Source organism: Odontesthes bonariensis, chromosome 12 (genome assembly GCF_027942865.1).
Source record: "Odontesthes bonariensis isolate fOdoBon6 chromosome 12, fOdoBon6.hap1, whole genome shotgun sequence".
NCBI lineage: Eukaryota > Metazoa > Chordata > Actinopteri > Atheriniformes > Atherinopsidae > Odontesthes > Odontesthes bonariensis.
The window spans coordinates 13,022,535-13,077,287 of NC_134517.1; the positions used below are offsets into that span (position 1 = coordinate 13,022,535).

Genomic DNA, 54,753 nt, shown 5'->3' on the forward strand with positions numbered 1-54,753 from the left:
TTCTTACTTGAAAAATAAATCATGCAAAATTCTATAGTTTACATTTTACACTCATCAAAACTTTGGTTGCATAAGAATATATACACAATTATTATATAGGAGCTGTTTGTAAAGTTAGTTTTTGTTTTTTGGTTCTAGTTGTAAATTTAATTGGCTAATTATGAGTAACTTTATTTGATTAATTTCCGTGCTTTATTTGTTTAGAATATTTTGCTAATTGGGTCACACTGGGCACCTGTGTAGGTAGGCACCTGGAGTACCAGCATGCACCTGGGTGGGCCAATGTTTTTTTACCAGGGAAAAGGAGAGAGCAGCAGGCATGGTTTTCTTTTGTTTGTTTTATTGTTTGGAAATAAATCATCAGAAAACCCAAGAATTCATTTTGGACATTCATCTTCTTTTGCCTGCGTTAAACCACATCCCCCATGGTGCATCAGTGGTCTTTTGATTTTGTTTGGTTTAAGTTTAATTTGTTTTTAATGGACAAATGGCCACTACAATTATCATTATTATCATTAGTAGTAGGAGTTGTTGTTGTTATACTAGTATTAGTATTATAAATATGAGTATTACTGACAATCATTATGTATCATCAAGAGGTTTTTTTTTTTACTTCATCATTTATCTAGTGGTCATTCATTATTGTTTTATCTCTGAATCTCTGAATAGATTAGCACCTCCGTACATTTCAGAACTACTCACAGAATATGTTCCTAATCGAGCTCTAAGATCATCAGGTGCTACTTTATTAAGTGTTCCTAGGATGAAATATAAAAAGACGGGTGAAGCTGCTTTCTGTTTTTATGCACCAAAAATCTGGAACTCTCTACCAGTGTAGTCAACAGATATTACAAACTTTAAAAAGCAGCTAAAAACACATCTATACACCCTCACCTTCTACTAGTTTTATGGATTCTATTATTAAAATCTATTAAATTAGGAAATCTTTCCTGCCCACAGCCATCAGCATCTATAATAACTCCTTGATTTAATTGAGCTACATCAACATTTAATTTCCCTCTGGGATAAATAAAGTATTTTTGAATTGAATTGAATTTTAATTATTATTATTACTATTTGTATATTGCATTTGTTGTTTCTCTATTTTATTGGTAAATTATTTTTTCTATTTTTAGTGCTTTGTCTTTGGTTTGTGTCTGTTTCCTCCTCGCTCTGTCCCCCCCGAGTGACATGTTCTATTTTGCTCTATTTTGTTGTTCTTGTGGTTGTTTTACTTTATTTACTTTGTATATTGATCTTATTTGTAAAGCACTTTGAGCTACATTTTATGTATGAAAGGTGCTATATCAATAAATGTATTATTATTATTATTATTATTATTATTATTATTATTATTATTATTATTATCTATGTCATTCACTGCCGTGTCGCTTTTCGAAGTTTTTACTTGTAAATTGTATTTCAGCCACGCGAGGGCAGTGTATCTCCTCACCGGCTGCCATACAGCAACAATACAGAATAGAAGAAGAAGGGTTCGGCGCAAGGCATCAACATGCCCATTGCTGTGACTATGGAGGAAAATTTTGACAAATTATTAGAGCAGTGCGAAGCTCAAGAACTCGAGGTAAGAAGTGGCTCTCGGAATGTATAATTTTTGTATTAGCAATCAACGGTTTCCCGACGCAGTTTCTCTTTGGTAGTGGTAGTAACGTTGCATGTTAGTTTAGGGGTATTTTAGGCTAATGTTATGACTGATAAGCTTTTAAACATCCTGAGACCAGCGGAGTTTGCTTGTAAATAAACCGATTCTCGCGCTTTAAGTGCCATATAAATGTAAAAATGTGTACAGAAGTGACTGAGCGACCATACAGCTTTATTCGGTGCTAACTGCATCTAGAGTCGGAAGCTCGTTGGCCCCAATATCTCCGGTAATATCAAATGTAGCTACAGCTAATAACGTTTTGTTTCAGTTGGGGCATTTAAGGCCAAGCCAACTGGGTGTCGGTAGGTCAACCTTTGGATTGCTGGTTATCTATTTAAATTTAGTAGTAATGTCAGAAAAGGTACCATTTAACACAAGCAGAAACAAAGAAGAATGACATGCTGGACGGCTGTAGGTTGTCAGAGCGTCACCTTGTATTGTAATGTCAGCAGTAAATCCTGAGAGATAATTTTGTTGATGTGAATGAAAACTGAGTTTTGGATTCATTCAGTTACAAGCTGAAATCATCCACCTCCATTCAATTTAACAGGCTCCAGGGGGCATCGCAACACCTCAAGTCTATGCTCAGCTCCTGGCCCTCTATTTGCTCAATAATGACATGTAAGTGAAATGTATATAGGTTTACAGTATATTGATTAAATTGCAGTAATTGCTTTGCTGCCAAAAAATAAATTCTTAGTTGTCATTATTAAGTTTCTTGTTTCTAATTGGTCAACGTCTGCTTTTGTTCCACCAGGAATAATGCCAGATATTTATGGAAGAGGATTCCCCCGGCAATAAAATCAGTAAGTTTGGTAAAACATACATAGCGCCCGAAAAACAGTACAATGCATGGCATGTAATTGTTCTGCCCACACTGCAAAGTAGGGGTGGGCGATATGGAAAAAATGTTGTATCACAATTTTTTTGCATAAAATCACGATTTCGATTTTTTTATCACGATCTTCCATCCAAAAAAAAAAAAAAAAAAAAAGACCAATTACAGTAGAGTTAAGTCGACATGCTGAACCACAGAAGAGCTAAGGGAGTCAAAGAAAGAATTTGGCAATCAACACATTGTAATTGAACTGTAACCCAATTCAAGATGAAAAATAATGATCTAATTGATGACATCTGACACAGTGAGAGTGAAGCAACCGGAACTAGAAAAACGAACCACTGATGACGACTTGACTCCACCTCATGATGCCATTTAGCAACAGATGAGCAACGCTGCATGTTCATTTACTGCAGCCACAGTCCCGCACTGCCATCACCAGAGCGCCCTAAAGGAATACTTTTCAACTGTGTAACGTTTGTCACGGTCGCGGTGCATCCCTTTTCTCTTGCACCGTAGTTAGCTTACGAGCTAGCGGTTTCCTCATCCGACCCGAGAGTGCTGCTGCTGGCCGTGAGTTTCTCCCGTGCGCCGCTATGTGCTGTGCATGGTGCCCCTGCTGCTGTTCCCATTCCTGATGTGGACCAGCAGCAGTGGGTTAGAGTAGAAGAAAACCCGAACCAATTCCAAATTACAGAGGTGGAGTTCCTCTTCTTCACCAGCTCGTCGGCTTGGCTTTCAGCCATGGCTGTCCATGCGTTTTCTAAGTTTTTACAAACACAACATGCAGGCGTGTAAGAAAGTGTCACGACGCACAGTTCGCTATGATTGGTCGGTTAGGTTAAGGACGCCCTACGTCTGCCGCATCGGCCGGAACCAGCATTAAAAAAAATAATAATAAAAATCATTGCGCTGATTGGCAAAGGCGATCTATACGGTTTCTCTAATTTGGTAGATCGCCTGCGATTCTCCACTCTTCCTCGCCAGTCACGATTTTATATCGTCAGATCGCGCACCCCTACTGCAAAGGCAATATATTTACCAATATCCATCCATCCATCCATCCATCCATTTTCTATACCGCTGAATCCGTCGGTCGGGTTATTTACCAATATCTGATGGTAAATGATGTCCATTTCAGCAGCAAATGATGACTACAATCTGAAACCTTATCTTTTGAAACTCTGACTCCCGTGTATCACTTGACAATGGATGACCAGGAGTCTCGGACACGGTGTATGACATTATATCCACTGTATATTTTTTATCCATTCGCAACCAAATTTATTTTAAAAGTAATGTTGCTGAAGTATAAATTACACTTTAATATTAAGAAAGCATGTCAATCTTGACCAGTGTTATTGCCTGACTGCATTCATGTAAATGTGCCTTGCATGATGACAATCTGGGCCTGCACAAGCAACCAAGAAATAAAAAGGTTTCTAATCATTAGTCTATATGAGAAGACCAGTTTGTATATGAAAATGATCTTGTCTCATCACATACTCAGTGTTTATAATAGTTTCTCAAATGGACTGGACATATTTTTCTGTTTTGACAATGTTGCCATTCAAGCCACTTGGCTATATTTAAATATATGATGATATTCCACAGAGACAGTTGGAAGGGGCAAAATCTCTCACATTGTCACAGTGTCAGTCATACATTGCTTGATAACTCTATTCCGCTCCAGTCAGAGCATGTGAACGAAGCGGGGAGCGAGGAAAATATAGTCGTAGCGTAGAGCGAGTTTTTAATCAAATGGCCGGAGCGATTGCTCCGTGCCGCTCCAGTTCTGCTTAGATACCGCTCACACCACGAGTCTAGGGCATTCACAAATCCACCCAGAATTCATCTGTGCCTTCAACAATTAACAAAAAATAATTTTGTTTCTGTGGAATTAATTAATTATCTTATTGAAAGATAATGACCTCACAGTTGTTTAAAGGATCTACTCCACCACATATCCAGCAACATGTTCATTAATTTCTGTTGAAACGGCGGCTTTAGCCAATTTGAAAGCTAGCCGTTTATTTTTTTACTGGTGCTGTAGCTCCAGCAGCATAACAGGTGTTTTGGAGTTTTTACCTTGCAGGTGGTTCTTTATATCTGAATTAGTTATTTTCTGCCCTGCACTTATCATCACCAAGGTACAAAATCTTCCTTTGCATCCACAAATAGAAAAAAAAGTGATAATTTCCAGGACGTAAACGCCACTCACTCTGCTGTACTTAGGTGTTTAACATTAGTGTTCAATGCTGTTTATCCACATAAAGACTTTTTACAAATCCAATAGACATATCAGTTTGTCTTTGTGTAAAACTAATTTTGATAACTTCTTTAGACTGAACACCTGTAATCTTTGGTGCCCCAGATACCACAGGTTGGGAACCACAGTGATATGACATAAAGTTGCTGCCTTATCAATAAACAGTGTTTCAGATATGGATTTTGTTACAAAGAAAGCACAGATTCTAAAATGTACACAATTTTTGACCTCCTGGTACAGATGATAGTTTCAAGATGGGTTCCAGGGATTGGGGTTCCACATTTAGTATAAAATATTAATAAAATTAGTTTTAAATATGCTTAAAATTTCCTCTTTTCTTGCCAAGTGTCGTTCTTGGAAAAAGCCCTGTAGACTCTTTTTACAGAACAGTATAATTTTACATAAAAAATTTGACCTTTTGACAACAATTTTTTTTTTTTTTTTTTTTTAACATTTTTGGGAAATTGTGTTATAACCGGGGCTGCATGGTGGTGTGGTGGTTAGCACCGTCGCCTCACAGCGAGAGGGTTCTAGGTTTAACTCCTGGCTGTGGCCTTTCTGTGTGGAGTTTGCAAGTATGCGTGGGTTCTGTCCGGGTACTCTGGCTTCCTCCCACTGTCCAAAAACATGCATGTTAGGTTAAAGGGGAACTGCGGTATTTTCAACATTAAGCCTCTTTTCTGAGTTGTCTGCAATGTTTTAGAACCCTCCTCACCGCTTTTTTTGATGTTTACTGCTGTCTCTGGTATTTGCCTAATTTTGATTCTTCTCAACCTGCTTCAGAATGGCAAGTCATGTGCATGTCCTAAAAGGTCTGTAAAAGCACCATAAACGTCCGTTTTCAAAATCATCAACTCACCGTAGTGGTTACTGGTGTGCACTGGTAATCCATATCAAATTTCGTGGCGAAAAGTTGCTTCTGTCGTGTTTTATTTGGCAGCTCGTTCATGCTCGCACTATTTTCTTAGCGGTGGCGGAGTAATATCAACAAACATCCAGTACAAAATGTCAAATAAAACACGACAGAAGCAACTTTTCGCAACGAAATTTGACACGGATTACCAGTGCACACCAGTAACCACTCCGGTGAGTTGATGATTTTGAAAACGGACGTTTATGGTGCTTTTACGGACCTTTCTAGACATGCGCATGACTTGCCGTTCTGAAGCAGGTTGAGAAGAATCAAAATTAGGCAAATACCGGAGACAGCAGTAAACATCAAAAAAGCGGTGAGGGGGGTTCTAAAACATTGCAGACGACTCAGAAAAGAGGCTTAATGTTGAAAATACCGCAGTTCTCCTTTAATTGGTGTCTCTAAAATGGTCCCTAGGAGTGAGTGTGTGAGCATGTGTGTCTCGTTTGTCTCTGTGTGGCCCTGTGATGGACTGCCAGCCTGTCCAGGGTGTACCCCGCCTCTCGCCCAATGGCCGCTGGGATAGGCTCCAGCCCCCCCGCGACCCGACCGACGGATTCAGCGGGTATAGAAAATGGATGGATGGATATGTTATAACCAGCAAATGGATTCTTCAGTTATGAGCAAATGATTTTGGTGAATGAAATTCATAGCTGATGTTGTCAGTGCAATGTGGGCAGATGTATGAAAATGATGAATGTTTTTGACAAACTATCCTCAAGCACTGCATTCATACTGATTGGATGAGTGGAAGGGCATACAGCCTATAAGCATCTCATTATCTAACCACATCTGGGGCTGGCATTGAGGCTAAAAATGTAACCACCTTTCTTCATTATCCAAATTATTTGTGTGTACGGTGTTCTAACACCATGAAAATCTGCCAAATCAAATGTAAGGCAAGGCAAGTTTATTTGTATAGCACAATTCAACAACAAGGTGATTCAAAGTGCTCTACAGAGACATTAAAACAGTAGGAATAAAAAGCATGATCTAAAATTTAAACAAAAAAGATAGAAAATCAGTAGTTAAAATATGATTAAGATTTGAAACTCAAGCTTCAGATTTGGAGCTTTATTAAAATGCAGCTGAAAATAGGTGTGTCTTCAACCTGGACTTAAACACACTGAGTGTTTCAGCTGATCTGAGGCTTTCTGGGAGTTTGTTCCAGACATGTGGAGCATAGAAGCTGAATGCAGCTTCTCCATGTCTGGTTCTGACTCTGGGAACTGATTTAAAAAAAAAAAAAATAAAAATAAAAATAAAAAATGGATCCAGATGACCTGAGGGGTCTGGAAGGTTCATACTGGGCCACGAGGTCACTGATGTATTTTGGTCCTAGACCATTCAGAGCTTTATAGACCAGCATCAGAACTTTAAAGTCTACCCTCTGATGGACAGACAGCCAGTGTAAAGACCTCAGAGCTGGACTTATGTGGTCCACTTTTTTGGTCTCAGTGAGGACTCGAGCAGCAGAGTTCTGAAAAAGCTGCAGTTGTCTAACTGACTTTTTAGGTAGACCTGTAAAGATGCTGTTACAGTAATCAAGCCAACTAAAGATGAATGCATGGACTAGTTTTTCCAGCTCCTGGAATGTAGCACACTGAAGTCTTCTGAAATGTCTCCCTTGTTGCATACAGGCGAACCCTGAATTAACAGCTGTTTGGGCTGTTGGCCAGCGCATTTGGCAGAGAGACTTTCCAGGAATCTACACGGCCATTGCAGCGCACCAGTGGTCAGAGAATATTCTTCCGGTCATGGAGGCCCTTCGAGGTAACGCCAAAAAACATGTCCATCTGACCATTCACTCATCATTTTGACATGTCGTGAAGTTCTCAGATTTCCAAATAATATTTATGCAATTTACACATTGATCTCTAGGGAAACAGCTGGGATATTCCCTGTTGGTTTACTGATGTGAGTTCAATATTTACACTCCGTTATTTAGAATTATTAGGGAGACACCAGCTGAGCACTGTTGTAGGTCTCAGCAATACAACTTCTCTGTATCATGAGGGTTAAAATACAGTAGTCTTGATTTCAGTTTACATGCTCTTGAGAACATTGTCATACATCAGAGAAATCATTGTATAGATTTCACTTCTTATAAAGTTATTGCCCTCATGTTCCCAATTGTGGCATTTGTATCATGTGATGTTTGTGCCAGAGTTTAAGAATAGCTTCTCCCAATGTTTACAGTGCGACATGCTTATCTGCCAAACACTATGTTGTAAGACACTTGGGTAATGGCTAATGATTACATTTAATAAATTAGTCTGATAAATATGATATTAAAATGGTTTAATTGAAGTGCTTGAAACCAATTAGCTGTTTTAGACAAGGTACAATGGTCAATAGTGCGACCTTAAATATGTTCTTAAAGTGATTGATATTTACTTGATGTACAAATTCTTTTGACCATTGAAACTATTTTCCTGTCATTGTATAAACTGAAATAACATTTTTCTAGCTGAAATATTGTTTATTTAAAAAAAAACAAAAGCAAAAACAAGTAAAGTTAGATATTAATGAGAGGAGCATAGGAGTAAAACCCCTTATTTGTACAACACACACAAAAAAAAAGGTTCTATAAATAACAGGCTTTGCAAATGACAACAAATAGAATGGAACATGGAAAACACAATGTTGACATTTACTTGTTTACCAATAAGGCTGAGCCCCCTCTTGCAGTTGGTGCCTCGTCACATGCTCCGTGTTTGTCTCAGATCAGTCCACCATTTCAGTCTCTGTTCAAGAGGACACTGCCCACCGGAACATGTGACACATGCAGCACCGAGTAGGAGGGGGGGCATTTCTTTGAAAAGATCCCAGACCAATAGGCAGGAATGTGTGCTCTCGTTGGCGAGGATCAAGTGTCACCAGCTGTGAGGGCTGGTATAAAGGACAGCGCTCCAAGCTCTCAACCAGAATAGAACTTGACATTTCAACTGACTGCACGCACCACAGAAAGAGATTCTTAGAGTTTGCTCTCGATCCGAGTTATTTTGAAAAAAAGTAAGCTAAAGAAAGGAACATAGACTTTTCCATTATGGACGTCCAGAGGACAGGATCTGTGGTTCGGCCACCCAGCCCCATGGATAGCCTTGAGAAGCAGCTGAGCTGTCCCATCTGCCTGGACATGTTCACCAAGCCTGTGGTCATCTTGCCCTGCCAGCACAACCTTTGCCGTAGTTGTGCTAGTGACCTCTATGACTCGCGCAATCCATACCGCTTTTCTGGTGGTGTCTTCCGTTGCCCTACTTGCCGTTTTGAGGTTGTGCTTGACCGACATGGTGTTCATGGCCTCCAGCGCAACCTGTTGGTGGAAAATATCATCGACCTCTATAAGCAGCAGCTAGAAGTTACTAACAGCGGAAGCACAGAAACTAGCCTGAAGCCTAAAGAATCAAAAGAGCCCATGTGCCAAGAACATGATGATGAGAGAATCAACATCTATTGTGTGACCTGCCAACTACCCACTTGCTCCATGTGCAAAGTGTTTGGCCAGCATAAAGACTGTGAAGTAGCACCTCTAGCAAGTGTTTACCAAGCCCAGAAAGGTGAACTGAGTAATGCTATTGATACTTTGGTGGCTAGCAACGGTTGTTTGCAGGCTTTGCTGAACCAGATGGAGGATGCCTGCCGTGCCGTACAAGAGAATGCCCAACGTGCAAAGCAAGGGATTGCCGAACGCTTTGATCTCTTGTATGCTGTTTTAGAGGAGCGCAAGACCATTCTGCTAGAGCAGATTGGAAAAGAGCAAGATGAAAAGGTGACAGCTCTGCGGGCCCTGGCTCAACGATATGGTGAACGGCTGCAGGCGAGTTCGGAGTTGACCGATACAGCCGTAAGGGCTTTAGAACAGGGCGGAGCTGCTGAGTTTCTTTTGGCTTCGAAAAACCTTATCACCCAGACCAAAGATGCAGCCAAGTCCTCTCTGGGGGAAGAGCGGCCCGAACCTGGCTTCGAGAATATGGACCACTTCGCTTTGTCTACAGAACATGTTGAAGCTGTCCTGGCAAAAATGAACTTTGGAATAGGTGATGATGATGAATTTGAGGATGCAGAGGAGGAAGAAGAGGAAGAGTAATCCTAATTGAAATGGTTACAAAGTTAGATATTGTGATGAGTATTTTGCATATTTTCTAATGGTAGTGTTTTCTTAAAGACTGAATTTGATATTGAATGATGGTAGATGAATCATGGGTTGAAATGGTGTGCCCTCTCTATCAGTGCAATATTTATCATTAATGTCATTCTGAACTTCTTTTTATACTTTTGTATTTCAAAGCCACCTAAATGGAAATATGGGTTTCGAGTGATGTGAAAACTGATTGGACATTTTCTTCGTATGGAAATACTCGTTTCCTTTTTCACGTTAATTTGACGACGAACTGATCAACCTTTTATCACCAAATCTGTCTTTACCAATGCCTGGAATAAAATTGCATGAAGTTAAGCACCAGTTTTTGTTCATGTTTGGTTTAATTTAAGATATCACTCTTGAAGTCTTGAAGGGGCACATAAAGAGAAAAACAACTATGGCTTCCTTATATTATTTTGGTTGCACAGATTTTCCCTTGAGTACTTCCCCTGAAATCTTACCCATCTGCTCACTTTACTTGGCTATAGACTGTTTTATAAATAAAAGCTCTTGTCATGTCCTCTCAGCTTTGCCTTTGCTGGTGAAAAGTTGGAGCTATTTTTAAAAGGTGAGAGATGATAGCAGCTCTGGAATAGACTGTCAGGCAAGGACAGGCCAGATCCGGTTTCTGCTCCATAAAACTCCCACCCTCCCACTCATGGATGTCTTGCTCAGCATCTCAAGCCCAATTCTGAAGTGTCAGAGGGCCATGCTAAGAAAGGCCAGTCCAGTTTCAACACGGGTCATCTTGTATCGGTCAAGAGATCATGGTAAAAAAAAATCCCCGTTTTCCCGGGGACTAAGTGACGAAATACCCTTAAAGTGACCTTCATGGTTGGGATCATGCTTAAAAAATGGACCGTCTTAGATGGGAGTTTTGTACCAACTCATTAACTCATCAGTCAATTTCTCCCATAGTCATATGTGAAGGAAGAGACTTCAAAACAGCCCTTTTTTTATTCATGATTTATGGTTTTTAACTGGAAACTGAAAATATTGATAATATAACATATTAGAATTCTCACAGAATAAAATGTAGGTTATTTTACACTTGAACCTTTCAGCCTCCTCTTAAATTAGTACAAAGGCATTGTGAAAAGGAATTGGATATCAGAATGGAAAAATGCTCTTGACAAATCTCTGGCCTTCCCCTACACAGCTGTCTTTTCTCATCCCATTTGTTTTTGTTATGCTGCTAATGGCTCAACAGGCTGAGGGCTTACTGTTGTACACATAACCAGTTGCTAGGCAATAAAGCACCAAAGGCCATAACCCTGAGGTATTTATATGATAGCTGCTGGAGCAGCAGCAAATGCATGCCAGGTTGTCTTGCTGTGAGGCCCAGTCGCTCTCAAAGTAATCTCAACATTTGCTAGATAAATCGGACAGCTTGAGCAGTTAGAAGCTGAAGCCAGTGCCTGCTGATACAGACCAGACATCTGTAGTGTAAGCACCTTACTGCTGGTAATGCTCCACCACCATATTTTGCATGCATCAGTTAACAGGGCCTGATGTTAAATATCCTTAATGATCTACTGCCTTTTAGCTTATGAAGTCATCCTGGTCAATTCAAAGCCCTTCTAACAGAATACTCAATGAATTGAGAGCAAACCCAAGTGATTTAATTTACTTTAGTTGTATTTACCAAGACTTAAACTTGTTTGCTTTGTAATGTAAAATGATATCAAGAATCAGTCAAGAATTCTTTGTTGTCATTAAGCTTCCACATCATGACATATTCAGTTGGTAGCTCTCAGCATCATAAAGGCACAGTATACATTAAACATATCAAAAATACCAGCAATAAATACACTATAAATATGTTTAAATGATCAGGTGATGTTTGCAATATTGTAGTAACGGAGAGATGTAAAAAGGGAAATGAACATGAAATAAAAGTGTAAATTTGTGATAAGTGCAGTACAGTGCCAAGTCCCAGTCTTAAAGGAGAGGTTTGTTTTTTTTAAACCTGGACCTTATTGCTGGAATAAAATACGTTCATCTTCTCACCGATAACAGTCTGAAAGTCGGCATCCTTCGGATGATATTTAGATCGGCGTATATCCATATATAGAGGCATCGGCCGATGCCCCCGTTCATTCCCGTTATATGAACATAAATATCTAAATACCGTCAGAAATAAGGTCCGGGTTTAAAAAAAACCCTAACTTTTCCTTTAAGGGCACGAATGAGTAAGTGAATGTGTCAGTGGAGTACTGGTGGTCTGTGCTACTGTAGGGGGAGATGGATTTTATAGCTCTAATGAGTTTGGTGGTGCGTATTTTTATGTTTCTGCACCGTTTTCCGAAAGGAAGCGGCACAAACAGTACCTGGCCCGGGTGGGTGGGGTCTGCAGCGATTCATCAGGCCCTTTTCCTGGACTCGGCCAGCGTGTCTTGAAGCCAGATTTGGAAGAGGATATCCCACAAACCCCTGTGCTGTTCTCACCATGTCTTTTTTGTCCTTGCCTGTGCAACTGCCGTATCACACTGTCACACTGGAACAGAGGATGCTCTCTATAGTGGTGCTGTAGAAGTTCATGAGCAGCTGAGAGGAGAATCAAACCTGTTTCAGCTTCCTGAGGAAGGGGAGCACTGTTGATGATTCATAGCAGTGTACACTCTCTGGCTTTACTCTTGATTATTTGGTTTTCAAAATGTGAAGTGCCTGTGCTGTTGCTCATTAGCAGCTTTGTTTAAAGACATGACACGAGGCATAAACAGAATGCTCAGATGCTGGAACAACATATTCTTCCTGTTTCTAGAAGATTCCAGAAACTTTCTCTGTGCACTTAAAAAAAGAAATTGAGCACAGATTTACCTCATATCTACTTCATAAAGGCCTCACTGATATTAATGTCCTCACAGAGAGCACCCGGCAAAGAGCGTACAGTCTAGTGGCGCAGGCGTACACATCCATCACAGCAGAAGATTTCGCTGCCTTTGTGGGCTACTCTGTAGAAGAGGCAGTGAAGGGTAAGAGTACACTAATGGAATGGTCCTAAATGTGTGATTAATTCAGTTATTTGTCATTCCATTGTCATCTATGCATTCGGTGATGAGGGTGTTTCCTTTGTCCAAAGGTGTGGTGAGTCAAGGCTGGCAGGCAGATCCAGCTACCAGGATGGTGATGCCCAAAAAGCCAGGTAGGTGGCAGTGTTGCCATATCACATCCCACCCATATCTCTGAGTTGCAGGCATAGCTTTCAGAGACTTTTTTTAATCTCAGTGAAAGACTGATGACATTTACCTTTCTCAAAAATTTTTTAGATTTTTCCATACCCTCCAATAAATTGTTCCTTTCTTTTTACTTTACTTCTTGTGTGCGCCCTCAATTGATCATGTCTCCAAGTCTTTGATAGAGAAAGGTTGAATGGGGCATTAATCCTTGTTCTGTGATGTGATATGTAGCCCAAAAAACATTGGTTGGGTCTGTAATGGCTCAGAACCTCCCTAAAAGGCTCTCTGAAACACCTATGTTACTATGCTGGGTTTAGAATCAGAATCAGAATTCGTTTTTATTGCGTCGTTTGCCCTTATTGGCGTCGTTTCAGAGCTTATCTGGCAACCTCATTATGAAATGCAGGTAGGTGTTGGCGCTATTCGGTTGCCGTTGCTTGATTGGCTGCCCATGCTCTCACTGAAAAGAAAGTACCTGCTCGAAAGTGCCTGCTCGGAATCGTGCAAGGTTTGTGAAACTGTCCTTCGTGAAATGCGCAGAGCAAAGGAAACGTCGGCGGTTGTATGTACTGGGGATGCTGTTAAAAATAAATAAAAGCCATTGATCGTGAACATTGCTTTCCGGGGGAAGAATATGTAACGATCGTAGGGGCGTGTCTGAAAGGGGGTGGCTCTGGATTTGGGTGTGGAGGGGTGATTGCGCCAAAAGTTACTTCACTTTATGCTCAAACACGGATTGGCCCATTTTCTGGCAGCAATTCAAAAAAGGGTGAATACTTGAAACGGAGGTTCTGATACTTGCTGGCACTTCGTGTGTACTCCCCACAGCGGGGAGACTCAGAACTAACACCAAAAAAACGTGAAAAAGATGATTTTGATTCTCGATCACCTTTAAGGATGTGTGTGGGACTTCTTAATCAATGCAAACATACAAGAAGGAGGCGGCAGCAGTCTGTCCTTCTTTTTGTAATCATCGGACCCTACTGAAGCATATGTTGCCCACATGTCCACAGCACACCATTATTTCTTGCTCGTTTGCCTTGTGTCTGACTCAACTCTGCCACTATAAAAAACTTTTGCAGGGTGATTTTGGTCAGAATTCATGCTGGTTGGAATTGATGTGAGGTGTTCAGGCAGATTATCTCCCATTGAAATGGGGAGACTCTGCAGGTAATGTTGTGAAACAGGTTGAGGGAACTATTGAGGTCATACACAGATTTATCTGGCGTGTTTAGCTTGGATCTTGAGTCCTGCTGAGTCCCTCAGCTGGAACACATGGACTGTTGCTGGCAATTTAAAACTGGACTGACTCAGCTTCTCCACCTCTCAATTTCTCCTCAACTCCCCTCTCTCAACAGATCCTCCCCCAGTCTCGTTGGTTCCAAATGAACAGCAGTTGGCCAGACTCACCGACTACGTGGCTTTCCTTGAGAACTGATAACTCACCATAACTGCCGCCTCCCCTTTTAACCAGTTTGGTACTAACAGAAGAGAGAAGTTAAGATTGAATCTTTGTCCATCCTGCAATGCCACACTTCCTCAATAGAGGTGTACCGAAAAACACCCATCAGCTTGCATGAATGCTTCTGGTCTTGGGACTGATCTCCAAGATATGCCTGTTTATGTTCAGCAACTAATGTGTTTTGTTCTTTTAATTTCTACATTGAAAAATTGTAACAGCTCGGACTACAATGTTGTATGATATTCTTTTTTTTTTTTTTGCTATTAGCAACCTGTCTAATGTTTAAATTTGGGTCTGATTTCAAATGTGAGACTCATCACTGTCATTTTGTTATTATTTCTTACCCAACTAACTCACTCCTCGCAATAGTAATGTAAAAATCAACATGTACAGTAGACTGTTCGATTTTAGCGCTTGAAGGTTGTTTTGGTATAAGCTTCGTTAGATAACAGGAGTCATGCATCACTGTTTGAGTTCAGTCTGAAGTCTTTTCAAGTTTTTGTTTTGAAAGCTGAATAAATATTTTTCTGTTTCTAATTATTTTTATCTTATTTGAGAATTTTAAAAGTTTCATGTTGAGCTTTCAGTGAAGCATATTGAATATGTAGAACTTTAACCAAACTGCATAAAAAGGCTACAACCTGTGAGGATGTGGTGTTAAGATGTAAACTGATATTGATGCTAGATTTATTTTCCATTTGCTTGTTTATCTTATACTCTAGATGTTTTTTTTGTTTTTTCTTAGCGAGACTGCAGCGTGCCGTCGTCGCTCAACATAAATCAGCGAGGGAAACTAATCACCTTAATGTCTAAATTGGTATTCGGGGAGCCATGCTCAATACTGTACACATGAAGTGATCATGGATTTCATGGAGAACTGCAAACCTGTGGAAGAGCATACATAGAAACTTACATTTGATCGCAAAACTGTTCTGTCGTATTCAGAACTATATTTAATACGCCCTGATACTATATCGATTGGTTGGTTATCTCAGTTGGTTAGTAGTGGGTTCAATCCCTGTATGGGCCAAGCTTGTGTTTTTCTTATTCATTGAAATGAATCCTCACAAATAACAAATATCACACAATATTCATAAAAAAAAAATACCTGAAATATGTTTAAATATCCCTTATAAACTTTGCTCTTTCTTTGACTCGTAATTTTACCACTCCTTATAATTATGCCACAATTATAATGGCAAGTGGATTTGTTTGGTTTCTGTCACATAGGTTAAAAATAAACAAAAAAATAAAAATATTTTCTCGAGTAAGAGCAGCTTAATAAACTATTGGCCATATCAAAACCAGCCTATCGGGTGGTCTGCTGGATTTGTTATTAGCTAATAGGTGTACCTTCAGTGGTCACTGCACATCAGAGAGGTTCCCAGTTCAAACCTAAGCTGGGGTCTTTCTGTGGGAGATTACTCCAGCTCCAGCTGCTCTGGTTTCCTCCTTCGATTCGATTCAATGATTCCAAATTGGCTCTAGGTATGAGAGTGATGCGTGCTCTTCTGTCTTTGTGTCTGCTTTGTGATGCACTGGTGACTTCTCAAGGGTGTAACCTCGCACGTATAGAGAGTGGATGAATGAAAAGTAGAATCTGTGTTAATATCATCTAAAGAAGAATTTGGCATTGTTACAACCAACACGAATCATAGAAGTGTGATCTGCGCATGCTAATGAGGTACAGAGGGAAAGAGTTTTCTCTGCTACACAGGATGTTCTACCAGCCTCAGAAATCTACAACTGACACTGCACCTCAGATAAGAGTCATTGCATTGATTTTTTTTTTTTCAGATTTCAAGCAGTAGACACATCACACTATAAACTGTTGAGACAACTATGTGAATCATGTTCACATTGTCAAACCGCTGAGATAAATAACCTTTTAAGGAGACTAAGAAGAAGAGAGCTGCTTAGACCACAAAACTCGAAGAATGGACGTTAGACCAGTGCAAATCTGGTCTTCAGTCTGTCTAGATCAAATATGTGAGCAAATTTTATTTGCATGTGTAGTTCCACCATGAAGCACAGAGGAGGAACTGTAATAATATGGGGTGTGATGCTGTAGTGTTGCGAGATTCTGTGAGACTATCGGCAGATTCAAACATTGGCGCGCCTCCAATCGAGCAAACAATATAGTAAGATTATAATTCCGCTAATAACTATAGTTGAAAGAAATATATTTTTGGGTAAAACAAAAACAAAACACATGAGTACAGTGAAGAAAGTTTGGATAGCCTTAGTTACGGATTACATCGACAAATGTTTTAACAGGATCCTCATGGGCCAAACCAACCCCAACTGCCAGTAAAACAGCTTCAACCCCCAAGAAAAGTAGAGTCACCCGGTGTGACGTCTCCAGCTGGTAATGATTCGATGGACATTTTAATATCAATGAATAAGAAATTATCAATTTTTAACGCCCGTTTGTCTCTGTTAGAGATTCTACATAGAGAGTTTCAGACGCTGTGCAGACGCTGGCTGCAGAAAACGCAACCCTCCGAGGGTCGGGGAAGGAGTGAGCCGAATCTCTGATGAAAACAAAAGAATGAAAGAATCAATTATTGATCTCCAGGCTCGCAGCGTGAGGGACAACCTGGTGTTTTCTGGAATCCCGGAGCAGGCAGAAGAGGACCCTGAACTAACGATAAAAAACTTCATCCAAACACATCTTAAACTTCCGGGAGATGCAGTGAGGAACATCACCTGTGTGTTTGTTTCTTTGTTTTTTCTTTGCTTGTCTGCTTGATTCCCTACAGAGGCCGTGGATTGTCTTCTGTTTTGTTTTTACAGGTGTAGCAGCTGGTTGTCTGGTTTTTTTATTGTTTTCTCTGATTGTTTCTTTTTTAATTCTGTTCCGTTTCTTTTTCTTTGCTCTTCCTCTTTGCCTGTGCCCCGGTCAGGTTCGGCACTATTACATGTTGAATATTGTAACAAAAATAAATAAATAAGCAGTTCTTGGGCATCAAGGAGAGTTTTATATTCATAAAGCTTCCCTTGGCAATTCAAATGTGTTTGGCATAAGTGATATTCCAATTACAATTCTGCTGCCATAATGCTGGACAGGACAAGAGTAAGAGGAGCAAGAGGAGCTCAGAGTAATCTTTGGGAACCTCTTCATGACTGCTGGAAAAGTTCCAGGTGATGACTTCACGGAGTTGCTTGAGAGTTGGAAGAGAATGTAAAGCTTTTACTTTGAATATACATAAAAATGTATGTACTGTAAGGCAAGGCAAGGCAATTTTATTTATAGAGCACAATTCGTACATAAGGTAATTCAAAGTGCTTTACAGCAACATAAAATCACAAGAAGGCAATAAAATCATTAAAAAGAAATAAAAAATAAAAAACCCATTAAAAATAATCATTAATCAATTAATTTAAAAGTGAAGAGTGCAGATAAAATACTGTCAGGTGTCATATGCACAGCTAAACAGAACTGTTTTCAGCCTGGATTTAAACATTGTAAGAGTTGAGGCCTGTTTCACATCTTCTGGAAGACTGTTCCAGATGTTAGGAGCATAAAACTGAAACGCAGCCTCACCTTGTTTAGTCCTGACTCTGGGCCCCAGCAGGAGACCCCTCCCTGGGGCAGGAGACCCCTCCCTGAGGTTCTCAAAGCCCGAGTTGGTTCATATGGCTCTAACATGTCAGAGATGTACTTTTGCGCTTGACCATGAAGAGACTTGTACACCAGCAGAGCTGTTTTAAAGTCTATTCTCTGAGCGACAGGAAGCCAGTGCAGAGACCTGAGCACTGGACTAATATGGTCGTATTTCCTGGTTCTAGTCAGGACTCGAGCAGCAGCGTTCTGGATGTACTGCAGCTGTCTTACAGCCCGTTTAGAGAGCCCAGTGAGCAGGCCGTTACAGTAGTCTCACCTGCTGGAGACAAACGCATGGATCAGTCTTTCTAAGTCTGGTTTCTACAGACTTAGAAAGACTACATTGTCTTTTTGTATCTACATTTTGGCCTATGTTTTCGTTAAATAAATAATGACATCGAGTAATGTTCAAATCAGTTTGTGACGGAAACGTATTACTTTGTTGCAAATTGCAGATGGGTCCGAGATACATTGGTGAATTCCATTAGCTTTGTGTAACAACCACAGCTGAAACTCAAATCATGGTAATCATGTTTAGCTAAAACTAACTTTCTGCTGCTCTTGAACATCAAAGTCATCCTGAAAGCACATGTGCTGTGCATGTTTGTTTAGTCTTATTTAAACAATGCGTTGCTATTTGACTAAGTAAACCCATGTAGTATGGAAAATTAGAGATTACACAGTGACATGGTTGCTGGATGAGTTTAACCTCAAAGGGAATGCTTGGCTTGGGAAAGAGGTTACATAAGAGAGGGATTGAGTCAGTAGAGGGAACTCTTCACCAACAGACGGTGATTGTCTGATGTTACACAAGTTATTTGGCATTTCCAGTTGCTGTAATGCATCACATTAGGGCTTTGAGCTTTCGTCAAAGTAGCAATTTTGAGATGAAACGAGAAAAAGTATTTTCTTTCAGTGTTTTTATGGCTTTTCTCTACTTTACTTTAACTTGTGGAGGGGAGGGGGTGGGGTATTTGATTTAATCAACAGCAGTAAAAGCTCCTCCACATTCACAGGGAAAATGTTTCCATGTGGGACGATGAGTCATGAGCATGAGACCAAGAGAAGACTCAAAGAAGATGTGGGAGACGGAATAGAGGAGGGTGATGAGAAACGGATCAGAGAAATGGGAGAAATGGCATAAAGATAAAGCAAGATAGAGTATGGGGAGGAGAGTGAAGGAAACGCTGCAGAGGTGTTTCAGCATGGCTGCCAAATCAACAAACGGAAAAAGAGGGATTAGAAATTGAGGGTAACTGGATTGAAAGTATTTTTTCAAGTGCTCACTGAGGTCAGGAGGCTTTTAGGGACCACGGTATGGTTGCATCTAAAACATCTATGTTACAAATCATGCAAAGAAACAGAGAATGTATGAACATGTGGCAGCTTTTTAACATGCACCACAGTCTGTGTCATTATAAGCCACATCCAAACAGTTTATGCAGCATTTAGAATTGATGGTTCACTTCTGTTAAAAATAGTGTGAGAAAATGTATTTTTCTCATAAAATAAAAATACTTTGAGACATCATAAAGCTGCAGCATTATTAAATCCTGCAGATGCAACCCCTGAAAGTCTCCCAAGAACCATCAGAATGAGTGAAATTCATTCTCACGAATGGAGAATTAGAGGCGCTCTTTCAGTGCAGCTGTTTTCCAAGCCATGCAATCTTGGTTAAGGGTTCTCAGAAAATGACTGTTGGCCCCTCACACCCCTAATACAAGAAATTTCCTGATTTGCTATTAAAAGTGGAGTTACAGCAGGGCTTGAATTACCTTTAACTCTCCTGCTGCCAGCCAAACCTGAATGGCTCTTTTATGCGTCTTTATCGCACACTGCATTCATGTCCTGTGCCCATAAATGTCACCTTTAGACTTTGTATAAATACAGAGGAAATTAAGGGAGTAAGATGTCGACAGCTCACTGGAACACACAAAAGATCGTTTTCATTGTATACAGCTTGAAAGATGACTTTTTGTGTGAAAAAGTCAGTTTAGTAAAATATTTCTGCCTACAGCCTAAAACCCTTTCCAAAGATAATGTTAGTGTTATATAATCCTTTAAAATAAAAAAGAATACATGACTGTAAGTGAACAGCAGATAGCTCTTGCAATGTTCAAGGCTCACACAGCTGGAATACTTAAGACTAGTCTCACCAGAAAATGTGCAATAGGTACATTTGTCCACATTTCAAAAGCACAGTACAGTACCGATCAGTACCTGCACTTTAGTGGGAAAAATGAGAGGTTTCTAATCTAATGCTTAAAGTTAACTGACAATCAGCAACATATGCAGCTTCTGTAATACAGCTAATGATAGCATGCTTCAAGTAGGTGATATGCTCTCGGAACAATGTTAAGCTATTTCACTCTGTGAGTTCTCTTGATGTTTGCAGATATGGTTCACTCAACAAAACTTAGAAGCATGATGTCATATCCCACTGCCCATTCCCCCCAGTGCCTCTCCTCTAATGTCAAGCAGATGAAGTCTGAAAAGCTTACCACTCTCTGATTCAGTTTTTTCTCATACCCTGCACATCTTTGAACTGCATGTTTGAGCTCCCATGTTGCAGTTTAAAAGGCACAACTGCACAAGATTACAGCTCATGCTTTAGGGACAGTTTGATATATAAATACGTAACAGATTTTGGAATATCTGACAGGAAAAACTAAACCAAAGTGTGGTATAGCTGCTGAGCTGGTGACTCCAGAGGGTAACGCTTTGTAAGAAATGTCTATGTTGGAAGGAACACACAGGAAGCTGCCAAATAGATTTTAAACTATTTTCCTCTTCCCGTCTAATTTGCTAGCAGGGGTTTATTTAGCTAATTAATTCAATTCAATTCAGTTTATTTATGTAGCACCAAATTACAACAAATGTCATCTCAAGGGACTTAAATAATAATAAAGTCCAATTCAAGCCAATTGGAGTTCAATTCATTGTAATCATAATTCATTTCAAAATAATCCAATTAATTCATATAGTGCCATATCTTGAGCGTGCCTGAGGCGACTGTGGAAAGGAACGACTCCCTTTAAACAGGAAGAAACCTCTGGCAGAACCAGACTCAGGAAGGGTGGCCATCCGCCTCGACCAGCTGGGGTTTGAGAAGACAGAAAAGAGGGGAAAAAACACTGTAACACCATTCAAAGGATATCTGTTGGAACAGGGAAACACGAGTACATAATATCATTTGAGAAATTAAACAGGGGGAAAAGAGAGTAAAGTGAGGAAAGGTGTGACAGATGAGGCCCCCCAGCAGTCTAGGCCTATAGCAACTAACTATGGGATGTTGCAGGATCACCTGAGCCATCCCAACTATAAGCTTTATCAAAAAGGAAAGTTTTATGCCTGATCTTAAAAGTGGAAAGGGTGTCTGCTTCCCGGACATTTACTGGCAGCTTATTGCACAAGAGAGGGGCCTGATAACTGAAGGCTCTGCCTCCCATTCTACTTTTAGAAACTCTGGGAACCTCAAGTAAACCTGCAGTTTGCCAGCTAAGTGCTCTGTTAGGAAAATATCTTACAATGAGATCTTTAAGATATGATGGAGCTCGGTCATTAAGAGCTTTATATGTGAGGAGAAGAATCTTAAATTCTATTCTGAATTTAACAGGGAGCCAATGAAGAGAAGCTAAAACTGGAGAAATATGATCTCTCCTGTTAGTTCTAATCAGAACTCTGGCTGCAGCATTTTGGATCAACTGAAGGCTTTTCAGAGAATATGTGGGACAGCCCAATAATAAGGAATTGCAGGAGTCCAATATTGAAGTAACAAAAGCAAGGACTGGTTTTTCTGCATCACTCTGAGACAGGATGTTCCTGATTTTAACAATATTACAAAGGTGAAAGAAGCCTCATCATGTTCCTCCAGTGTACAAACACTGAAAGCTGAACTTTTAGGTCACTTTCACATTAGCACTGTTTTAATACGTTTCCTCAGATAGTCCTTTTTGTCTGGGCTGGTGTGAAAACTCATCCGAACTCTGGTCCGCCTAGAAACATGGGTCTTAGTTCATTCGCAAATTAACCCTGGTGCGGTTCGCTTACAGCGGGAACGCTTTCAGGTGTCCCTGAAATTGTAAATTGTAAAAAACAGAAATTAGATGAACGTTAAGCTGCATCCATGCAGATTTGGTTTAGCAATTAATTTGGTAACTGTTAACCTAAGCTACTTCCCAAATTTCACAGGTTGCTGCAGAAATTTCATCAACGCTGTGTAGTGAACAATGATGCAATAATCTGCATATAGTTTACAACACTATTTACGTTGATTAGTTTGCTAGCGGTACCTGTCGATAAGCGTTTTAAGTTTCCCTTACACATTACAAAGAGACTGACCTATCCTAGTGCGTTTTTAGGTGCCTGATGAAGTTGGACGTAGCTGAGCCGGCAACATTTATCCTGATACGATACCACACACTTTGCAAGTGGCCGTTCGCTTGTTTGCTGTCTGTGTGAACGCTTTATGACCAAATGTGACAACATGTGGCACAGTCCCAGATGAGCTTGACGCTGCCATGGTTGGAGTAGTTTTGATTTCAGTGGCTGCACACATGCACGAGTCTATGTTGCGCTCAGCCTGCCATCAGCCTTGTCTTACATTGGAATTAATGAAATAAAGATCAGAAAAAATAATTTCATGAAATGAAGATTGATTGTACGAGTCCCAAACCTTGAGTCTTGAAAAAAATATTTGGAAAATGTCTTGTGGGCAGACATGGAGTAGTGAGAAGGCGTAGGCCCTAATTGATATATGGTCATTGTAGTTAGGATTATTGTGAACAAGCCGGCTGAAGGAGATGGATTTCCGTTTTCGGTCCGAGCCAATCAATGAGCCAGGTTTTCTTCTTGGTCAGTGCTCATTTCATAGCTCCCCAAACGAGCAGCTGTTGTAACGTTATCCAGGTGGTCTGGCCCGTTTTCAAAAGTGCAGAGAGTGAACCAAACCAAAGGAAGGGGTAAAATATTTTACCATTCCCTGCCCAATCGAGCCAAATCCCTCGGACTATGTGAAAGCCCCCTTAGAGAGGTAGGGAACGTCCACCATTTAAGCTTGAAATGCCTGTGAATGTCATTTTATTGCTCTTCTCCCAGTAGTTCCACTGCTTCAGATTTTTTTTACTTGTGCTATTGCCAGGTTAAAAAAAAGTGAATAAATAAAAGAAAAATGGTCTCTACAGTTGAAACAAGTGGAAACCATGATGTTGATTGTTATTTGTTTTAATCACATTTCTAGTTTATCTTTTTAGGTGTATTATTTGACATGTCTGTGTCACGCCCATGGGATTTTTCCCCATGTTTTCAGTTTTATGTTTAATCATGTTTTAGGTTTTATGTCTTGGGTTCATGTTTTGCCATTTGCTTTTCCCCTCACTTCACTTACCAGCTCATTAGTTTCACTCACTTCACCTGTGTTTTTCCCCTCAGCTGCACTCACTCACCTATCACTTAGTCTCCGGGCTCCCCTGTTTCTTTGTCGGACCATGATGTCAAATTTTTCAAAATGACGTATCAGGCCTGGCGCTTCCCTTGAAAAGACGGCGCAGCGCGGTGTCGTGCACCACTCGATTTTTGTAACTTGGCGGCGCCAACGACAGACCGGATGGACCATTTCGAGGCCAGGCACAGTGAGGAAGTGCGTTTGTGCAGGCACCTGTACGACACTTCTCTAAAACAGCACAGGGACCACGTAAACTCCCAAAACTCTTGGACGGAGATAGGCAGAACTTTGGGGAAAGAGGGAGAGTTCTGCAAGAGTGTTTGGAAGAAGCTACGCGACCGACTGGTGAAGGCGAAGAAGAGGGCAGAGGCTCGAAGTGGTGATGCCGGGAACTTCAGACCTCTTATAGGTGAATTATCTTTGCTCACGAATTTCGTGAAACAGAGACACCGAAACAAATATAGAAAGTAAAAAGCTACTTTGTGTCCCCTTTTTTAAAAGCAAAACGATCAATTGGTAGCTATATCAACTTTATCTGAATCGTATGTTAAAAACCTCTCTTTTATGTTTGTTTAATGTAGACTCTCCAGGAAAGGAAACTGAACAGCACCCAGATTGATGCACCAGTTTTTTGGGATGTTGTTTCGACACCACACAGAAGTCCATCGATGATGTCCCTGTGTGTGTCCCCCATTGCCCCAAGAAGTCCACTTTCCTTCCTGACACCCGAGGACCAGCCACCTGCAACGGCATCCACATCGGCATGCCTTCCCGCACCCCCGGCACCTGCCACATCTAGCTTGTCCTTGCCCTCGCCACCTCGCAAGAGGAAAAGGAACGCAGGTGCAGCAGTCATACTGCACGCCAATGCAGTCTTTCTTTCTGTCATTGGCAGACATAGCAGCACATGTGGTTCCTGTTGGCCACCACGACCCTCCTTACCTACCTTGATACCCTTCTTACCTTGCTTACGACCCCTCATGCCACGAACCCACCAAGCTAAGTATTTTTCCATGTCAAGTGTTTTGTTTTGTTTTTTTAGTCAGTTATATTCATGGTTTTGTCACGTTTTCAGTCGCGCTTTTGTTTAACTTTTGTTTTTGTGAATAAACCTAGTTTGCTTTTCTACATCCTCTGAGTCTGTCCTACCACCCACCCCAAACCTGACAGTCTGAGCCTTTTAGCTGTTCTTGTTGCATGTATTGGCATTGTGTAGTGGATCATAACCCCTGTCACCTCTGAAAGAGTCTGACTAGTGGTTTCCTTCTATGTAGCTTATTGTTAGCTTTGATGTTAGCTGTAATGTTATATCCTCATTTGTAAGTCGCTTTGGATAAAAGCGTCTGCATAAACATAAACATTATCTTGTTAGCTAAGATGTCATGCTGTGTAATGTTTTGTAGCTCCTTGGTTTTGGTTTTTATTTTTACTTGACCTTGTCGTTTTCTAAAGCATAATGGCTGAAGGAGGAGTAGAGATGAATTACTACATATATTACTGGTTTGCAGAACAGTTGAAAAATCAATGTCTTTGACATGGGTTAGCATTGTTGAACTTGGCAAGGGTAAATTACTAATGTGAATGCAAATCAATACATGTGTTGGAGCTACATATGCCACCATCCAGACCAGGGACGTTCACAGGAATCTTGAAGGGCAGTTGCTCTAACCTGAAGAAAGGGCAGGCAACCCCCCCCCCCCAAAAAAAAAACAGCAACAACAAAACAACCTCACAGGTTTTTCACTATAAGCACACTGTCTTTATTGAAATAGTAAGCAGTGTAACAGGAAGCAGTGTAACCGTGTAGCGGTACAGTGTAAGGTGTTAGCAGTGTACTTTAACACTAACAGTGTAAAAGTTCAAAAAAGGAGGCGCCTATTGGGAGCCATGTCAACAAAAATCTTCAGCACCTCGTGCACCTCAGTTGCATGTAACCTAGTTTGGTAGCCTACCACAAAACAACCTGAGCCATGTAAAACGTTGACTGCAAGCTAGCTGGCTGTCGGTGTTTTTTGCTACCTAAACTTGGCACAGTAGCTGGCTGTCAGATTATTTATGGACACTAAACGTCCTAAACTCAACATTGGATATTAGAGAAGTTGATTGTGATCCTGTCTTGTAGCCTAGGCACTGTGTACACATTTCAAGCTCACCTTTTCAGGCCGTCAGGGCAGTCGCTCTACTCCCACGGCGTCTCTGCTTGGCTCAAGCGTCGCCCGGTCGCGTGCGCCCTTGTTTTTTTTCTAGTGAAGCGTGCTGCTTGCCCTCCGCAACGCCCGCGCCCCTCCCTTTTGCCTAAATCTCCAGGTGGTGAATCTGAATGATTGACTCTGAAGACTTTATTTTAGGATACTTCAATCAAAATTACGAATTATACAGAAAATCATGTTGAAATATGAAATCATATTTGCCTATATTATTTTCTCCCCTCCCTCGGAAGGGCAGCATCAGCCAAGGATGGCAAAATGGCGGTTGCCCTGGCAACTTGGGCCATTACCTGTGCACGTCACTGATCCAGACATTATATTTAGTTTATTCCTGTGAGACTATGGCTGTGTTCGAAACCGCCTACTACATACTACATACTTGCAAACGGCATACTCATCGATCAGACAGTATGCAGAGCGTTTACACAGTGCACTTCACTCCTGCCCGAGCGGAAATCAGCTGGCCTGAAAAGCTGATTTCCCTTAAGCTATAAACTCTGTAAATATATAACTTTAGCAACATTTGAAACATTTTCAGGCGAGAAAGTAGTCATTTAGACCCCCAAGGTGTTGAAAATCTGACAAAATACCAGCTATTTACAATTTTGTTCCCACGAATTCAGCGCTACTAAAGCTAGCCGCAGTGAGCAACGCACTTCCGGTTTCGCCGTTTTGACTGCTCTCGTCCCGTTAACGGAATTTGACCGTTCAAATGGCGATGGGCGACGTCACGTTACGTTGCATCTTGGGTAGTTTGAGTGTGACAAGTAACCTCATGATGAATACTCAACATTTCGGCGAATCTAGTGTACATCCGGGAACTTAAAAAAGTATGACTAGTAGGAATAGTAGGAGAAGTAGGTGGTTTCGAACACAGCCTATGTCAAAGTACATTAAGCACACATTACAAAAGCATGGCACCCATGGTAATCTGACTTGCCTGCAGTCAAGATGTGCCACCCATTAAACTCGTGGTTCATCAAGAAAATACAACAAAGGTTGTTTCGATAGCAAAATATTTCTTATTCTATTCTAATGTTTCCCTTATCAATAGCTTTCATCTTAGGTTTGCCCATCAGGAAAACAGATTCTCCAAACAAAAAGCGTGCTGATTGCTATCTACAGCAGGTGAGACACTGACAAATCATAAATACTACAAAGACATCCCAAGTTCCAAAAACTCATTTAATTTTGGGGGTCTCTAATTTTGCCTATTTATCAACATATTAAATTGGGGATTTTTTTTAAAAGGCTTAGACAGGCTGGATATAGATAGTTAGATATAGGTGTAACCCATATGGTTTTCATATTATTTTTCCCCTCCATATTACTTTCCCTGTTATTTCCCTGTCTCTGCGCTGCTTTTACTCTGAGCCAATCAAGTCTTTGCTCACATGTTGGTCATTGGTCATTGATAACTGAAGCCGATAGTGTTTTCTTTGATACAATTGTAGTTGAATTTGATTCAGGTAATGCTTTGGATGGATTGCGGAAAATTTTACCTTATACATACGTATGTAATCTCGATAAAGTGACATATGATATTCTTGAACTTTCAACTGTTTGTTCTGAAATAGAAGGAAAATTAAAAACTCAAAAATACTTGGATGAATTGAAAAATTTGGCAAAACTCACAGGACAGGACTACACTGAGGTTTTAAAGGGTGTGATGTCTCTACTGGGCCAGTCCATCACTAAGGAAATTTCCACTCAAGTGAAAACACTTCCAGAAAGAAAGGAAGAAGTGGTGTCCCTTGTTCCCAGTGCCACCAGCCCTGCTCATCTGTCCAGCACTTCCACCATCAGTTCACCACAAGGAACTACTATGGCTGCCACACAGAATATATCAAGTGAGCTGCCACACGTCATGCAAAATCATAATGCTCAGTACAATTCCAGACCTTCCCTTCCGGCAATTACACTCCCTGATCTAATTCCACCAGGAATACAACGTTATGTAGTGGAACACATTGTTAAAAGTGATGAGAATGCTGGACATTTATCCTCTCATAGACTCAGATCATTCTCAGGCAGAACACAAAGACCACAAAATGAGTCTGATTATGATACGTGGCGCTCAGCTGTTGATCTTCTTTTAAAGGATCCCGCTGTTTCAGATTTACAGCGAACAAGGAAAATGTTTGAGAGTCTTCTTCCACCTGCGGCTGATATGGTGAAGCATCTACAGCCAGATACACCGCCCATAACTTATCTCCAGATTCTTGACTCCGCCTACGGAACTGTTCAAGATGGTGACGAACTGTATGCAAAGTTTATTGAGCTGTTCCAGGATGCTGGAGAGGAGCCATCTGCATAATTGCAACGCCTGCAAGTTGCACTGAGTCTCGCTGTGAAGAGGGGAGGAGTTAAAGTGGTTGACATGGACCGACACCTATTAAATCAATTTTGTCGAGGTTGTTGGGACAACACGCTCATCTCAGAACTTCAACTGAAGCAGCGCAAGTCCCATCCGCCCACTTTCGCTGAGTTATTACTGCTACTACGCACTGAAGAAGACAGAGAGGCTTCAAAAGCTCAGCGTATGAAGCAGCACCTTGGCTCAAAAGCTAGAGCCGGGGCGCACGCTCAATATGCTTATGCTACGCTAGAAGACAGTAAAGTGGATGCATTAACTACCATCACCCAGCAGCTTGCAGACATTCAAAAGCAGCTGGCATACCTTACTGCCCACTCGACTCGGAAGCAGATCACTCCCACTCAGCCTACGCACGTCAGCAAGTTCAGTGAAAGTGCAATGAAAAAACAGACTCCTCGCTCCCCTCACAAAGTTTCAACTCCAGGGCCAAAGCCAGGCTATTGTTATAATTGTGGAGAAGACGGGCACATAAGACCCAACTGCGATAATGATCCGAACCCGTCACTTGTTGCCATGAAGAAAAAACAGTTTTCAGAAAAGCAGCGAAAATGGCACAAGTCCAACCCTCACAGTACTCCATCTTTAAACTGCGGAGGACCAACAACGTCCCACCAAGCAGACACCAGTGCTATGTACAAACCAGTCGCAGTCCACTATCAAAGATCTTATTCACCTGCCCAAGGGCTTGATCGGATCCAAATGCACTGGACATGTAAAGATTGCTGGTCACAATTTCTCATGTTTATTGGACACTGGATCGCAAGTGACGACCATACCCATATCAACCTATAACCAACACTTCTCTCATCAACTTGTCAAGCCACTTTGTGACTTGCTTCAAATAGAGGGCGCTGCTGGACAAGAAGTCCCATATTTGGGCTACATTGAGATCATCACCTTTCCACAGGAGTTTGTTGGTGAAGATTTGGACGTGTGTACATTAGCACTGGTGGTCCTGGATGTGAACCCTGGAATTCAGTCCCAAGTCTTGATTGGGATGAACACCCTTGAACCCCTGTATGAGCACCATCTGGGAGGTGAGAATGCTACGTACCAACCCCCTCAGCATGGCTATAAAGCTGTCCTCAAGTTGCTCCAGTTGCAGCACCAGCAGGCTCAGGGGCCTTGTGACAGCTTGGTGCGGTTAGCTAGCACTTCTCCAGTCAATGTTCCAGCATGCTCCACAATGGTCATCATGGGTTCCATCCAGGCTCGTCCACCAGCCTTTGGCAAGTGTGCTCTCGTAGAAACTCCAGCTACGCCACTGCCAGGGGGGCTGTGTGTGAAGAACTGTATTGTCACATCACCAAGCCACGCACCTCACAAGTTTCCTATCATTGTTACCAATGAATCACAACAGAACATCACACTTGTGAGCAGCTGAGCCAAGTCACAAAAATGTGACAAAAACTCTTCACACAGGTGTGTGTTCAATTTAACACTAGAAATAAATAACTATGACAGATAAACACAAAGAGCTGCTGTCAATCATTTTTGAACAACTACATTCACTTCAGGAGACACTTTGAGTGGAGCTCCTCTCAACAGGTTTCACGAACACAGCTTTTATTTTCCACCATCAGTCAATGATCTTAAAGAAGATTTTTTTGGGTCAAGCATCCAATATTTGTGTAGGAAATAGTAGAGTAGAATAAGAGAGAGTGAGTGTCTCTCCAGTTACAGGAAATCAGGTGAGTGTGTGTGTGTGTGTGTGTATGTGTGGTGTTCTGATCAGCAGTCCAACATCATGAGTTTATGAGCTCCTCACTTGGCTTGAACAAAAATGGGTTTTGGTCAAAATGTTGGTATTTAAATGATGTAAATAAACGTTGAATTTGAGACTTTAGCACTTTAAACTAAATTAACTAAATTTCTTTAATAAGTGTAGGAACACCTCAGCTTCAACCAAATAGTATAATAGTCATAACTTCACCGTGTGTAATGAAGTCTTTAATATCAGAGTACCTGAAATTTAAAGGAACTAGAAAAACAGCAGTGATGCTGTATTTTACATATTTGTAATTTATGAATAATGTCTTCATTGTCTGAAAACATAATTATGCACAAATTAAAATGAAAATACAGACTGTAAAGAAAGACAGAACCACAGACAGCATTTGATTCACACACCTTTTCTTAATATAATCTTTATTGCTTTTTCATATTGGGTTGAATACAGAACAGGTTTACATCTCTTGACTTTGTGAAACACTGTCATGTTTTGCTAACGGGGGGGGGATTAACTCGTGTGTTAATGCTTTCCGACTGAGGTCTAGCATCTGTGTGTGTGTGTGTGTGTGTGTGTGTGTGTGTGTGTGTGAGGGAGTGTTTTCTCAAGGCCCTATGGAGGCATTGCACTTGCAAGTGACCAGATTAGCTTGCCCCGATGGGGCCGCAGAATGATTCCTCAGTGACTGAACACGGGTTCCACCGGAGCACTAGACGCAGGCACCGACAATACTCTGGTGGCAACTTGGAACAATGAAGGAAGACCTTTCATGTGCGTTGCCCAGAATGAGAGTGCTTTCTGCCTTTCACATATGTCCAAGTAGTGGCCCAACTGTAGTGATGGAGAGATCACAGCATCCTTCCTCCGTCTCTTTTGGTACGCAGCAAAGAGACCCTCCCTTTCTTCAATGTCATCTTGTGCTTCCTCCTCCACAGGAGACACTGGCTGCTCAACCTTTGCAGCATGTTGCAGGATGAGTTCTGCCAACAGAGAAAAAAGAGCTCTTAATTACTAAGTATTATTGATGGTGATGCAGTGGGTTGAACTGATCATGCATTATTGTTGCAGTCAATTACATCAAATTGTAAGAAATGAGTTACAGTATTATATACCTTTCACCTGTTGTTCAACCTCTGCCTTGTCTTCTGGACTGCCCAGGACATGGTGCTCGACCCACATCAGGGAAAATGCTATATCTAAGGCAGCTGCAACAAGGTAGATTGGATTTTCAAAGGGAGCACTGATTCCATCCTGTGCGCTGGCCATTTGAACATTAATGAAGATTCCCAGAAATCTCTTTTTTAGGGAGGTCTGGAGACTTCTCAGCAGACTGCTCTGGAAACGGACATTAGTCTTCAGTTTTTCCAGGTGATGATTTAGGGACAGGACAGAGGGAACAACGGAGCTTATTGTGACAGCCTTCTCTCCTTGCGTTAGATCTGTAGCCTCTCCAAATGGCTTCAGTATGTCCAATAACTCTTTCAGCAGGTTCCACTCACGTGTTGTAAACAGCAACTCCCTGTGTCCAGCCTTTTCTACAACACGAGAGAGCTTCACATGGTCAAAATGAAGAACTGCCTTTACTTGCCAAAGGGTTGAGTTCCACCTTGTATTGACGGCGGCAGGGATTCCTCTTTGTTCTCCAAATTCAGCAGCAAAGGCATCTTTGAATGATGTGCTCGTGTGGAGAAGTGAACTCAATTTGGATAACTTTGAGAGAGCAGGAGATGACACTTTTGTTTCCTTTAGACCATCCCCCACCACCAGTTGTAGCGTGTGGGCAAAACACTGTAGGCGGTCCTTTTTTGCCATGGCAGCCACTACTGTTTGTTGATCTTCAAGGCTAAGTTCATTCCAGAGCTCTGGGTCATCAATATTATCAGTGTCATATACTTCCTCTTCGTGTTCAGTGGGGAAGCACACCGTGAATGCTTTGCGCATATTGGCAGCATTATCACTGATAATGTAGTCTACCTTGTCTTTAACCCATTTAGGCCTAAAACGCCTGGAAAAGAATGCCTGTAAAACCTATGGGCGATTTCAGAAAGACCCCCTAAAACCTGAAGTTTTTCTGGAAATTCAGCAATTGTGTCAACGCCTACTAAATGATTGATTTCTCAGCCTCTGTGGCAGATAGAAACAAAATTCGAAAAGTATTTGAGAGCTTACACCTGTGGCTTTCTTTGGAAATTGAGTTTATTTACATACACCTTCACGAAAATAGAAAATGTAAAAAGTAAAGTGCAGGAACAGCACTATTTTCAATAAAAAAACAGTAATAAAATAAAATAAAATTTAATTTTATATTTAAATTGTTTATTTATCTATTTATTTTATCGTCAGTAGTCTCTTCGTACTGGCAGCACAAGGAGTCCATACACATTCCAATAAACGTTTTCATCTCATGCACAGTTACGTGTGACCACCTTGCCATCTTTGCTGGAGCTGGAGTCTGAAGTACCTGCTCACTGTATCTATTCGTCTCGGAAACGAGATGCGCCCAAAGCTCCTCAGTTAAAATCTGATTAAATGCCTGCAACGGTGTGGCATCTGCAGGTAAATCTACTTTCACCGCTGGTGTGCGGTTGAAATCTCTCCGTCGATTACGGTGGTAATTGTCAGTCTTCCACTCACATTCAAACCCTTCAAAATCATCCTCAAACATATGTGCTGGCCAAAAATCTCCATCAATTGGGTCAGCACGTTCATCAGCATCATCAAAGCCAAGAAACTCCTCACAATCGCTCCCGTCTGAAATGTCTTCCCACTGAAAGTCCTCCATGCTTGGTTCGATGAAACTTAACTTTTTTTTTTTTTTTTTTCGATGTAACTTAACTTCAAAACATTGACACGAGGAACATGACAACACTCTCACGTGTCTATTATAATGCATTTAATTGGCGCAAGGTCAATAATTGGTGCAAAACAACCTTATACATGAAAAAAGACGTGTACGCTTTCCCGGCCTTAAAGGTAGAATAACGCAACAGCGCCCCCGGCTTTAAAGGTAGAAATGCGGCAATGCTTTCCCGGCCTCAATGGGTTAATGTCAAACTCATCACATGCAGCCTCAAACTGTTCGCAGATATTCTTGGCTGTGTGAGAGCCTTTGAAAGGGTCAAAGGACAAGAGGTTGGACTTCATATAGTGCACGGTGACACCAAGGAACCCTCTCATTCTGCGGTCTGACCAGATGTCCACGGTGACGGACACCTGTTCTGTGTTGCTCAAGTCAGTTTTCAATTTTGAGTGTCTCTCTGCTGCTAGGGTTTCTGTTTTTGCTGTTAGTGTCCTGCGGCACACTGGGTTGTATTTGCCGTCAACTAACCTCATAAAGTGCCGAAAACTGTTGTGTTCTACAATTGACAACGGCAAGTTGCAGTCAATCACTAAATCAGACAGAATTGCATTTGTGATTGCCTTCTGCTGCGGATGAGTAGAGCTGTAATGTTGTACACCGCTGTTCATGAACTGGGAGATTGGAGGCTGTGATGTGCTGGGCGTCGATTTACTCAGCTTGTAGGCTTCATATCTGTAAAATAGCACATAAAGCAGATGTCATATGTAAGCATAGTATGTAGCATTATATTAATTGCAAATGAACTTTCTAATCTTAATTCCATTCTCCCTCCCTCCCAGACCACCACCTCTATCTCTCATCCCATTTACCATGTTAACTATAGGCAGGGGTCATCAATATGACTTGGCCTTAATGGCCTCTGCCGTAAAATTATAGGCGGAAGTGGGCGTGGCCAATTAAAAAAATCTTCATCTCTATTCAGGGAACATTGTTATGTATAAAGTTTTTGAATTTGCAACATACGGTAATTCCCCAAATGCAGAGGGAATTTTAAACGTCTGTAGGGGACGCTATTTCGCCATTTTGTGTCGAACGTGTGCTAGCAACCAAAAATATCGAATTTTGGATCCGGCCGCACGACTTGCCAAAGTTTGGTGAGTTTTTGAGCACGGGAAAGGGGCAAAATTGGGGCACGAAAAGGGTAAAGAATAATAATAATAATAAAAACATTACAATTTCCTTGGGTCCTTGTCGGACGAGCCCTAATAAAAACGTGTGCTTACTGTAAGACGTCGGACCCCCCCGGTCCCTCCCGCCTATGGTTCAGTTGTGTTTGGTTTGGAAATGATTTATAAAAAGGCGCGTTTTCACCATAAACCATAATAATCATAATAACATTTTTCACCATGTTACTTACATTTCTTTGTGTCCCCACTCCAAATGCCGATTGAAGTTTGAAGTAGTTTTGGTGCCATCTGTGATTTTCACGCCACATATGGCTTTCCGCCCTTTGCTGTCCTGTTCGTATTGCTTGCCCAAACGCAATTACCGCTGGAACAGACATGGTCCATGCTCTCGTAGCCTCTGGTCTGTTAGCTGTGCGTAAGGTAACGTACAAATCCTTTACCGGCTTGTGTCAGTTATGCTAACTTCGGAGTTAGCCGACCTTTCTTTACAATGTCCAGCTTCTCGGTAAAAGTCCTCCGGGCAAATGGCTGCAACAATAAATTTGCCACCAAATCAACTTCTCCTCCTCCTTCAGCCATTGATGTTTGGTATAAAACGGAAATTTACCTAACAACTATTATTAATAGTTGTTAGGTAAATTATTAATTAATAATAATAATAATTATTATTATTAATAGTCTATTTATAACTCAACTATATCTCATAAAAGCTCCTCAATATTCGTGAATTCAATAACTCGACTAGCACCAGCACTAAACGTATTTTTTTGTAGCATCAGACATCATGTCAAAATCTACCCAATCATCGAATGTGATTAAAATGACATTTCCATATGTCTGCTTAGAGCCAATCAGACCACCTACGCCTGCAATGGGCTGTTGGGGGCCGTCAGAGACAGTCTAATAACATTGGTTCTTGGGTTCGCTACGCTGTCTTCTACATTCTAGATGTAGTTAGGGCCAGCAGACCCGATTGTTCTGGCCTCCCGGCAGATTTGTTTGCCTGGCAACCAATGATAGCTGAAATATGATTGGTTAAATGCGTCAATATGAAAATACACGTCTGGCAGCAGCGCAGCCAGGGGAAAGGAAACGGACAGACAATAAAATAGTAAGATATGAAATGAAATAAAATAATAATTAAGAAAATCACAAACAGATGTTCATTTTATTTTGTTTAAGATATTGTTTAGGCCAGCAGAGAAGGCCTTGCAGGCCCTGAAGGCCCACCACTGATTAAATTGTGACATAACGTCAGAGTTATTTCTAGGTTTTAGACACAGATTAGGTTTGTTGTTTGTCTGTGTTGCGTGAATGTTTTGTCTAATTGTTTTGATTTTTTTTGGCTAAAAAAGTTGGCAAATTCGTTGCATTTCTCAGTGGAAAGGAGGTCTGGGTTTGACTGTTTTGGAGGATTTGTGAGTTTTTCAACCATAACAAACAGAGTTCGAGAATTGTTGACATTCTTAATCCTTTCAGATAAATGCAGCTGTCTGGTAAAAGATATTAAAAAGAAGTGAAATCACCAAATGAGATCTCCTTTCACTGGAATGAATCTTTAAATAAGGCACCTTCTCCCCCACCTTTCCTCCCATTTCGGCATTTATCCAAAAAACTAAAATTTGGGGGGGCTGTTTCATTAAGAACAGTAGCACTTGTGCTTTATGTTAACCATGTTTCTGTCAGAAAAAGAAAATCATAATTGTGTGAAATTATGAAGTCATTAACGGACAGTGACTTATTGGACAGAGATCTAAAGCTAGCTTTGTGGAGTTTACACTGGTCACTGTTGTATTCTGAGTTGTACATGGTACCATTAAAAGATTAGATTAGATAGATTCACCTGTGCTAATCTTATCAACATGACTTTTTACATGTTTACACCTAAATGTACAATTAATTGGCAACTAAATTGGGGAAAAAAGGCATCGGCATGAACTTCTGAGGTGACTATTACATAATCGAACACAGATCTACCATCTGCCATTTGTTTTAGACAAGACTCAACCGGTCTTGAAGAGGGTGGAAATACTTTCATGCTGCGGAATAACAAAATCATTTTCTCAGTTGTCTTTAAAGGGACACTATGTAATATATTAAGTCATTTATTAGCTCAAGTCAACATATTCATTCATAAATTAGTCCTCATTGGTGTAAAATTATCTCTGTCAAAAATCTCACTTATCCTTCTGAGTGAAGAATAACTTGTCTGTATCTACATAGAGCGGGCAAGCTCTATGGAGGCCGCCATGTCCTTCCGGTCTATGAAAAACGACGAAGTGCCGAGAGGGACATAAAGCACTTCGAATCGGGTTTTCCCCAACGCCAGGCCTGCAAGTGGAAATGACGTCATTTTGACGTCACGTCCGCCGAATGGCTTATTACTGGCGCTAATGGTAAATAGATTTTATCTCGTAAATTATCCCACTAATAATGCATTGATTGTTACCAAGCTTCTGCCGTAGTACATATAGACTCTTAACTCACAAAACGAGGCATTAGAAAGTTTGTAAGTTTACCGGGAATTTATTTAAAAGAACATCCAGATAGCAACTACACACTGCTGCTAACGCTACCGCTGCGTCGACGTCACTTCCGGTACCTCCCGGAATATTACTAATGGCATTGCTTGCACACCAAAGGCTATGTCAACTTGTGTTATCTGACATGTTATCTGTCATCTGTATTTATAGTGTTATTGTATGTGTGTTATGTAATCCTTTGTACTGTGTGTCTTGATGTCTTTTTGTTTGTATGGAGCTTGAGTCTGAATCTGTAGCTTCTTGAATCTTGACACATACCGCCTGCCGTAGTTCAAGAAGTTGCAACGCACATTTGAAAACGCGAGGCGCTAGAGAGCAAATTCATTCGACTTTGCAAAATAAAATTGTGCCACTAGATGGGGGAAGAAATTACATAGTGTCCCTTTAAGTTAGCTGCTTTGTCCGCACATTGAGATAAATGGAGGTTGACAGGTGGTGCTGTCAGAGACGCTGCTGCACAATGAATTATTTAGAACTATTTAACAGTTGAAAGGAGATCAGGTATGACAGCTAATACAAGTTAGATTTGTCAATACCAGTGCTTTGAAACAATAATAATGCAATTTATGTACCATTTGTAAGCCACATATAGTTAGTTCTTTCATCCCTGTTGGATTAAAATTTGTCTCTATGCCGTCTGCAAGAATCCTAACCCCTGATGTCTTTCTTGTCTGCCTGCCTGCCTGCAATTTCTCAGCCACTCCAGGCATTATAAACCCAATCACTCAACCAAATTTATGGATTATAATAAACCCCCTTAACACTTGTGCCATGTTTCTGTGTCTGTTCTTGGGTTCAAAATATGTTTATTGAAATAGATAGATAAAGGGTTATGTTATAATCCAGTTTAGTCTCTTGGAAAGTCATAAAACGGGCGTGAAACTAAAACACTTTCTGTGCTTTTTTGTTTTTTGCAGACAAAGTCCCTTTAAAGGAATAAAAGATTTCTGACATGTGATGGACATTATATGTATTCAAAGACAAGCCATTACATTTTCCTAAACCTAACGATGAGTTTTTTTCATAAGCCTAATCATCATGATATTTGCAAAAAACGATTCAATATTATTACATGAGAAGAAGTACCTTCCATGTTTGTCTGAAACAGAACTGAGGTGGCTAACTAAGGCTTCATATGTGAGGCAGGGGTATAACTTGTGTTCTCATATTTGTCATTTCGTTGCTGTATCTGTTTTTTTTTTTTTACTTCACCTTTTTCCCCCTCTGACTTTATTTGTAATGGTGACAGAGACTTTTTTTTTGGCCCACTTTATTTATGGGCAGGAAACAAAAGGTTCTGAAGAGCGATATCTCAGAACCTGGGGGCTCCAGAGTGATAACAGATTTGTGTCCTTCATAATGAGTCACACTCTCTAATCTCCTGCCCTTTTATGCCTTTCAAAACTGGTGAGCATTTTTTTGTGTGTGTCAGTTTCTCAAAATGCCGTGAAAGTGTTCTTCTTTAAATAATTAATTGCAGACATGTCCAAGAACACCAATCAATAGATTATGTTTGTATGACAATTTTATAAACTATCATTTAAACTGGGCTGCAAATTGATATATTCGAAACCTTTGACAAAACAGCGTATAAGAGAATCATGTTGGCCACGTTTAACATGTGGCTCCTTCATTACGAAGTATGATTAACATGATTCAACACAACTCTGAAAATCTAAACAATTCCTAAAGTTTGTCTATAGCCTATTTTGTACAGTAATTGATACATGAAGGTTAAAGGTTACAATAAAGCTGTTACTTCCTTCTGCTGCAAAGTCAGTTCTATATGCAACCATATTTGGCCAAAGATGTTTTACTTACCTGGTCTTTATGAACGATGCAACAATTTTTCTGTTTTTTACCATTTGTCCTTTTTTCTCGTGTGTTTGTGTTTAATAGTGTTATGCTGCGTGTACACCAAGAGCGACCTACGCTACCTGGTAGCGGAGGTAGCTGGAGAAGCTTCGCTTGAGAATTTGCTTTGGTAGCTTTGGTAGCTTGTGACGTCACATTTAGAATGTTCAATTTTTAAAGGCCCCGCGGCTGTGCAGCACCCCCGCAAAAAAAAAACATGAGTAAAGAGAGGGCAGGGACACGAATAAACGTGTTGTTATTTACAATTTGTTATACAAGATATACATCACGTTACAAATGATGTAAAACTACATTAGGTACACCTGAGAAGAGCAGGAATAGCAGAGGCAGCTGTGAAAAATAAACTAAATTCGAAATAAAATTCGAAATAAAATCCGAAATAAAACTTAATTGCAGTGAGAAAGGTATGCGTGGGGTTCCTACACTATTGTATTGAAGCACTCGACACGGCAATTGCAACAGTCTCAGGATTAAACGACTATTGTTTGGATAGGAACCAAAGTTTACACGTCTGTTTCCGCGAACCCTGCGGATTGTCGGACCCCTACAATCTGTGGATTGTCATTGGTTTTCGCCGAACCGCGTCATAGCTCATTACCATAAAGTTAGCTTGAGTTTAATCGCTGGAATCCGCTCAGGTAGCTCAGTTCTCTTCGCCACTGGCGAATCTGCTCTGGTCGCCCAGTTAGCTCACCCTCCATAGAGAAATAATGATTTCCGGCACTCAGGTAGCGTAGGTCGCTCTTGGTGTACACGCAGCATTAGTGGTGTCTCCTGGGCTTTGATGGCTGGTGGACCTCCACTGCATTACCTCACAAGTGTCAATTAATTGTTCCGTCACACTGGTTTTTCATTCTTAATGGTCCTTACAATACTTGCGCCATCTGCTAACACTAATCCCCATTTCACTCTGAACTCTGAACCCAACTCTGCCTACAGTGTCATATCTCATGTGCCCAGCCTGTCTCCAGCCTACCAAAAGCAACAGCTCCAGTCGAGTCAGACCCACTTTCAACTTTGAGAATTTTTTACAACAAACAATGCAACCTCAGAGTGAGGAAAGGTGCATCATAGGAGTTTCCCCAGCTGTCTAGGCCTTTCAGTGTGTTGCTGGCATCAAATTGTGGTTTATCAAGATACATTGAACTTGGTCATTGAAAAATAATTTCCTTCATGCTTCTGTCTTTTACAATAAAGAATAAAAAAAATAAAGATTAATGTTTTAGTTGCATTTAAAAAAAAAACTAGAAAACTTATCTGCAAATGCTGTTTGTGTCATTATTTCAATTAAAAGCTTGAATCCTGAAGCAGAAGCAGTCAAATGGAATTCATCTATCAAAACACCCAGCTCATGCATTAGCATTCATAGTAAAATGAGTAAAAACAGTTGTTATAAAAAGTAAGAAATAAATCTAAAGTTATTGTTTTTCCTTTTGTTCTTTTAGACCTTTCATGTCAGACAGAGCACACTGTTCACCAGTGCAGACATGTATAGCATTCATACGAATAGCTGACAAGCATGTTGGGGACGCCACTGAGTGACTATTCATAGTCAAAGCAGCCAATGAAGACTATGAGAGAGGGAAAAGATGAGGTTCCTCTGGTAGGAGTGTATTTGGAGCTCTGTTGCTCAATGTGAAAGTCATTACAGCCCTCTGACTTTTACGGCTGTTGTGGAAAGATGCAGAGCCAGCAGTGTGAGTCATAGATGGACGCATGTGTGCTGCTAAATCCTCTCACATTTTTCTTCCCCTTGTTCTTTTGGCTGCAAACATTCTAAAACCATCAGGAATGGAGCAGAGCTCCCACGCTTCCAGTAGTAGTTTAACCCTGCAAAGTTCATCAAGTGGGAAGATAGTTGAACAAATCAGAAACGTCATAATTCATTAGGAGTATCAGTTCATTATTAAATGATCTTTTCTTGGTTTACTTTTAAAACCAAAACACAGTTTGAACGACAAATCCTTTTTTTACTCATATTCAAAAATGGTCTTGCAGTTTGGATGAATGAACTTTGTTTTTCTATGTTTCTCTAGACCACACATTATCCATGGTTTTCTCAGAATAGTTGCACAAAACTCTGCAAACTGTCTCATCTCCACCAAGCGCCATGGCCCCTTATTGATCATCTCTTAAGCCCAATCCGAACTTCACTTCTTGGCCTCTACCTCTTCAAATTGATTGTGCTTGTGTAGGATAGGTTAGGTTGTCCAACTTTTTTCCGGGATTGAGGGCTACTGGCCACCATACCATCCTGTTGGACCTCCAAATGAAGTATTGTCAGATGCAGACTGAAAAGAGTGGTTGAGGAAAAATCCCAGAATACTTTGTGAACCGAGGCACAACAAATTAGACCATGGCAAGGAAAGAAACCCACATCCTTGTAAGTACATGCACAAAGTTATGGGAACCAGACCTTCTACTGACCATCCTATGTAGGTGGTCTCCTTTGAACCAAATATTAACACATTACCCACTGTAACTTTTTTCAGAAAGGATGCAACCACATTACTCAAATAAGTTCTGTGTAAGTGATGTTTGAGGAGGATTACAAAAAAGATGCTATAGGACCTGAATTACCTGTCTTCCAAGCAAAAGGCAGTAGGTGCAAAGATGTGAGCAGTCCAGACTGCAGTGGATGTGCAGGTCCAGGAACGCAGAGAGCCTTATCTCCATGACTGGGCTGGAACAATCTCCTGTATCAGCCTACAGATTCATTCATCAGTGTATGAATATGTATGAATGCTTAGAAGAAAGCACTTTGTACCTGTGTCTATATGGACTAAGACGGGCTATGAGAGTGAATGGGTGTAGCGTGAAAGCGCTTTGAGTGGTCAGCTAGACCATAAAAGCACCGTACAAGTACAGTCCATTCAGCATTTAGAGCAGACTCTGATCCCACAAGCTAATCCTTTACAAAGAAAATATAATTGCAACCTGATATTAGATCAAACAACAAAAAAAACAAAACAGCAAAAGTGTCATGAGGGGAGTGACTCCATCTGTGTTGTGGAGAAAAGACCAGAGACCAAAGACCAGAGTTTTGGAAGCCTCTTATGGAGAATTCATCATCCGGAACAGCATAGAATCACTGCAGCAGCAGGAAAAAATAAAACAGAGAGTTAAACTAAAAAGCAGTCTCAGCAGGAAAAAAAGCAAGTTCAACTCAACAATAATAACAATCTGATAAAGAAAAAAATGAATGCCTGGTTCGTAAGTACTAATGACTTTAGGGGACCTGACAAGTCAGGGCTCAGCATTCAAGGATTCTGTGTTAAACAAGAACAGGAAGCAGCCCAAACCGAGAACAATAAAACTCTACAAAATACAACTATCAGAACTAACCAGAATACTAATGAAACCAGAACATAAATATTCAAAAGCAATGTAAGAACAAACCAAAACACACCATATAACAAACTGTTAATAGGAAAAATAATACTTTTAGAAAAGTTCAACTTGTAACCAGATATCCTTTTCACATAATTTAAGAAGTGCATGACATGGGGCAAAGAGACTACGGGGTCGGAGAGATACAAAAGAAGGTCGTCAGCATAGAGTGAAACTTTATGGGTGAGGCCCCCCCTAACAATGCCAGGAACTCTGCTGTCAGCTCTAAGAGCTATGGCCAAGGGTTCAATTGCTAAATTAAACAAAAATGGTGATAAACAGCAGCCCTGCCTCACCCCACATTGAAGTGTAAAGAAATTAGAGTTTATTACGTTTGTGCGCACAGCAGCCTCAGGAGTGTTATAAATTATATTCATCCATGTAAGGAAAGTTGGGCCAAAACCAAATCTACCCAGCACCTCAAAGAGGAATGGCCATAAAATTCTGTCGAAAGCCCTCTCCGCATCTAGAGAGAGCAGAACTTCAGGAGTATCAGACGAATGGTTGGAATGAAGTATGCTAAGAAGACGCTGCATGTTAAAAAAGGATTGCCTACCAGGCATAAAACCTGTTTGATCAGTGGAAATAAGATCAGAGATGACAGTTTCTAGCTGACGTGCTAAGATTTTTGTGAGAATTTTATAGTCATAGCAAAGGAGGCTTATTGGGCGGTATGCACTGCATTCCAGGGGGTCTTTTCCCTTCTTCAGCAAGAGCGTTATTACAGCCTGGTTCATGGTTACTTGCATTCTGTTCAAAGATAGAATATCTGCATACAGAGAACTTAATATGGGTGTCAATTCATTGGAAAAGGCTTTATAAAATTCAACTGATATCCCATCGGGACCCGCTGCCTTACCACTCTGCAAAGAGCTGATAGCTTGTGTGACTTCCTGACATGATATAGGGGCATCAATAATGGCTTGTGCTTCTTGACTTATCTGCGGAATTTCAAGTTTATCCAAGAACTTTCGGATCTCCCCAGTATCAACATTTGCCTCTGGTGTATAGATACCAGTGTAATAATCTTTAAATTGATCATTAATAGCCAGTGGAGGAGTGGTGGTTTTATCTGGTGCAGTGCGAATTTCAGGGATAGTGGTTTTAGCTGTTTTCTGACGTAACTGATGAGCGAGGAGTCTACCTGCTTTGTCACTATGTTCATAATATGTTTGCTTAGACTTAAAAAGAAGTTGTTCTGTGTCTTTGATGGATAAGCAGTCATATTCAGATTTTAATAGTAAACGTTCTTTATGTAAGTTTGGATCAGAAAGATCAGAAGCAGCCCTATTGTCTAGGTCTTTAATTTTCTTTGATAATTCAGTAAGTTGAAAATTACGTGCTGATCGCAACTTTGCTGTGTAGGAGATTATTTGGCCTCTTATATATGCTTTAAATGCCTCCCAAATTGTACTGTAAGATATGTCGGGCATTGAGTTTGTTTCAAAAAAGAAATCAATTTGACTACTAATGAAAGTAGTAAAATCCTTATCGTTTTGTAGTAATGGGTCAAAGCGCCATGTCCTGTGTTTAGTGCTACTATTAGGCATGTGGAGATCTAACTGCAGAGGGCAATGATCTGATATAATAATACTGTGGTATTTAGAGTGACTGACAAAAGAAAGACACCTATCATCAACAATAAAGTAATCTATCCTTGAATAGGACTTGTGTACTGGAGAGTAGAAAGAGTACTGCCTGGTTGTTGGGTTAGAACTTCTCCATGGATCTCTTAACCTGTAATGACTGAAAAATGACAGAAGGACCTCACCAGACTTGGAAACACAGCCCTGTGTCCCAGCCCTGGACCTATCTAAAGTCGGGTCTAGAACACAATTAAAGCAATACTATGTAACATTTCTACCTTAAAATAACAGCTTGAAAAAAATTGTGCGGCTAGAATGAGTTTTAATATTACGATTGGCCTGTCTCCTATGCCCTTCGGGGGTCTGAGTTGGAATAACTTCGCTATGTAACTTTGCTGGACCGGCCCGGGAGCTGAGCGGAAGTACTTCGACTTACTTTCTGGCACACCTACCGCAAAAACAAATAGACCCCTCTCACGCTCCCAGGTACATTTGATTACTCTTACCTTCTCGGTCGACATAGCTTGCACCTTCTGACTCCTCGCCGGTTCGTCAAGAAACGTGAAAGCGAAAAGGTGTTGTATTTACGACAGTGTAACCGTACATTACCTCCAAGCCTGTAGGGGGAGCTCCATAGTGGGCTTTTTGAGAAGTTACACTGTATCGCTTTAAAGTCTCCTCCCATTATTAGATGATGTGAGTTGACATCTGGTAGCTTGGCTATTAACTGTGAGAAAAACTGTGGATTGTCCCAGTTCGGACCATATACGTTAGCTAGGATGATGGGTGTGCCATAAAGTTTTCCTGTAACTATGATATACCGTCCGTTTGTATCAGTGATAACCTGTGACGGAGCAAAGGGGGTCCCTCTTTTGATCAGGATTGCCACCCCTCTGGCTCTGGTACCACAACTAGAAGAGAAAATGTGATCAACCCAACCCCTTTGTAGTTTGGAGCATTCCGTGCTCAAAAGATGGGTCTCCTGCAAGAAAATAATATCTGGACCCAATGATTTTAAATGTGTAAAAATACGGGTACGTTTGATTGGGTGATTCATCCCCTTCACATTCCAACTGATGAGGCGTGTGGCACAGGGTGAACAGCTACTTTGTGAAGTCATACTTTAAATGTACACTCAAGAGAGATTCTGTGCTAAAAGTCCCCAGTGGTAAGCAGACAAGGCAAACATATTGAAGAATAAATCGAAGAAAAAGAGCAAGGAAAAGAAAAGAAAAGGGGAAAAAATAAGTGTACCCTAGGCCCTATTCCCCTATGCCGACCTCCCCCCAACCTGGAGATCGCATAAAAAACCCTAGAAAAAATTAAAAGCACATAGCTCTACAGGTACCTAAACTGCTAAACTATGCAGTCTGCAGGGAGTAAGGAATGATAATGATAATGAACAGAGGTACTGTAAATTCCAAACTTTGATCACACCTAAAAAAAAACAAACAAAAAAAAACTTATTCTGCCACATTTATATAAACAAAAAATAACCAGCTGCCACCTCCAACCTCTCAAACATAGAAGACATAAAATAATTAAAGAAGTAGTTTGTATACAAACCAATGCAGTGAAAAGAGTAAGCTACTAACAAGACCACACACTTATTTTGAGTGATGGCAAGCTTCTGCCCCAATGACGTATGAAGGTCCATACGAAATTTAAAGAGAGAAAGAAAGAAGAAAAAAAAATCAGGTTGTAGTAGAAGGCTACACATTCTGTGGCGATATCTCAAGAAAAAAAAAAAAAAAATAAATAAATAACCTGTGGTCATTCAGTAATCATTGGTGGTCAGTTAGCTCAAGGTTAACCAAGTATAGAAAGGGAGAAATATCACCTTTGCAGACCCATGACCAACACCGTCAGTGTTAACGGCGAACAATGTTCTCAGTAACGTACGTCATGGCAGCGTTTGGATCAGTGAAGGATGACTCGACCGCGTTGAATGTAATGCGAAGTTTGGCTGGGAAGCGGAGCCCGTACCTGACATCAGGGGCATCCTTCAGAATTCGTTTCACATCGTAAAACGCCCCCCGTGCCTTGGCCACTCGCGCAGTGTAATCCGGGAAGACAGAGATGGTCATATCGCCGACTTGGATCCTCTGTTTGGTCCTCGCTTGGCGTAGAATTTCGTCGCAGTCCTTGTAGTAGTGAAGGCGCGCTATGACCGTTCTTGGTGGTTTCCCTTTTTCAGGAGCGTCCTGCAGTGAGCGATGTGACCTGTCGATCAGGGGAGCCTTGTCTAGCTTAAACGCCTCCTTAAGCAAAGCTGACACCGCTGATGTAGAACTGCTGCCAGCAGATTCGGGTATACCAACTATCCTGACGTTATTCCTGCGTGACCTCCCTTCCAAGTCGTCGCATTTCTTTTGAAGATCATCGGTTAACTCCGTCAGGCGCTTCACTTCGCGCTGTAGCGTGGTAATATCATCACTGCAGGTGGACAAACTTTGCTCTGCGCCAGCTAGCGTGCTATGTAGCACGGCTAGGTCCGAACCAGCAGTGTTTTTGAATTCTTCCAGGCCAGATTTTAAAGCCAGAACGTCCCTCTTGAAAACCCCCAGCTCACTTTCAAGTACAGCACGAACCTCCTTCTTCATTACATCAACCAGTTCGTCACGCAATTCGCGTTTAAATCCTTCAAAGTCAAAAGACATCGCTGTGTTCTCCTCTGACGCCTTCGGTTCACATGTGGTCTGACCTGTTAGCTTTGATGCAGATAAGGTTGTTTGTCGTGTTTTAGTTTTGTTTGTTCGCCATCTGGCTTATCTAACATTTGAACACCAATGGCAACTAAAACTTGAGGTGTTATTTACCGAGAATACCTCTGAAAATAATAGTTTGACCGAAGTTTCCTGCAGAGCTACACAAACACACGTCTTACTCCATGCGTGCTCAGCAGCGCCCCCCTATTGAGACCATTTCTGAAGTGCACTTTTTTTTATTATCATTCTACTAAAATTCAAAAAATAAAATTCATCTTAAAAATCATTTTCTTACACAGGAACACAGAAAACTCAACCTACAACACAAGCCAAGAAGACTGACAAAAGAAGAACGGACAGAATACAGATCACACTGCATCCCAGAAGAACCCCAAAACAGCTTAACATTCAAAGAAACGAGGAAAACAAACAACCTCAAAAACTCACCGTAACAACACCTTCTTCCATAATTTTAGCTCCACAGCTCTTTTATGCCAGTTTTTCACTTACAAAATCCTTCCTTAACATCTGCACTTCAGCAGTCTGTCACTTTAAGAACAGCTTGAACTCTCTCACACATCTCACATCACCAGACTCCGAAAAAACAACTTACATTTATCGCTCACACACTCAGTCAGTAGTGTATTGTGCATTTCCACTCAGCTAATATAATGTCAAATCTTCACAACTCTAAGTAATTTTGTTCCTTTTTATTTCACATATTTAAGCAGATATTGCCATTTACAGAATATGTGATTATAAACATTTTAGTTTATTTAGAGAATCATAGGACGCTGACGTGTGCTTCATCAGACTCACAATGTCATCTCTTATTACATCTCATGTGATCTATTAAAGGTGGGGTAGGGGATCTTTTTCTGGAACATTTTTTACATATTGCTTGAAATACTCTTCACACCCCCATTGCAACCAATTAATTAAAAGTTTTGACACAAATATGAAAAGTTTTAGTGGCTTCTAGAACGTACAATCCAGGAAAAACACTATCCAATCATACTGAACGGACCGTTCACAATGATTGGATTCTGATGCGTCTATCAAACTGCAATCTGCTCCTCCCTCCCCCTCCTTCCCCCTGTGCGCGTACCCTGCTCCGTGAACGAATTATGTGTCCAGAAGCTTGGCAGGAAGCTAAACTAGAGCCAGCTTGGCTAGCACCTAGCATTGTTAAACGTATAGTTATCATATACTAAATACTAAATACGGCAACGATCGATGCTTGCTGTCAGAACAGCGCTCGTGCACCTTCGTGCTCGTGCGCGTTCATGTACTCTAGAGGCGTGGCTTCGGGGGGAATCTGAAGAAAAGGGTTGGGACTTTTTACCGGTGTATTTTCAAAATGCAGCTTCGCTGGACTCAAAATCCAGGATCTCCTACCCCACCTTTAAAGATCCAATTCGAATTTTTAACTATTTTATTAGGTCTATCATAACTTCATAGAGTCGTAAGCAGATATAATAATAACAATACATATATTAACATATGGGATACATTTTCAGTTTTCTTGAAATACTTTCTTTGATCTCACCTTCAACTTTTTTCCCTTGGTCAAATCAGGTCAAATCAATAATCAGTATCTGTCTGCTCCCTGATCAGTGAAAAAAATGTCTTATATAATTCATAACGCGCGTGTGCCTTGAACCATGGGCTATCGCCTTACTGTGCATGAAAGGTTGGCCTTTGGCACCAAGACACCACCGTCCTCTGACTACACCCTACTCACTCAACAGCATATCCACGCTCCCAAGCTCATCGTATTTCACATAATTCTCATAAACACAACCAGCCAGAGCCAAGCAACCAGTCCTTCATTCACAATACACAGTGCACTCCCATCATCTCACATAACAGCACAGGTGGCTTCCTTCACAGCTCCCTCCTTCACAATCACATCTCTTAGGGCGTATTCCCACCTACCTCGTTTGGTCCGGACCAAACGACCAAACAGACCAGATTTTTGTTGGTTCGGACCTTTTGGGATGGTCTGAATACAAACCACCGAACTCTGGTCCGGACCAAACAAGCGGACCGAGACCGAGCTGAAAGGTCGGACTCGGTCCGGATCAAACGAACCCTGGTGCGGATCTTTTGGAGGTGTGAAAGCAGACCGGACCCAATCCCAGACTTTTTGCTTTTTTGTACCTCGGGAGCATCCGTTGTTTGTCTGCTGCTAGGTAACAGAACAGAGCGTCGTTCTTCTAATTACTAGACCGGCTGTGGTAAAGCTAACGAAAGACCGAAAATAATATTTCTAGCCCGAAAATGAGTAGGGGAGAAACGTGGGCCGAAGAGGAGACCCGTACTCTTGTGGACATTTGGGCAGATGCCCACATATCATATATGTTGATAAATTACTTGTACAGCGGCATAGTAGTTACACAGTTGTGAAAATAGCAAAACATTGAAAAAACATATAGTTTTGATTATACTAAAAGCAATAACGGCACGGAAAGCGTCCATGACTACATTCACTTTTGAACTTAGCACTTTGTGTTTCGCGTGTCGATTCTGACCTATAGCCGAACGACTTCAGGGCGCGTGGCTTTGTTGACATGTTTTGGTCCGTTTACTGAAATGTACAGTCTGAAAGCGAACCGCACCAAAATGAAAAAAAAAAGGTTCGGACCAAAGCAAGTGAACTATCGGACTTTCCTGGTCTGAATACGACCTTAAGCTGCTGTTTGCCCAACTGATGTCCAGATTTAAACACTCAGCCCCCGGACACGTCAGGGAAATAAGAGGGTACGAGGGCGAGCCCACCACTTTCTCCTGTGCTCTTAATTTGTAGGAAAACCAGAAGCTACCACACTGTACCTCTACAGCAAACATATGCTGTTTTAAATAGTTTGAAGAAAACATACCTTCCGGTCGGCTTTCACAACTAACCTCAGCTGCCGAGGCACAGAGGACTCACTCAGCGGGGTTCCAGAAGTCAAATTCACATTTTTGGGGTCACCATTATGTTTTGGAGTAAAGACCAGAATAGTCGGACTCACCTCGGCAGCCTCCTCTGGGGAATTTATGATCAGGAACCGCATAGAAACATATTACATGGCAGCAAACGAGGAATTCCCAAAGAAAGTAGATTGTGGTATTCTCTTATAGCCCTACTGTCTGATAAAGTTCTGTGTGTACGTGGCCAAAACCCAATTTCTATATGACGCAAATGTGTCTTAGATTTTCACAAACATCTTCTGTTGTAGACCTTACAGAGAACACCCTGACCCTAAACGATATGTGGCGCGCGCAGTGGTAAGGCACTCACAGATCTTTATTTCTAACAATTTCAACAATTCTATACAATTTGTAGTTTGTACTGCTGTTTGAAATTTCATTTGTAAATTCTCATGCACTGCATAGTGTACTACATATCTGTCACGTGGTGCACAAAAAGAAGTATACCAAAGATGTACACTACATGGCGTCCGAAGGAACCATTGTATATGGCTTTCTAAATGCAGGAGCTAATGGAGCGAGCTACCACTAACTACTGCAAGCTGGCACTAATGTTCACACCTCAATATTGTGATTTTTTGGTGATTGTGATTTTTGAAGTTGAAAATGCTCGATGAGAATACTTCTGTTGTCTGAACCATGAAGTGACTTATCTCTTTTTCTGCTTGAGATGCACGACTTGAAATATTATTTGCAAAATATTCACAGGAATTATATTTGAAGCTTGTCTAAACAGTAAACATATTATGGGTAAATTCTCATGCAGCTTGCTTTTTAAATATCTGCATTCGGGCTACAACATTGTGTCATGACTTCTTCTTTCAGCCTCTCCCTTTATCAGAGATCGCCACAGCAAGTCGATCTTGCATAATTTGGCACATGTTTTATGCCAGATGCCCTTCCTAGAAATACACTGTCTTGTGCTACCCAGTGGGAGAGCTCACAAAATAACCTAACATGCATGTCTTTGGGGGGTGGGAGGAAGCTGGAGTACCCAGAGAGAACATGCTTCACACATCCCCATCTCCATATCCATTTAAAAATCCAATTGGAAGCCTATAAGAAGTAGAGTCTCATCCGATGACCACCACTAGTGTCTAGACTCCGGGCTTTCCTGTTATACGTCATGTCACATCTGCTTTGTTGCTGCATTGGAGTCTAACCGCCGAGGAAACCTTTGTTCTAATCTTGATCACCAAACTTCATTCCAATAATTTGCTATTCAATCTTTCATCATTGTACACCTAATATATATACATTCAAATCTTTCATTTGAGCTGTCCTTATTGAAATGAAGACGGTAATAAAAGGTAACAAAAATACTTAGGTATAGATACTGGGGGGGGGGGTCCTGTTTATTACAAGTTGATGTTGTAATAAACAGGACCACTTACTAAAACCACAACAAATATATGTTCTGGCTAATAATGCTGAGCATTTGTGTTTTTCCATACTCTGCTGGATGGCTGCACAATTGAAAACAGATGGTAGCTTGCTTTGGCCTGTTCAGAATACCATGGCTGCCTACCACAGTGACTTTGCTGTTTCTTTACACTACAGAAATTCTGGCACAGAATTTCCAGTTGATCTGGCCTCCTATTTATATTTTTGTTATACACAGGAGAACAAGAAAGGTGGTTCCAATATCTCTTGCTAAAATATACATCTAATAGTGTCATTTTTACAAAAAAAGTTAACAAAGATGAAGTTTTAACACTTGTGAACTTGGACAGTGTAAAAACACAATATCACATCACCTAGTCTGTGAGTCTAAAAAGTGTTAAGTAAACAGCAGAAATGTAACGGTCCTATCATTATTAGAAATCAAAGAATAAGTCCACCTTTCGGTTCCTCCCATATATTACAAACTGTCCTTATTTAGCTAGGCAACTTTAAAAAAAAAATTGAATTGGCATCGTATGAATTTGACTTATTTGGAATGTAATGGATTTGATTTGATTATGATTGTATTAAAATTAATTTAGGTATTTAAGTATTATAATTGTCTTGAATTGAATTGTATCCTTGAACATTGTACATTTGTTGTGATGTGGCACTATAGAAATTGAATTAAATTTAATATTAACTGAACTGTGAAGAAGAGTGAGCCAAAATTCCACTGTAACTATGTTATAGACTGATAACATGATATAGTCATCTGAAGCTTGTGCTAGGAGATGGTTGTCACAGATTCATGTGTGTTTTTACCCTCTTGTGTCACTTCCCTTTTTTCTCTGTGTGTATGTCTGTATTGTCTCCACTTGCATGAGTGTTGGTGTGAGTGTTTACCCTCTTGTGTCTCTTCCCTTTTTTCTCTGTGTGTTTGTCTGTAGGCTATTGTCTCCACTTGCATGAGGGTTGGTGTTAGTGTTAGGTTGGGCATCTGGCAGGCTCTCCAGACACAGCTGTTCACCATCAAGCTCAATAACCTAGAGGTATTTCAATCCTGGTTTTTACCACCACTCATGGCCAGATCATTGTTTAATCTTCAGTAGTACAACCGGCTGCCTTACCTTTTGTAATCTATGTTTGTCTTGGTCTAATTGTGTATCTCTGTCTCTCAGGAAAAGCCTTCCCGGAAAACCGTCTGCCGCGATAACCTTGGAGTCATTCCTCTCATCACCGAGTAACATTCTCTACTGGCTGAACCACGTCTGCACCCATCTGTTTGGAGAAAGCTACCTTATGTCCTTGTTCCTACTATTCTAGAGGACTCACCTCATCTGAAAAACTAATTTTTCTGCCTGCTTTTGCATATCTGCCTTGTCAGAGGACTCAGATTAATCCATTAAATATTCCTGTCAACCTATCATTGTTAATAAACTGTTTTGGAATTACCTTCTGCTTGCAGTCTGCTACTTTTTAATTTTTTAATCATCTCGTATGGCTCCGGGAAATTACAAATAACATAATTTAAAGGAAAGATAGATTGCAGTCGTTTATCTCTCTTGTACTTTCGGCAGCTTCCCAAAAGTACAAGTGCTCACTTCTTTTTGGGAAAAACACAGTACTAGTGTAAATATGTCATGATTTATCATTAATTGTGAACAGTTGTCTTCAATTAAAATGTTGTACTTGAATAATTGCCCTCTTGTATGGTGTTTATAATATTTTAACATGACAGCACTGTGTGTGATGTGAGACAGTCTAAATGTTGTGGCATTAAGTCCAGCGTTCACAGTAAAGTGCCCAAAGCCAAAATGACCAAATCATGCCTTATGACCGGAAATGGGCCGCTCATCATTGGTATGGAAATTTGTTTAAGTTGCCTAATTAGTTAGGAGTGTGAACATCTGAACATTACTTGTTCATGTATGTATTCATGTACGATAATAGAACATCTCATTCGAAAAGAATTTAGCATTCATCTGCAGTGAAACATAATTTCTACTCCTTTTACCACCTGGAACTTTGCTGTAAGAATTTGCTCTCACACATTAACAAAACATTAGTGATATCTAGTAATAATGTTCTGTGGCTCACATTCGGCATTGTAGTTAGGGATGCACCGATGCCACATTTTTTAAAACTGAGCACAAGTACAAGTATGTCAGGATGTGTGGGGGGAAGGGAGGACACGGATGCGGACTTACAAAAAAAAGGATGATTTATTTAACAAAAAACAAAGTACAAACAAAAGGCGCGGCTAAGCCGGATTCAGAAAACGTGACTGTGGAAAACAAACAAAAATATTTGGCAAGGAATAAATAAATACTTAGCTTGACAAAAGCTTGACAAAAACTTGGAAAACGTGGTAATCATGGGAAGCAGGAATCGTGGCATGGGTTACAAACTGACATCAAACAAAGATCCGGCAAACTGACAGGGGAGGCAGGAAACTAAATAGGGAGTGAGAGTGATGGGAGAGTGAGTGCAGCTGAGGGAAAAGACACAGGTGAAGTGAGTGAACTTAATTAACAGAGTGCAGGGAAACTACAATGGTAAAAACTAAACATGGAGAGAAAACAAAAGCGTAACCTACACATGAAAACTAAAAATGAGTCCCTGGGCGTGACAAAGTAGTTACTTTTTAGTACTTGCCGATACCGAGTACCGATATGAGTACTAATCAAAGCCATTACAGTTCTTACAATTAAACACATTTTATTTTCTTTAGCCATATTCAACCCAAATACAACTGCACTTTGTGCATTTTAGTAATTACATTTTAACTTTAACAAATTTTCTTTTAAACCGGCTCACCAAACCTTTCACTTAAATAAAGATCTCAAATAAAATTTAAACAAATAATAACATAACTATGGCAAAGCAACACAAAATGACATAGGTAACTTCTGCCTGTTAGGACTGAGCCTATTTTGAGAAAGTGAGGGGTAGGTTTTTTTAATGAAAAGCAGCTTTTCTGCATTATCAGCTGTTAGCCTATTCCTATTTTCATCAACAATGTGTGACAGAGCTAAAAAGCCTCTCACTTTCCACTCTGCTGCATGGTGATGAGAGGTATTTCTGTGAGACTTCAGCCAAAGTTGGGAACCGCACTGTATTAACCCCCCCATGTCTTCACGAGCAGTTGTGGTCTTTCCGAGGTAGGTCTCCAACTGAACGACAGCACCCACTGATGTATGGCTCAGTGATGCTTATTCTTGCTCATCTGCTATTTCTTTCGAAACACTGTCCAGACTGTTGCTGGGTTGAGCCTTGCGAGGCTTTCTGGTAGTGGTGGTTCTCCATGTTCTTCCTTTGCCTCTCCTCTGAACACCCTCCGCAGCTCCAGCTTCAGCATCTCCTTGGCCTCCATAGCAGGTTGCTCCTGAGAGCAACCAATTCTTTCACCAATGTTTGTAGAAGCAGTCTTCATGCCTAGGTGCTTGAATTTATACACCTGTGGCCATGGAAGTGATTGGAACACCTGAATTTAATTATTTGAATGGGATAGTGACTACTTTTGGCAAAATACTGTAAGTGCAGTGTCAGGGGAACACAATGTCTTTTGGGACTGGGTCCCTGAACTGAACAAAAATGGTGTCTCCCTGCAGCTGAAGCTCCTGTCCGTGCTGTTCCACGGCTAGGCGGGCTGCGGTCTCTTCACCCGAGGAGTCGAGTTTGTCTGGAGGTTTGGTGGCGGACCTTTACCCCAGGCCAAGTGGCAGGGAGTTCTACCAGGGTTTTGTGGCTTCACTGACTGGGAGACATGAACCGCGGAGAAGAGTGGCCTCTTCGGGGGAGGTGGTAGTGCTGTAGGTTTGCAAATACTCACAGGTTTGGATTTTTACATCACGTCTGAGAATAACACTGCGCAGCGCTTCAGTCTGCTTCTTTCTCAGCTCAAACTTAGCCTGTATACATTGGGTGATTGCCCAAGCAGCCCATCTGGAGACACCGGCTCATCCAAATAAACGACCAAATAACGACCCTGTCCCTGTCAGGGACGTCCGAGAGAGTCAACCACAGGTGCCTCTGCGTCACCACCGTGGACGCCATCCCCTTGCTCAGAAAAAGAGCTGCACCGTGGGATACACGAAGGATGTAAACTGTGCTGATTCTGACCTCATACAGGAGGGATCCGCCAGACACATGGCCTGGTCTGAAACATGGTTACAGAGCTCACCGTGCGTGCACGATAGATTTTGTCCGGCTGAGACGCTGAAAATCTCCAGGGCTTGGATGGAAGCGTGGTGTGAACGGCCCGTTACGGATGGTTAACCAACCCAGCTTTTTCAGCGCCTTCCAAGTACAAATACTGTCCATAACCGGGCAATGTGATGCGGGTAGACAGTGGTTTATTCCACGATGATGTAGGTCCGAGAGAAAGTCTGGATACATCCGCAGACAGTTTTTCACAGTAGTCGGCTCGGATAAAATGCACAATGCTTTTTGAGCAGGAGGAAGGGATGGG

General features: G+C 41.0%; 2 protein-coding genes and 1 long non-coding RNA gene across 3 annotated transcripts; 2 read left to right on the forward strand and 1 right to left on the reverse strand.

Moving 5' to 3' along the window:
* The first annotated feature begins 1,470 nt into the window (after positions 1–1,470).
* On the forward strand, positions 1,471–15,005 carry cops8 (COP9 signalosome subunit 8). The gene is made up of 7 exons (XM_075479116.1): positions 1,471–1,585; positions 2,214–2,284; positions 2,421–2,469; positions 7,324–7,456; positions 12,695–12,802; positions 12,910–12,972; positions 14,365–15,005. The coding sequence occupies exons 1-7, from the start codon at positions 1,514–1,516 to the stop codon at positions 14,442–14,444; spliced, it is 576 nt and encodes a 191-aa protein (XP_075335231.1). The 5' UTR covers positions 1,471–1,513; the 3' UTR covers positions 14,445–15,005.
* On the forward strand, positions 8,590–10,148 carry trim63b (tripartite motif containing 63b). The gene has a single exon (XM_075479115.1). It carries the CDS (start codon positions 8,733–8,735, stop codon positions 9,771–9,773), a length of 1,041 nt encoding a protein of 346 aa, XP_075335230.1. The 5' UTR covers positions 8,590–8,732; the 3' UTR covers positions 9,774–10,148.
* A 15,213-nt stretch (positions 15,006–30,218) lies between the features above and the next one.
* LOC142396106 (uncharacterized) lies at positions 30,219–31,517 on the reverse strand. Its single transcript, XR_012772509.1, has 2 exons — positions 30,944–31,517; positions 30,219–30,811 (listed from the first exon to the last, which is right to left on the reverse strand). It is a non-coding gene; the product is annotated as an uncharacterized LOC142396106 (long non-coding RNA).
* Positions 31,518–54,753: the final 23,236 nt, after the last annotated feature.

Coding starts and splice junctions, on each gene's coding strand:
- trim63b (XM_075479115.1), top strand. CDS start 8,733: ATGGACGTCCAGAGGACAGGATCTGTGGTTCGGCCACCCAGCCCCATG.
- cops8 (XM_075479116.1), top strand. CDS start 1,514: ATGCCCATTGCTGTGACTATGGAGGAAAATTTTGACAAATTATTAGAG. Junction 1,586..2,213: donor GCGAAGCTCAAGAACTCGAG/GTAAGAAGTGGC, acceptor TCAATTTAACAG/GCTCCAGGGGGCATCGCAAC. Junction 12,803..12,909: donor TGTAGAAGAGGCAGTGAAGG/GTAAGAGTACAC, acceptor CTTTGTCCAAAG/GTGTGGTGAGTCAAGGCTGG.